Source organism: Canis lupus, chromosome 10 (assembly GCF_048164855.1).
Source record: "Canis lupus baileyi chromosome 10, mCanLup2.hap1, whole genome shotgun sequence".
NCBI classification, from domain to species: Eukaryota; Metazoa; Chordata; class Mammalia; order Carnivora; family Canidae; genus Canis; species Canis lupus.
In genome coordinates this window covers 568322-640410 of record NC_132847.1, presented here as the reverse complement: position 1 = coordinate 640410, position 72089 = coordinate 568322, and positions in this window count along the sequence as shown.

Below are 72089 nucleotides of genomic sequence, written 5' to 3'. Positions count from 1 at the left end.
AAAGAAAGAAAGAAAGAAAGAAAGAAAGAAAGAAAGAAAGATAGAAAGAAAGAAAGAGTGGCACCTGGGTGTCCTAGTCTGTTAAGCTTCTGCCTTAGGGTCAGATCATGATCCAGGTCCCAAGGAAGGCTCCCTGTTCAGCAGGGATCCTGCTTCTCCCTCTCCCTCTGCCCCTCTAGCACATGTTTTTCACTCCTCTCTCTCTCAAATAAATAAATAAATAGCATCTTTGATAAAGAAACAAACAAACAAACCCAGAGGGATGAGAAATCTCCCATGTAGAAGATTTTCAAACAATTTGTGCAGACATTCCACACTCAAGTTCATGAGCATAGCTTCCCACTCTTACGTGTGGAATACACATAGTAACTTCCTTCTACAAAATATATTATGAAAAACTTAATAATGATAATATAATAATAATAATAATAATAACAATAAAGAATCACTTAACTACGGAGAAAGATGACAAACACTACCTCAGCAAGATGATCAGATCGATACCAAGACTGATAAATCGTGTTGATAGTATCTATCCTTTACATGATATAATAAAAATGACAGTATATCTCTGTATATAATCCAGCAAAACAGTTCAATCATGAGATAAACAACAGACATGTCCAAACTGAGGGAAATTTTACAAACTACTCTACTTCTCAAAATTTTCCAGTTCACCAAAAGCAAGGAAAGGCTGAAAGACTCTCACAATCCAGAGGAGCCTAAGAAAACATGAGGAAAAATGGAGTGTGATATAAGGGATGGTGACTTAGCAAAAACTAAGGAAATCTGAATAAAGTATGGTCTTTGGTTATTGAAAATATTTTAATATTGATTCATTAGCTAATATTTGTACCGTACTGATATAAGATATCAATAATTGGAGAAATTGAGTGCAAGTGCATGAGAATTCTCTGTACTATCTTCTCAATTTCCCTATGAAGCTTTGTTTTCTTTCTAAGAAATAAGATTTAATTTGAAAATTGACTTAAATGAATCAGGCTCCAGTGTGAAGACATTTTAAGAATCGTTGAATTAACTTTTGCCTTATTCTTAAAGAGTTCCTTCGATGGGAACATAGTAAGAATTTTATATCAGAAGGAAAGAAAAACACTTATGAACACGTATAATGCCTCTTCAACCTGAAAAGCAGGAAAGGATAATAAAGAGCAAAAATCAGATAAAAATACTTCTAGTATAATAGACACCATAGGGATCCCTGGGTGGCGCAGGGGTTTGGCACCTGCCTTTGGCCCAGGGCGCGATCCTGTAGACCCGGGATCGAATCCCACGTCGCGCTCCCGGTGCATGGAGCCTGCTTCTCCCTCTGCCTGTGTCTCTGCCTCATTCTCTCTCTCTCTCTCTGTGACTATCACAAATAAATAAAAATTAAAAAAAATAGACACCATATTGCAAGTGCATTTAAAATTAGCAATGTGGGATCCCTGGGTGGCGCAGCGGTTTGGCGCCTGCCTTTGGCTCAGGGCGCGATCCTGGAGACCCGGGATCGAATCCCACGTCGGGCTCCCGGTGCATGGGGCCTGCTTCTCCCTCTGCCTGTGTCTCTGCCTCTCTCTCTCTCTCTCTCTGAGTGTGACTATCGTAAATAAATAAATAAAAAAAATTAAAAAAAATAAAATTAGCAATGTATAATATTTATTTCCTTGACATTTGTCTTCCAAAGAGTTCATAGTGTTTCAGTGTCAGTTGAAACAGGGGAAGAATCTCAGGAAAGAATCCGTCACTTAATAATAGGACCATTGGTACTAATGTCTCTCAATTATTTCCAAATCCATAAAGATTCATTTCCTGATGAATGACTGAGCTGTGAAGAAATAGATGAGAAAGCCTCATCCCTCTGAATTACTTGTGTCAGAATATTTTAACCATAGTACTACGGATAGTAAAATATCCTTATTAACAGGAAATACATCTCACATTAAAATCTGAGAAATCAGATGGGCAGAGAAAAAATGCTTTAAATCGCTCCTCAAGTTTTATTTTTTTAATTTTTTTTATTTATTTATGATAGTCACAGAGAGAGAGAGAGAGAGAGAGGCAGAGACACAGGCAGAGGGAGAAGCAGCCTCCATGCACCGGGAGCCTGTTGTGGGATTCGATCCCGGGTCTCCAGGATCGCGCCCTGGGCCAAAGTCAGGCGCCAAACCGCTGTGCCACCCAGGGATCCCGCTCCTCAAGTTTTAAAGACAAAGGAGAACTTTTCTATGTACAAAGTCAGTTGTCAAGATAGCCTTAGGGAATAAGATTCTGCAGCATCGAATCCTGCTGCACTGCCGGGACGCCCGCGCCCCAGGTCTTCCTGATCCCAAATCCCTGGGCCAGTCCCCGAACACAGGCTGCCAGGCTGAGGTCATTTGCTATTTCTCTCTTAGGAGCTCCAGGGAGGGGGGCATGAGCTAGATAGGACAGGACGGGATGCGTGGAGGCCGAGAACATTACGGCCATTCTACTTTAAGTTCAGTATTAGCACACGTCCAGCAATCCCAGGCCCCTGTGAAGAAGAGCTGAAATTTGCATTACTTCAGTTACTGGAATAAAACAAAAGTTGACAGCTTAATGTCTTAGAAAGCCCCACAATAGAATAAAAACTGACCCTAAGCCAAGGGCTGGAAGCCCCAATTAGAATAAGAGAGCTCAATGCCCTTGAAGGCCCAATAACAAAATGTAAACAGAACTTGAGGAATTGCTCCAGCCCTTCTGGAGGTCCCCGAGACCAGCCCTTAAAACTAAGCTAAAACCCTCCTCAGGGTCCAAGTCCCTGCTCCACTGTGTGGGGTATACCTGGACCCTTGCTTGAGTTTGTAAAATAACCCACGTGTGTTTGCATAAGTGTCGGCTCCTTAGTGGTTTCTCGGATTCGCAATCTTGGACACAACACCCGCATGACCCCTCCCCACCTGGACTGACCTCTTGTCCCCTCCCACCCAGGCTGACCCTCAGTCACCTCCCACCCACCACAGCTGGGCACAGGCCCTCACACAGTTCCACGGGCACAGTGGGCACTCCCACCATCCCTGGACTCCCAGGGGATGGAAGGAGGTTTCGGCAGGACACACTCCCATGGTGGCCCCAGGGCTCCCTGCCCAGGAGAGCACCTGGTGACAGGTCGGGGTCTGTATCCCTGATGCCAGTTCCTCCTCCCAGGTTTTCCCGCAGGAAATGAAAGAGGAGGACCTGGTCTCCTCCAGGGACATCACGCAGGTGGACCTGGACGTCAACAGGACGTTCAGCAGTCACATCATATTTTGGGACTACTACGGGGTAGGGTGAGGTTGAGGGGCCAGGGGGGATCAGGACCCAGTGGAGGACCGGGGGATTCTGGGTAGGGAAAACGGGGTTTCTGAGTCGGGGGGCAGAACAGAAGCCAACAACACACCGCTCCATGATAGGGTGTTGGGGATGACCTCTGTGCCCCAAACCCCGGGGCCTCGGACATGAGGAGGCCACTAGGATGGGGTCTCCAGGGCTTGCCATGGGAGCTGAACCCCAAAGGGGAGAGGGACGGTCCTCTGAGTAGCAGGGGATGGGGTGGGGGACGTGGGGGGCAGGAACTGGACCTGGGTGCCAGGCGGCATGGCCACGGCTGGAGCAGGATACACATCGATCCCATGAGGGTCGGACGTGTCAGAGTGACACCCACTCTCGGTGATTTATATATTTCTAAGTTTTATGCATTAAATTTGAGACATTTTGCAATTTGAAAACACACATAGTATGATGAACCCCAGATAATGCCCCCGGTCCAGCCAGGGTCCTGCAATGACCACACCCCGCCGCAGGGGCAGGTGTCACAGCAAACCCCAGACTGGAGTTGCCTTTAAGTGTAGACATCTCCTTGTGCATCTTAGAGGAAGGGGATGCCCTGTGTCCGCAGGCCCCCCATGACATCCCCCTCATTCCCCACTCCCACTCTATCCCCCTACATCATCATTCCCCATGGCATCCCACCTACACCATCCCAATCAAACCCACACAGCCCCACACAATCCCCACCCACACTATACCCCAACACCATGCCCCCACACCATCCACCCCCACACCATCAGCCCCCATCAAGGACCCGGTGCAGGTGCCCCCTGTGGGACATGCTCAGCCTCCCTGGGGATCTCTCGATACCCTGCTCCCATCAGAAGTCTGGGGGTCCCATAGAGTACCCAGGGGTTGCAGGGAGGAGCAAAGACAAGGGGCCCCCGACAGGGTGTGTGGAGGTGAGTGGTACAGATGATGTACTGTCCCTCCTGGAGGGCGGCACACCCTTCACAGGACATCAGCCCATAACCCAGGGGGATCTGGGCTGGTCTGGCCCCAGGCTCTGTGAAGGTGGGGGTGATTTGAGACCCCGCCCAGGGCCAACAAAAAGACTAATGGGATCCAGCCCCCCATGGCCCTGTCTAGCCCTGGATTCTGACCCTACACTGAGCGAGCCTTCTCACAGCTGGATGTGGCCTCCTGGGCCCTGGGGGTGCCACACAGATCCAGGTCGCTGACCTAGAGCACCTAGATCCCGGGACACCCAAGGTTGGGGAGAGCAGAGGTAGGCCGGTGGACCCTACCCACACCCACACCAGGAGGCAGGCTCCTCCAGGTGCTGGGGCCACAGGGGCCCCACGACCGGGTTCCACCTGCCCTGCGGGGACCCAGTGCAGGAACCCATGAGCTGCAGGTCAAGGTCAGCTCTGCTGTCCTCACAACCATCTCTCATACTGAAACCTCAGGACACACGCCCCCACCCGGAGTCCACACATGCTCCCCGGTGGGGGACTCCAGCATTTGCCCCCCACCCATGTGATTCTTGTCCTCCCCTAAAGGACAAAATGGTCTCCCTTCCCAGGGGAAGGCATGCACCCTCAGCTCTGAGCCCATTTGCTGTAGAATGTCAATAAAGTATTGTGGTGTGAAAATGCACAGCCAGCCTGTTTCTATGTCTCCCAGAATTCTGTGTATGGGGCGTGGAGAGACCCCCAGAGAGGAGGAGGGGGCACCACCCAGGCCCCAAAAGCCCCTGCATGGGCACTGCAAGGCACAGCTGACGTCCCCACGTGCCTTCCAGGGGCGGCCAGATGCCAGGGTCAGGACCCCACAGACTATACTGAGACTCAGCCTGTGCCTCATGGGCCAGGAGGGCCTGGGACAGAGTGACAGCCAGGGAGCCTCAGGTCACCAGGGTCTGTGAAAAGAGACCTGGAGGGTCTGTGCTCCCTCTGTCCAGGGGGCCGAGGCTGGCCCGGTTCCGGGGCACGTACTCCCCTCCCTGCATCCCCGTGCCAGTGTGCCTGGGGCACTGAAGGCCTGTGGGGCGCTCAGAGTGGCCCTGGAAGGGATGTCAGGCCCTTGTGTTGTGCCCAAGACTGCGAATCTGAGAAACTACCGATGAGCTGACACTGATGCAAACTCCTGTGGGTTTCTCTACAAGCTGTAGCTTGGGTCCAAGTGCACCTGACACAGCGGAGCAGGGACTTGGACCCCGAGACTAAGAGGCATAGCAGCTTTATAGGGGCAGTGGATCGTGGGATATGCAGAAATTTGCACAGTCATGTTGGTCCACACACAAGAGGCTGATTGAATTACACCTTACCCTATAGTATCCACTTGAGCTAGCCTATTACTTTGGTCAGAATTGGCTCACAGTTTTGGGAGGCACAAAGCAGGGTTACATTGTTATGAGCCGATTTCCAATTAGGGTTTGCCCAGCAGTTTGACTCGGGTGGGGTAGCGCCCTAAGCCATAAGCAGGTCATGTGGGGGTCATAGGGAAGGTGGCGGGTGTAGCACAAAATGGAATCAGTCCTGCACTGCTTGTCCAGGGGTAGGGGATTTTTATTAAATTTCCTGTGTCCCAACTTGCAGCTCACCCACCTGGGCAATGCTCACCAGGTGGACTCAGCGTGCACACCTTGTGGTGCTGGATCTCTCACACCAGCGTGTGGAGGGCACCCTCCTTGCCCTAGTGAGTAGGGGCTGGGTGAACATGGGGCTTGGCCTGAAAGCCAGGCAGCACAGGGGACCAAAGAAACCCAGCCCCGTTCCCACCCCGACCTTCACACACAGGCCGCCCCAGGGCTCCCCGCCATGGGTACCCGACTCCTCAGGAGCTCCCCCCAGGGTTGCCCTGAGGTCTGACTCCCTTCTGGAGAGGCATCGGCGAGAATAGAAGCAGCCGGCGTTCGGCGAGACACACTGTCAGACATGGTAATTTGGCCGAGCCAGTCCTTCGACCTCAACTGAACCTCCAGCTGAAATTCACTGCAGGAGCGAGCCCCGGGTCAGCCAGGAGAGCCCAGGTAGCCACCCAACGCCAGCACCAGAAATGATTTGTACCAACCATTTCGGTGTTTGGGTTACCCAGCCAGAGGATCCGATAGCTACACGTCATAGATTGATGTGATAGACACACACACACCCCACAACGAACAAAAGTCAGAATCACCCCAATGCTGTCAAACAGCAGCTGAATGGTTACATACATGACACCGTGGTCCCCAATAGGATACATGGAAGACGCTATAAACCACGACTGCAGAGGTGCTGAAGGCACGGAGATGTGCCTGCTGGGTTCCAAAAAGGAGCGCAGAGGGGCAAGAAGCATCCTACAGAGGGGGGTGCCCCTTAGGAAAGGACACCAGGTCCCAGTGAAGGCTAAGGATGGTGAAATCTGTCCTCCTCCCTTTCAGCTTCTGGTTTTCCTCCTAAATGCCATTTTCCTCAGTAATATGAGCAAAAATTTATTTTATGTTTTTAACTTTCTTTTTATTGGAGTCCAATTTGTATGAATTATTTCTTCAGGAAGTGTGTCATTCAGGAGAGAAGTAGAGAGAAAGATTTTCCCTGACAGGCAAAGTATAAAGGAGTTCATGACTGCTAAACCAGTCCAGTAAGGAATTTTAAGAGGGACTCTTCTAGTGGGGGAAAAAAAGATACCAAAAGCAACAAAGACAAGAAAGGACCAGAGAACGTCACCAGAAACACCAACTCTACCACTAACAACAAGGCACAAGTTCATATCTTTGAATAAGCACTCTGAATGCTGATACTAAATGCTCCAATCAAAAGATATAGGGTGTCAGAGTGGCTTAAAAAACAGGATCTGGGATGCCTGGGTGGCTCAGGGGTTGAGCCTCTGCCTTTGACTCAGGGTGTGATCCTGGAGTCTGGGATGGAGTCCCATATTGTGCTCCTGGTGGGGAGCATGCTTCTCTCTCTGCCTAATTTTCTGCCTCTCTCTCTCTCTCTCCTCTCTCTCTCTCATGCTCTCAAAAATAAAATTGTAATTAAAAAATCAAGATTCATCAGTATGCTGCCTACTAGATGCTCACCTTAGACCTATAGACACCAGCAGTTTGAAAGTCAGGGGATGGAAAATCATCTATCATGCTAATGGTTATGAAAAGAAAGCTGGAGGACCAATACTTATATTAGACAAACTAGATTTGAAACCAAACCCTGGGGCACACCTGGTGGCTCAGTGGTTGAGCATCTGCCTTCGGCTCAGGGGGTGATCCTGGGATCCTAGGATCGAGTCCCACATTGGCATCTCTTTGGGGAGCCTGTCTCTCCCTCTGCTATGTTTCTGCCTCTGCTCCTCTGTGTATTTCTCATGAATAAATAAATAAATATTTAAATCTCAAAAAGAAAGAACAAATACTGTAAGAAGAGATGAAGGAGGGCATTATTTCATAATTAAAAAGACTCTCTATCAGGATCAAACAACTAAATATTTATGCTGCCAACATGGGAGTACCTAAATATGGAACCCAATTACCAATAAACGTACAGAAACTCACTGATAATGATACAATGACAGGGGATTTTAACACCTACCCAGTAATGGCAATGGACTGATCTTCTATGCAGAAAATCCACAGGGGAACAATAGCCTTGACACACTGGACCACAGGGACTCAACAGATATAGTCTGAACATTTCTTCCTAAAGCAGAATACACATTCCTTTCAAGTGCACATGGGACATTCTCCAGAACAGATCATATCATGGCCCACAAATCAGCCTTCAACAGGTACAACAGGTAAAAGAAGGTTGATATCACACCCTGTACCTTTTTGGACCATGACGCGATGAAACTTGAAGTCGACAGTAAGAAAAAATTTGGACAGACCAAAAATACGTGGAGATTATGAACATCCTACTAGAGAATGAATGGAGCAAACAGGAAATTAAAGAGGAAATTTAAAACAAATGAAAATGAAAACATGTTTCTCCAAAACTCTGGGATGTAGAAAAGGCAGTCCAAAGAGGAAAGTACATAGCAATACAGGCCTACCTCAAGAAACAAGAAGTATCCAATACACAGCTTAACCCTATACCTAAAGGAGCTGGAAAAGGAATAGCAAACAAATCCTAAAGCCTACAGAAGAAGGGAAAAAAATTAAGATCAGAGCAGAAATATACAATCCAGAAATAAAAAACATTAGAATGGAATAACGAAACTAAGAGCTATTACTTCAAAATAATTAATAAAATGGATCAAACCCTATCCAGCCTTAGGAACGAGAAAAGAGAAAAGAACTAAATGAATAAAATCACAAAAGAGAGAAGAGTGATCACAATCAACACCAGAAAAATAAGACAATTATAAGGGAATACTATGAAAGATTATATGCTAACAAACTGGGATACCAGGAAGAAATGGACAAATCCCTAGAAATGTGCAAACGAGCAAAACTGAAATAGGAAAAAATAGAAAATGTGAAGAGACCCATAACTAGCAAAGGAATTGAATCAGCAAGGCACCTGGGTGCCTCAGTGGTTGAGCATGTGCTTTGGCTCATGTCATGATCCCAGGTCCTGGGGGATCAAGTCCCACATCAGCCTCCCCACATGGAGCCTCATTTTTCCTCTGCCTATATATCTGCCTCTCTGCATCTCGCATGAATCCATAAATAAAATCTTTAAAAAAGAAAAAAGACAAAAAGATGAGAAAGGACCCAAATAAAATCACAGAAGAGAAAAGAGAAATAACAACCAACACTACAGAAATACAAACGATAATAAGAGAATATGATGAAAAAGTATATGCCAGCAATCTAGAACCTAGAAGAAATAGATCAATTCCTAGAAATATATAACATAGCAAAAAGGAGAAATGAAGAAATAAGAAACTTGAACAGACAGATAACCAGCAAAGATATTGAATCAGCACTCAAGAATCTCCCAACAGGAGACGCTTAGATCAATAGAACAGAATGCAAAGCCGAAACAAGATACAAACCTGTAACTCTATGATCCATTAATCGACAAGGCAGGAAGGAATATTCAATGGCACAAAGACAGTCTCTTCAACAAACCCTAACCTGACCCCAGGATAAGAACAAATGGTGTTGGGAAAACCAGGCAGCCACATGCAGAAGAATGAAACAGGACCACTTTCTTACACCATATATATAAAAAAATTCAAAATGGATGAAAGACCTAAATGTGAGACCTGAAACCATACAAAGAAGAAAAGATAGGCAGGAACATCTTTGACGTTGGCCATTGGATCTTCTTTCTAGATATGCCTCTGAGTTGAGGGAAACAAAAGCAAAAATACTATTGGGACTTCATCAAATTCAAAAGCTTCTGCAAATTGAAAGACACAACTAACGCTAAAAGGCAACATACAAAATGAAAGGAGATATTTGTAAACAACACATCCAATAAAGAGTTAGTATGCAAAATACGTAAAGCAAATATAAATCTCAGCATCCTAAACACAAATTATCCAACTGCAGATGGGCAGAAGACATTAATGGACTTTGTCTCTGACAAGACATCCAGATGGCCACCAGACACCGAAAGACACTCAGCGTCACCCATCATCAGGAAAATGCAAATCAAAACCACAATAAGATGTCACCTGACAGCCATCAGAATGGCTAAAATTAACAAGAGAAGAAACAACAGGTGTTGTTGAGACTTTGGAGAAAGTGTAGCCCCCTTACACTCCTGGTGGGCATGGGAACAGGTGCAGCCACTGTGGAAAACACTGTGGAGGGTCCTCGAGAAGTTAAAAATAGGGGATCCCTGGGTGGTGCAGTGGTTTGGTGCCTGTCTTTGGCCCATGTCGCGATCCTGGAGACCCGGGATCGAATCCCACGTCGGACTCACAGTGCATGGATCCTGCTTCTCCCTCTGCCTGTGTGTCTGCCTCTCTCTCCATGACTATCATAAAAAAAATAAAAAAAGAAGTTAAAAATAGAGCTACCCTACGATTCCAAAATTGCAGAGCTAGGTATTTACCCCGAGGATACAAAAGTCATTTAGTAGATTCCAAGAGGGACACGTAGCCTAGTGTTTGTAGCAGCATTATCAACAACAGCCAAACTGTGGATACAGCACAGATGTACATCGGCAGATGAATGGGCAGAAAGATGTGGTAAATATACACACTGCGACATCACTCAGTCATCAGAAGGGATGAAATGAAGTCATTTACAATGACGTGGGAGAAGTGGAAAGGACTTATGCTAAATGAACTCAGTCAGTCATAGAAAGACAGATACCAAATACCATACAATTGCATTCACATGTGAATATTAGGAAACCAAAAAAACTGGCAAAGGGGCAGAGGGGGGATGAGAGAACAAACAAAAAAACACACTCTTAACCACAGAGAATAAACTAATAAATACCAGAGGAAGGTGGGGGGGGGATGGGGACTCAGGGGATGGGGATAGTGGAGGGCACCTGTGGCCAGTACCAGACGTTGTATCCAAGGGTTGAATCACTATGTGGTAAACCTGAAACTATATCATACTGTGTTTACAAAGAGGACTTCAAGTAAAACTTTAAAATGATAATTGGTAGTATTGATGAAACATGTACACACAAGAGATAAAATCAGAAAGGCAACTGAAAATCCAAATAAAGAGTCTTTAGAGCCACAAAACCCCTCCTTACATCAGCTCAGGAGAAGACTGCCATGCCTATTCTCACCCAAGTAAAAGCCTGGATTTTGATTCTCTGGGGAGGCCACTGACTTGGTGGAGTCAGGCTATCTTTGAAACCAAAACCTAAATAGAGTGCATAAAACTAAACGGCCCAAGATGCTAGGAGTCCCAGTGCAGGCACATGCCAGACCCAAACTCTAACCATACACAGACATAACCCTAACCCTACACTTAATCCTAATGTTAACCTAACCCTTAAACAAGACCTATCACTAGTCGAAAACCAAACACAAACCCCAAGACCGAAACACATTCACTGAGCCTTCCTGCCAACCCTCACCCTAACTCCTAAACGTAGGTTCACCTAAACTTAGGTTTCCTTAACCCTGAACCCTACGTTAAATCTAACCCGAACCCTAACCTCTAACCGTACGTAACCTTAAAATAAGGTATTCAAATCCTATTCCTAATCTTAACCTGTACCATAACACTAACCCTCTAATACTAATCCTATCTCATATCCCAAACTGTACCCTAACCCGTACCCTAAAACCAACCCCTAATACACTCCCTAACCCTATATCTGACCCTTTTCCAAAACCGTACCCTGACCCTGACCTGACCCTAACCCTAACCAAACCTTAACCCTAACCCTAACCCTAACCCCTATCCTAATCCTAACCCTCGCCCTAACCCTAAACCTAGCCCTTGCTTTAACTCTAACCCTTAACTCAAACCCCTAACTCTAACCCCTAACCATAACTCACACCCTAACCCCTAACCCTAACTGCAAACCTAAGCTCAACCCTAACTCTAACCATAACACTAACCCCAACTCTGAACCTCCTGCCCTAATCCCTAAAGCCTAAACCCTAACCCTAACACCAAATCCTGTCCCTAGCCCTAACCCACATCCTAACTCCTAACCACTGACCCTTACCCTTATCCCTCACCCTAACCTCTAATCCATAACCAGAAGAATAATCACTAACACCTAACATCTAATGTAAGGCTAACCACCAATTGCCTCCCCTCCCCTGACCCAACCATTCATTCTACCCATTCACTTACTCTGTGATTCTGAGGAGTCCCTTCTGATATGGACGTGACCCCCAATGGCACCTCCAGAGTCCTCCAGGGGGTCCTGAGGAAACCGGGCTCCTGTGAGTGTGCACGTGGCTACACGTATTCCTGAGCCATAGTCAGTGGGTCCTGAAGACGCCGGGTCTCCTGTCACTGTGGACTATGCTTCACATCCTCTGGAAGCCTCACAGCATGTCCTCAGGAGGCCGGGGGCTTCTGTCAGCCTGGACATGGCCCCACGCCACCCAGAACACTCACCGTGGGTCCTGAGGAGGCTGTGGGCTCCTGTCAGCAAAGACCCAGCCTCATATATCCCAAAGCCAAAGTGCAGGTCCTGAGGACAACGGGGGTCTTCTCAGTGTTGAGGTGGACCCACATTTTCCTCAAGCCTCACCATAAGCCCTGAGGAGGCTGGGGGCTCCTGTCAGCATGGACATGGCCCCAAATATTCCCAAAACTTCACAGTGCGTCCTGAGGAGGCCAGAGATTCCTGTCAGTGTGGATGCAGCACCCACATCTTTCTTAGGCCTCATTAGAGGCCCTGACAAGGCTGGGCTCTTCTGTCCGCATGGATGCATCCCCATATTTCCCGAAGACTACACCAGGGGTCCTGAGGAAGTCAGCGTCCTGTTGTGTGGACGTTACCACACATACTCCCGAATTGTCACCGATGGATCTAGGAGGCCGCGGCTCCTGTCATCCTGAATGCGGCCCCCAGCTTCCAGAAGCCTCAACTTATATCCTGAGGGGCCTGGGAGTTCCTGTCAGAGTAGACGCAGTGCCACATCTTCCTGAAGCCTCCCTGCGGGTCCTGAGGCGGCCCAGGGGCTCCTGTCAGCCTGGATGCAGGCCCACAATTTCCTGAAGCCTCCACGTGGGTCCTGAGGCGGCCAAGTGCTCCTGTCAGCGTGGACGCGGTGCCACGTCTTCCTGAAGCCTCCCCGCAGGTCCTGAGGTGGCCCAGGGTCTCCTGTCAGCGTGGATGCGGGCCCACAATATCTTGAAGCCTCCCCGTGAGTCCTGAGGCAGCCCAGGGTCTCCTATCAGGGTGTATGCGGGCCCACAACTTCCAGAAGCCTCACTGCGGGTCCTGAGGAGACCCAGGCTCCTGTCAGCGTGAATGCAGCCCAATGTCCCCCTTTAGACTCCCTGAGCGACCTGAGGAGGCTGCGGATCATCAGGGTCGATGCGTCCCCATGTCCTCCTCAGGCCTCCCCAGCACAGGCTGGCTCCTGTTAATGCTATCAGAGGAGGCCTACTGCACATGTGGGTCCTCTGGGTGGGGCCTGGTCTCGGGCGCCCCCTTTGGGATGCTAGGCACTGCAGGAAGCTGTATAGGAGGTGGCTTGCTGGTGCACGGGGCGACACCTGCCTCCTTCCAGGCTCCAGCTGTGGCCTGTTAGCATCGGAAATGTCTCACTGAAACGGAGCCCAACACCCGGCTTCCCCGGAAATACTTAAGGACAAGGAGTTGGAGCCCACAGACCGCAAAATGAAATGTGGACCAGACTTTGAGCAAGTCCTGCAAAACTCACTCAACCCTCTTCCACTGTGGGTGGGAACGCGGGCTGGTGCAGCCGCCCTGGAAACAGTGTGGAGGCTCCTCAGGAAGGTACAAATAGAGCCGCCCTGCGACCAGCAGGCGCAGGGACAGGAGCTGACTTCGAAGATACAGATGCAGTGAAACTCAGGACACCTGTACCCCAATGTCCACAACAGCCGTGTCCACAGTAGTCACACTGTGTGAGGAGTCTCGGTGCCCTTAGGCAGATGATGTATAAAGAGGATGGGAGATAGAGGATGGTCATAGAGAGAGGAATGGTACTCAGCTATCAAAGAGAAGGAAATCTTGCCATTTGCAATGACGTGGATAGAACTAGAGAAATCATGTTAAGTGAAATAAGTCAGTCGGGAAAGAGAATGACCGTGGGGTGTCATTCATAGGTGGAATTAAAAAAGCAAAGCAGATGAACATCTGTGAAGGGAAGGAAAAACAAATAAGATGAAAACAGATGCAGGAAATACAGACTCTTAATTATAGGAAAAAAATGAGGGTCGCTGGAGGGTAGAGGACAGGTGAGGGGATCATAGGGAACCAGCATGAAGGAGGGCATGTGATGTCATGTGCACTGCTGTTAGCTCCAACTGGTGAATCCCTGAATTCTTCCTCTGAAAGTATAATACACTATACGTTAATTAATTGGGTTTAAATTAAGTTAAAAAAATCAGTTGTATCAGAGCACAATTCTTTCTGGACTCTCTGTTCTGCTCCTTCAGCTTATGTCAAGAACACCACCCTTGAGTCTGGTTTGTTTAAGTAGACTCCACGCCTCGTCCATGGCCCAGCCCAGGGCTAGACCTCAGGACTCCAAGGTCAGGACAGGAGGTGAGGTCAGGTGTCGAATGCTTAACCGACAGAGCCAGCCAGGGGCCCGAGAACAACACTGCTATATCCTGTGTCTCTGTGACATTGTTTGAAATAGGAAAGTGCTATATCCCACTCTGTCCTGCTTCTCCAATACTGATTTCCTGTCCGGGGTCATTTGTGGGGGCAGATGGATGTTAAGGTTTTTTTTTCCTATTTCTAAGATCTGCCACCTTGATTTTGATACGAATGGCATTGAAACTGAGGGTGGCTTCAGGAACTGCGAACATTTTCCAAGATGAGGCTCCCACCCCACGAGCTCAGGAAGGCCTCCCAGAGCCTGGTATGGCTCAGTGCACAAGTCTTGTGCTCCTTTGATTCTGTCTCATTATTTATTCTCTGTGATGCTCCTGAGAAGGGAGTCACGTCCTTCATTTCCTTCCTGAGTGCTCATTGCCAGGACACAGCAAGGCTACTCTGCTCTGTAGAGTCAGTTTGTGTCCCCTGATTTACTGAACTCACTTGTTAGTTCTAAGAGGCTTGGTGGAGGCTCTCGAGTTTCCTGTTTCTAGTACCACATCTTCAGCATATAGGGACAGTGTGAGTTCCCCTTCCAGTTGTGGAACCTTTGCTGTTTACAGCTTAATGCCCTAGAAAGCCCGACAATAGAATAAAAAAGGAGTCCAGGCAAAGGGCAGGAAGCCCCTATTAGAATGAGAACAGAGCTCAATGCCCTAGAAGGCCCCATATCAAAATGTAAACAGAACTTGAGGAATTGTTCCAGCCCTCCTGGAGGTCCCGAGACCAGCACTTAAGACTAAGCTAAAACCCATCTCGGGGTCCAAGTCCCTGCTCCGCTATGTCGGGTGCACTTAGACACAAGCTCAAGCTTGTAAATAAACCCTCGTGTGTTTGCATCAGTGTCAGCTTCTCGGTGGTATCTTTGATTCCCAATCTTGGGCAAAACAGTCTGAGATAAAAAATCAAAACCAAAAGAAGCTCAGACACACGCAGAGTAAAAGCAGGGTTCTCAGAGAAGCAGTGGAGACCCGGGGGGTTGGCGGCTCTTCTGTTGAGGCCCCTGCAGATGGGGGGGGGATGCTCAGCCCCAGAGTCAGAGGACCCAGTGTTCCCACCCGCATCCCGCCCATCAGCGCGGAGTCTAAGGGAGCAGCACAGCGCCGCCCACTGGAGGCCAGAGGCAATGACACCCACCCAGCCTCTGACCCGCAGGTGCATCTCCCAGGCAGATGTGCACCTGAGAATCAGCGCCAAGGCCCTTCCCGAGACCCTGCACAGACCACTCAATGCCACCAAGTTGTCAGACTACAGAGGCAGCAGAGCCTCAGCTCTGCCTGGAAAGTAGGGTGTAGCTTCCTTTGTACTTTGTGCTTTATTTTCATTTATTTTCTTTGATTCTATTTTATTAATTGCTTAATTTAATTTTTATTTATGTACCTTATACATTTCTTACTTTTACTATCATGGTACTTTAATTGTGTTTCTTATTTTGGGATTTAGAATCTTTAACAAGCAGGCCAAAATAATCTGGTGTTTTTTTTGGGGAGGGTAGTTGTTATTGTTTTTCTTGGTTTTCCTTTTTCTTCCTTCTTTCTTTTCTGAAAAAAATAGTGAGACGGAGAAATTCAACTCCATAAAATAACATGAGGTAGAACTCAGCCAGGAAGTTCATCAATACACATATATGATGTCTAACTACAGTTTAAAACAATGATTATAAAGATAGCATCTGGGCTGGAAAAAAAGCACAGAAGAAAACTAGAGAATCCCTTACTGTAGAAATAAAAGAACTAAAATCTAGTCAGGCCAATGTTAAAAATGCTATAACTGAGATGCAGTTCCAAGTGGAAGCCTTCAAAACAAGAAAGGTTATGGACCACAAAGGCAGACATAGGGAACTCAGCCACTTATTAAAACAATAACATTCATATCATAGGAGACTCAGATGATGAAGAGAGAGAAAGAAAAGGTGGGCCTTGCTCAGCCATTAGAAATGACAAATACCCACCATTTGATTCAACGTGGATGGAACTGGATGATATCATGCTGAGTGAAGTAAGTCAATCGGAGAAGGACAAACATTGTATGTTCTCATTCACTTGGTGTATATAAATAAGAGTGAAAGGGAATAAAAGGGAACGGAGAAGAAATGTGTGGGAAATATCAGAAAGAGAGACAGAACATAAAGACTCCTAATTCTAGGAAATAAACTAGGGGTGATGGAAGGGGAGGAGGGCGGGGGTGGGGGTGAATGGGTGAGGTGTACTGAGGGGGGCACTTACGGGTTGAGCACTGGGTGTTATTCTGTATGTGGGCAAATTGAACACCAATTAAAAGTAAATTTATTATTAAAAAAAGTTTGAAAGAAAGAAAAAGTGGCATCTGGTTGACTCAGTCAGTTAACCTTCTGCCTTAGGCTCAGATCATGATCCAGGTCCCAAGGCAGGCTCCCTGTTCAGCAGGGAACCTGCTTGTCCTTCTCCATCTGCCCTTCTCGCTCATGGTTTTTCTCTCCTCTCTCTCTCAAATAAATAAATAACATCCTGAAAAAGAAACAAACAAACCCAGAAGGAAGAGAAATCTCCCATGTAGAATAATTTCAAAGAAGTTGTGCAGACATTCCACCCTCAAGTTGATTAGCATAGCCTCCCACTCTTATGTGTCAAATACACATAGTAACTTCCTTCTACAAAATATAATATGAAAATCTTAATATAAAAATGGTAATAAATAATAATAATAATAATAATAAAAAGAATCACTTTACTATGGAGAAAGCTGACAAACACTACCTCAGCAAGATGATCAGATCAATATCAAGACTGATAAATCATGTTGATAATATCTATCCTTTATATAATAAAAATGGCATTATCTCTCTGTATATAATCCACAAAAACAGTTCAATCATGAGATAAACAACAGACATGTCCCAACTGAGGTATATTTTACAAAATACTCTACTTCTCAAAGTGTTCCAGTTCAACAACAAGGAAAGGCTGAAAGACTGTCACAATCCAGAGGAGCCTAAGAAAACATGAGTACAAATGGAATGAGATATGAGGGATGGTAACTTAGCAAAAACTAAGGAAATCTGAATAAAGTATGGTCTTGGGTTAATGCAACTATTTTAATATTGATTCATTAGCTAATATTTGTACCGCACTAATATATCACCACAGTCATATCCCTGTCCCACACCATCCAACCCCACACCATCGGCCCCCAGAAGGACCCAGTGCACCTGCCCGGTGGGACATGCTCAGCCTCCCCAGGGTTCTCTGCATACCCTGCTCCCATCAGAAGCCGGATTGTCCCATAGAGAACCCAGGGGTTGCAGGGAGGAGGGAAGGCAGGGATCCCCGCAATGGTGGGTGCAGGTGAGTGGAGCAGAGGACACATTGGGCCCTGCCTCTGCCCACTGTCCCTCATGGAGGGCGGCACACCTTGCACAGGACACCAGCCCCTAACCCAGAGGGACCTGGGCTGACCTGGCTCCGCGCTCTGTGGGGGCTGAGTTGATTTGAGCCCCCCCCCCCAGGCCCAACACAAAGACTAATGGGATCCAGGCCCCCATGGTCCTGGCTAGCCCTGGATTCTGGCCCCAGGTTGAGCGAGCCCTCTCACAGCTGTATGTGGCCTCCTGGGCCCTGGGCGTGCCCCACAGATCCAGGTCGCTGACCTAGGGCAGCCCTGGGGATCCCGGGACACCCCAGGTTGGGGAGAGGAGGGGTAGGCCAGTGGGCCCCACCTGCGCCCACAGCAGGAGACAGGCTCCACCAGGTTCTGAGGCCCCAGGGGGCCTGAGACCGGGGTCCAGCTGCCCTGCGGGGACCCAAAGCAGGAGCCCATGAACTGCAGGTCCAGGTCAGGTCTGCTGCCCTCAGAACCATCTCTCATGCTGAAACCTCAGGACACGAACCCACCCTGAGTCCAAACATGCTCCCAGGTGGGAGACTCCAGCACCCGCACCCGCCCCACTTGTGATTCTTGCTCTCCCCTAAAGGACAGAATGTTCTCCCTCCCCAGGGGAAAGCGCGCACCCTTGGCTCTGAGCCCCTTTGCTGTAGAAAGTCAATAAAGTGTTGTGGTGCGAAAATGCACAGCCAGCCCGTTTCTGTGTCTCCCAGAACTCTAAGCAGAGGGCTTGGAGAGACCCCGAGAGATGAGGAGAGGGCTACATCCACACCCCAAACAGCCCCTGCAGTGGCGCTGCCAGGCACACACAGCTGACGTACCCACATGCCTTCCAGGGGTGCCCAGACGCCAGGGTCAGGCCCTATAGACTTTACTGGGACTCAGCCTGTGCCCAGCAGGCCAGGAGGGGCTGGGACAGAGTGACAGCCAGGGAGCCTCAAGTCACCAGGGTCTCTGGAAGCGACCTGGGAGGTCTGTGCTCCGCCTGTCCAGGGGGCCGGGGCTGGCTGGGTTCCGGGGCACTTCCTCCCCTCCCCACATCCCCGTGCCTGTGTGCCTGGGGCACAGAGGGCCTGCGGGGCGGTAGCGTGGCCCTGGAAGGGATGTCAGGACACCAAGCCCTGGTGTTGTGCCCAAGATTGCAAATCAGGGAAACCACTAAGGAGCCCACACCGATGGAAACTCCCGAGGGTTTCTTTACAAGCTGGAGCTTGGGTCTAATTGCACCTGACACGGCGGAGCAGGGACGTGGATCCCAAGACTAAGAGGCATAGCAGCTTTATAGGGGCCAGTGGCCCATGGGATACGCAGAAAGTTCCACAATCATGCCAGTCCACACGCAGGTGGCTGACTGAATTACACCTTACCCCATAGTATCCACTTGAGCTGGCCTATTACTTTGGTCAGAATCGTCACACAGTTTTGGGGGGCACAAAGCAGCGTTACATTGTTATGAGCCGATTTCCAATTAGGGTGTGCCCAGAGGCCTGATTAGGGTGGGGCAGTGCCTTAAGCAATAAGCAGGTCATGTGGGGGTCATAAGGGAGGTGGCCGGTGTAGCACAAAATAGAATCAGTCCTATCCTGCTTGTCCAGGGGTAGGGGATTTTTGTTAACTTTCCTGAATCCCACACTTGCAGCTCACGTACCTTGGCCACCCTCACCTGGTGGACTCAGACTGCACACCTTGTGGTGCTGGATCTCTTACACCAGCGTGTGGAGAGCACCTTCCTCGCCCTAGTGAGTAGGGGCTGGATGAGCATGGGGCTTGCCAGAAGCCCAGGCAGCACAGGGGACCGAGAATCCCAGCCCTGACCCCAACTCGACTCCCACACACAGGCAGCAACAGGGCTTTCCGCCATGGGCAGCCAGGTCCTCAGGATCTCTCCCCACAGGGAGGCACTGAGGTCTGGCTTCCTGCTGGAGAGGCATCAGGGAGAAGAGAAGCAACCAGTGCTCAGCGGGATCCCCTGCCAGACATGGGAGTTTGGCCAAGTCTGATGTTCTAGCTCAGCTGACCCTGCAGCGGAATCACTGCAGGAGCGATCCCCGAGTTGGCAAGGAGAACCCAGCTATCTGCCCAGCGCCAGCACAAGAAATGATGTTGTGCCAACCATTTTGGCATTTGGGTGACCCAGCCAGAGGATCAGATAGCTGCACCTGATATCTGCCTGTGATAGACACACACCCACCCAAAACCAACAAAAGTCGGAATCCCCCCAATGTTGTCAAACAGCAGCCGATGGTTACATACACGACGCTGTGGTCTCCAATAGGATACATAGAAGTCGCTATAAACCATGACTGCAGAGGTACTGGAGGCATGGAGATGTGCCTGCTGGGTTTCAAAAAGGAGCACAGAGAGGCAGGAAGCATCCTACGGAGGGGGTGCCCCTCCTAAGAAAGGACTCCAGGTCCCTGTGTAGGCTATGGATGGATCTGTCCTCCTCTCTTTCAGCTTCTGGTTTTCCTCCTCTTTTGTTCTTCCTAATTCTAGTTTAGCCTCCACCCTGCATCCAAGACAATGACCAAAGAGGCTTCGTTATGACATCGCATCCTAAAAGGAGGCCGAGCTTTGGCTACCGAGTTCAGAAATGGTCATTGCCTAGGTGTATGCTGATCCCCTGAACTCATGGCTTCACGGCTCTTCTCTCCCTAGAGAATGAGGGGAACCACAGGTCTTACAATGAAAGATGCCCACTTCCACTCGGGCGGGACTATCCTTTCTGGAGGACGTCATCTGGGCCAAGTAGTGCAAGCGGGGCGATCAAGAATAGTTTGCAGGTGAGACATAAGCAAACACTTACCTTTGATGTCATGCTTTATTTGTTCATCCATTTATTATTTGTTAAATATTTTCATTTAATGTCCTCTCTATACCCAACATGGAGTTCAAACCCACAACCCTGAGTTCAAGATCCCCCAACCAGGCCAGCCAGGCACCCCAGTGCCATGTTTCATAACTCTTTGCTTCCTTGCCTATCTCTGCATCGAACTGGAACATTAAGTCCTGGGCGGGAAGCTTTAGTTACCTCCGAATCCTAGAACGTTCTCACTGTATCCCAATCCTAGATTGACATTTACCATTGATAGCACTTTAAATAAATAGTAAAATAACTACTACCATAAAGGAAATTATCAATTTTTCACGTGTGTGGGCCCTGCTCCCTGGGCTCCCAGGGAAGCTATGGTTTCTTTCACATTGATCAGGTCCAAATGACTCCACCACACCTCAAAGCGTGGGCTCAGTTTCTGCCCTGACACATGCAAGACCCCTGCTTCAATTAACATGTATTAATCAAAGAGAGCCTGACCGGCTCTGTGTGGTTCGTAAGAACATGGGACTCTTGTTCTTGGGGTAGCAAGTTCAAGCCCCATGTTGGCTGTAGAGATTACAGAAAAATAAAATCTTAAAAAAAGTCAATCAGTTGATCTTGGGGAGACACAGCCCCGGATCCCACAAGGGCAGAGAGCCAACTGACAGTTCTACGCACAATATTATAAGCAGCAGTGCACAAAATCTGAACTTTCAGAAGTCTCCTAGAGTGGGGGACACACTAGCCTTAAGGTGTTCAGGTGGAGAAGTGGGGGGTAGTCGCTGGAACGACAGGGCAGGCTCAGGATCCCAGGGGTCCCAAGGACAGTGGCGCCAACTGTTCCCAGGCACAGGAGCAGGAACCCGGCTGAGAGCAGCAGGGCTCGGGCCAGCTGTCTGCCCTGTGTGGCCATAAGCTGCAAACCCCTGTGCAGTCACGGGGCCCAGTTCCTGGGACAGGCCAGCAAAGGCCAGGAGTGCGAGGACACCCTCCCGGCAGGAAGAGAACAGGACTCCACCAGGGCAGCCCCTAAAATTTGGAGTTTTATAATTCAGTCACTTGTCTGTGTGGAGGCTGAGAAAATTGAGGCTGTTCCACCTTAAGTTCACTGTTAGCACAAGTACTGCCATCCCAGGACCCTGTGAATAAGAGCTAAAATTTACATTACTTCAGTTACAGGAAAAAAGAAAAAAACAGCTTACAGCTTAAGGTCCCAGAAAGCCCCATATTAGAATGAGAACAGAGCTCAATGCCCTTGAAGGCCTCATATCAAAATGTAAACAGAACTTGAGGAATTGCTCCAGCCCTTCTGGAGGTCCCTGAGACCAGCCCTTAAAACTAAGCTAAAATCCACCTTGGGGTCCAAGTCCCTGCTCCGCTGCTCCGTCGGGTCAGGTATACTCCGACCCATACCATCCCCCTCACACCCACACAGCCCCACACAATCCCCACCCACATTATACCCCCACCATCCCCCTGTACCATCCCCCACACTCCACCACCATCATGCCCCTGCCCCCACAACATCCACCCCCACACCATCTGCCCCCAGCAAGGACCCAGTGCAGCTGCCCCCTGTGGGACATACTCAGCCTCACCGGGGTTCTCTGGATACCCTGCTCCCACCAGAAGACCAGGTTTCCCATAGTGTACCCAGGGGTTGCAGGAAGGAGGGAAGGCAGGGAGTCCCCGACAGGATGGGTGCAGGTGAGTGGTGCAGAGGACCCACTGTGCCCTGCCTCCACCCACTGTCCCTCCTGGAGCGCGGCACACCCTGCACAGGACACCAGCCCCTAACCCAGAGGGACCTGGGCTGACTGGGCACCAGGCTCTGGGGAGCTGGGTTGATTTGAGCCCCCACCAGGCCCAACACAAAGACTAATGGGATCCAGCCCCCCATGGCCCTGGCCAGCCCTGGATTCTGGCCCTGGGATGAGCGAGCCTTCTCACAGTTGGATGTGGCATCCTAGGCACTGGGCGTGCCCCACAGATCCAGGTTGCTGACCTAGGGCAGACCGTGGGATCCTGGTACACCCCAGGGTGGGGAGAGGAGGGGTAGGCTGGTGGGCCCCACCCACACCCACACCAGGAGGCAGGCTCCTACAGGTGTTGGGGCCCCAGGGGTCCCGAGGCTGGGGTCCAGCTGCCCTGCAGGGACCCAGCACAGGATCCCATGAGCTGCAGTTCCAGGTCAGCTCTGCTGTCCTCAGAACCATCTCTCAGGCTGAAACCTCAGGACACAAGCCCCCAACCAGAGTCCACACATGCTCCCAGGTGGGGGACTCCAGCCCCTGCCCCCCCACCCCATGTGATTCTTACCCTCCCCTAAAGACAAAAAGGTCTCCTTCCCCAGGGGAAGGCATGCACCCTCTGCTCTGAGCCCGTTTGCTGTACAAATTCAATAAAGTGTTGTGGTGCGAAAATGCACAACCAGCCCATTTCTGTGTCTCCCAGAACTCTGTGTATAGGGCGTGGAGAGACCCCCAGAGAGGAGGAGGGGGCACCACCGAGGCCCCAACCAGCCCATGCAGGGGCCCCGCTGGGCACACACAGCTGACATCCCCACATGCCATCCAGGGGTGGCCGGACGCCAGGGTCAGGCCTCACAGACTTTACTGGGACTCAGCCTGTGCCCCGTGGGCCTGAATGGGCAGGACAGAGTGACAGCCAAGGAGCCTCAGGTCACCAGGGTCTGTGCAAAGTGACCTGAGAGGTCACTGCTCCCTCTGTCCAGGGGGCCGGGCCTGGACGGGTTCCGGGGCACTTCCTCCCCTCCCCGCAACCTGTGCCTGGGTGCCTTGGGCACAGAGGGCCTGCAGGGCGGTCAGTGTGGCTGTGGAAGTGATTTCAGGACAGCAGGCCCTTGTGTTGTGCCCAAGATTGCGAATCCGAGAAACCACCAAGGAGCCAACACCAATGCAAACTCCCGAGGGTCTCTTTACAAGCTGGAGCTTGGGTCCAAGTGCACCAGATACATTGGAGCAGGGACTTGGACCCCGAGACTAAGAGGCGAGGCAGCTTTATAGGGGCCAGTGGACCATGGGATATGCAGAAAGTTGCACAGTCATGTCGGTCCACATGTAGTTGGCCGATTGAATTACACCTTACCCTATAGTATCCACTTGAGCTGGTCTATTACTTTGGTCAGAATTGGTGCACGATTTTGGTGGGCACAAAGCAGGGTTACATTGTTATGAGCCGATTTCCAATTAGGGTGTGCCCAGTGGCCTGACTAGGGTGGGGTAGCGCCTTAAGCCATAAGCAGGTCATTTGGGGGTCATAGGGGAGTTGGCAGGTGTAGCACAAAATGGAATCAGTCCTGCTCTGCTTGTCCAGGGGTAGGGGATTTTTGTTAAATTTCCTAGGTCCCACACTTATAGCTCATGCACCTGGGCCACCCTCACCAGGTGGACTCAGCGTGCACACCTTGTGGTGCTGGATCTCTCACACCAACGTGTGGAGGGCACCTTCCTTGCCCGAGTGAGTAGGGGGTGGGTGAGCATGGGTCTCGGCCTGAAGGCCAGTCAGGACAGAGGACCGACAACCCCCACCCCATCCCCACCCTGACTCCCACATACAGGTAGCCCCATGGCTCCCCGCCATGGGCAGCCGGCTCCTCAGGAGCTCCCCCCAAGGGTGGACCGAATGTCTGGTTCCCTGCTAGAGAGGCATTGGGGAGAAGAGAAGCAGCCAGCGCTTGGCAGGACCCACTGCCAGACATGGGAATGTGGCCGAGCCAGACCTTCCAGCTCAGCTGACCCTCCAGTGGAAAGTCACTGCATGAGCTTCCCCTGGGGTGGACAGGAGAGCCCAGCTAGCCACCCAGCGCCAGCACCAGAAATGAGGTTTTGCCAACCATTTCGGGGTTTTGGGTTACCCAGCCAGAGGATCTGATAGCTGCACGTGATAGCTGCATGTGATAGAGACACACACACACCAAAACCAGCAAAAGTTGGAATTCCCCCCAATGTTGTCAAACAGCAGCCAGATGGTTACATACAAGACACTGTGATCCCCAATACGATACATGGAAGACGCTATAAACCACGACTGCAGACATTCTGGAGGCACGGAGATGTGCCTGATGAGTTCCAACAAGGAGCACAGAGGGGAAGGAAGCATCCTACGGACAGGGGGCACCTCCTAGGAAAGGACACCAGGTCCCTGTGAAGGCTACAGATGGTGAAATCTCTCCCCTTCTCTTTGTGCTTCTGGTTTTCCTCCTACATGCCATTTTCCTCAATCATATTAGAAAGAATTTTTTTAAGTTTTTAAATTTATTTTTATTGGAGTCCAATTTGTATGAATTCTTTCTTCAGCAAGGGTGTCATTCAGGAGAGAAGGAGAGATAAAGATTTTCCTAGACAGGCAACATATAAAGGAGTTCATGACCACTTAACCAGTCCAGTAAGGAATTTTAAGAGGGACTCTTCTAGTGGGGGGAAAAAAGACACCAAAAGAAACAAAGACTAGAAAGGACCAGAGAAAGTCACCAGAAACACCAACTCTTCTGGAAACACAAAGGCACAAAGATCATATCTTTGAATAATCACTCTGAATGCTGATAGACTAAATGCTCCAATCAAAAGATATAGGGTATCAGAGGGGCTTAAAAAACAGGATCCGGGAGGCCTGGGTGGCTCAGGGGTTGAGCCTCTGCCTTTGATTCAGGGTGTAATCCTGGAGTCTAGGATCGAGTCCCATATTCTGCTCCTGGTGGGGAGCCTGCTTCTCTCTCTGCCTAATATTCTGCCTCTCTCTCTCTCTCTCATAAATAAAATCATTATTAAAAAAACAAGATCCATCTGTATGCTGCCTACAAGATGCTCACATTAGACTTATAGACACCAGGAGATTGAAAATCAGGGAATGGAAAATCATCTATCACGCTAATGGATATCAAAAGAAAGCTGGAGGACCCATACTTATATCAGACAAAGGAGAATTGAAACCTAACCCTGGGGGACACCTGGTGGCTCAGTGGTTGAGCATCTGCCTTCGGCTCAGGGGTGATCCTGGGATCCCAGGATCGAGTCCCACATTGGCCTCCCTTTGCGGAGCCTGCCTTTCCCTCTGCCTATGTTTTGCCTCTGCTTCTCTGTGTATCTCTCATGAATAAATAAATAAAATATTTAAATTTCAAAAAAGAGAGAACAACTAGTATAAGAAGAGATGAAAAAGGGCATTATTTCATAATTAAAAAGACTCTCTATCAAGATCAAACAAATAAATATTTATGCTGCCAACATGGGAGTACCTAAATATAGAAACCAATTAACAGCAACAGTACAGGAACTCACTGATAATAATACAGTGACAGGGGATTTCAACACACACTTATGGCAATGGACCGATCGTCTATACAGAAAATCAACAGGGGAACAATAGCCTTGACACACTGGACCACAGGGACTCAACAGATAGAGTCTGAACATTTCATCCTAAAGCAGAATACACATTCCTTTCATTTTTTATTATTTATGATAGTCACAGAGAGAGAGAGAGAGCGAGAGAGGGGCAGAGACATTGGCAGAGCGAGAAGCAGGCTCCTTTCACCGGGAGGCCGATGTGGCATTCGATCCCGGGTCTCCAGGATCGCGCCCTGAGCCAAAGGCAGGCACTAAACTGCTGCGCCACCCAGGGATCCCTACACGTTTCTTTCAACTGCATATGGGACATTCTCCAGAACAGATATCATGGCCCACAAATCAGCTCTCAACAGGTACAACAGGTACAAGAAGGTTGATATCACACCCTGTACAGTTTTGGACCACGACACTATGAAACGAAGTCGACAGTAAGAAAAAAAATTGGACAGACCAAAAATAGGTGGAGATTATGAACATCCTACTAGAGAATGAATGAAGCAACCAAGAAATTGAATAGGAAATTTAAAACAAATGAAAATGAAAGTATGTTTCTCAAAACCTCTGAGATGTAGCAAAGGCAGTCCTAAGAGGGAAGTACATAGCAGCCTACCTCAAGAAACAAGAAGTCTCCAATACACAACCTAACCCTACAATTAAAGGAGCTGGAAAAGGAATAGCAAACATAGCCTGAAGCCTACAGAAGAAGGGAAAAAATAAAGATGAGAGCAGAAATAAACAATGCAGAAACAACAAAACAGTAGAATGGAATAACAAAACAAAGAGCTGGTTCTTCAAAATAATAAAATAGACAAGCCCTAGCCAGCCTTATCAACGAGAAAAGAGAAAAGACCTATATAAATAAAGTCAGAAATGTGAGAAGAGAGATCACAATCAACACCAGAAAAATAAGACAATTATAAGGGAATACTATGAAAGATTATATGCTAACAAACAGGGAGACCAGGAAGAATTGGAGAGATCCCTAGAAATGTGCAAACAATCAAAACTGAAATAGGAAGAAATAGAAATGTGAACAGACCCATAAGCAGCAAAGGAATTGAATCAGCAAGGCACCTGGGTGCCTCAGTGGTTGAGCATGTGCTTTGGCTCTGGTCACGATCCCAGGATCCTGGGGCATCAAGTCCCACATCACGCTCCCCACATGGAGCCCCATTTTCCCTCTGCCTATACCTCTGTCTCTCTGCGTCTCGCATGAATACATAAATAAAATCTTTAAAAAAGAAAAAGATATAAAGATGAGAAAGGACTCAAATAAAATCACAAATGAGAAAAGATAAATAACCACCAACACTAGAAATACAAACGTTTATAAGAGAACATTATGAAAAATTATATGCCAACAACCCCGAACCTGGAAGAAATAGATCAATTCCTAGAAATATATAACATAGCAAAAATGAAAAAGGAAGAAATAAGAAACTTGAACACACAGATAACCAGCAGAGAAATTGAATCAGCAATCAAGAATCTCCCAACAGGAGACGCTTATATCAATAGAATAGAATGGAAAGCCGAAACAAGATACAAACCTGGAACTCTATGGTCCATTAATTGACAACAAGGCAGGAAGGAATATCCAATGGCACAAAGACAGTCTCTTCAACAAACCCTAACCCTGACCCAAGGATAAGAACAAATGGTGTTGGGAAAACCAGGCAGCCACATGCAGAAGAAGGAAACCGGACAACTTTCTTACACCATATATATAAAAAATAAATTCAAAATGGATGAAAGACCTAAATGTGAGACCTGAAACCATACAAAGAAGAAAAGATAGGCAGCAACATCTTTGACATTGGCCAATGGATCTTCTTTCCAAATATGCATCTGAGGTGAGTGAAACAAAAGCAAAAATCCTATTCGGAGTTCATCAAATTGAAAAGCTTCTGCAAAGTGAAGGAAACAAGCAATGCTAAAATGCAACATACAAAATGAGAGGAGATATTTGTAAACAACACATCCAATAAAGAGTTAGTATGCAAAATACGTAAAGCAAATATAAATCTCAGCATCCTAAACACAAATTATCCAACTGCAGATGGGCAGAAGACATGAATGGACTTTGTCTCTGACAAGACATACAGATGGCCATGAGACACACGGAAAGACACTCAGCATCACCCATCAGCAGGGAAATGCAAGCCAAAACCACAATGAGATGTCACCTGACAGCCGTCAGAATGGCTAAAATTAAGAACACAAGAAACAACAGGTGTCGGTGAGGCTATGGAGAATGCGGAGCCCCCTTACACTCTTCGTGGTCCTGTGAACAGGTGCAGCTACTGTGGAAAAAAGTGTGGAGGGTCCTCAAGAAGTTAAAAGTAGAAGTACCCTATGATTCCAAAATCGCACAGCTAGGTATTTATCCCGAGGATATAAAAGTAGTCTCTTAGATTCAAAGAGGGACACGCAGCCTAGTGTTTGTAGTGGCATTATCAACAATAGCCAAACTGTGGATACAGCTCAGATGTCCATCGACAGATGAATGGGCAGAGACGATGTGTTAAATATACACACTGCGACATCACTTGGTCATCACAAGGGATGAAATGAAGCCATTTACAATGATGTGGGAGAAGTGGAAAGGACTTATGCTCAATGAACTCAGAGAAAGACAGATACCAAATACCATACAATTGCATTCACATGTGAATTTTAAGAAACCAAACAAACTGGCAAGGGGATCAATGGAGTGGGATGAGAGAAGCAAACCAAGAAACTCACTCTTAACCACAGAGAATAAATAGATAAGAGGAAGTTGGGGGAGATGGGGAATCAGGGGATGGGGATAATGGAGGGCACCTGTGACCAGTACCAGGCATTGTATCCAAGGGTTGAATCAGTATGTGGTAAACCTGAAACTATATCATACTGTGTTTACAAACAGGAATTCATTAAAAGTTTAAAATATTAATTGTTAGTATTGATGAAACATGTGTGCACAAGAGATAAAATCAGAAAGGCAACTGAAAATCCAAATAAAGAGTATTTAGATCCACAAATCCCCTCCTTAGCTCAGCTCGGGGAAGCCTGCCATGTCTTTTCTGACCGCAGCAGAAGCCTGGATTTTGATTCTCTGGGGAGGCCACTGACTTGTTGGAGTCAAGCTATCTTTGAACCCAAAACCTAAATAGTGTGCATAAAACTAAACTGTCTAAGATACTAGGAGTCCCAGTGCACGCACAGGCCAAGACCCAAACTCTAACCTACACAGACATAACCCTAACCCTACACTTAAGCCTAATGTTAACCTAAACCTTAAACAAGACCTATCACTAGTTGAAAACCAAACACAAACCCCAAGACCAAAACACATTCACTGAACCTACCTGCCAAGCATCACCCTAACTCCTAAACCTATTCTTAGGTTTCCTTAACCCTGACCCCTACCTTAAATCTAACCCTATCCCTAACCTCTAACCCTAACCTTAACTTAATGTATTCAAATCCTATTCTTAACCTTATCCTGTACCCTAACCCTAACCCTCTAATACTAACCCTATCTCATACCCCAAACTGTACCCTAACCCGTACCCTAAAACTAACCCCTAACCCACTGCCTAACCCTATCTCTTACCCTTTTCCAAAACCGTACACTGACCCTACCCTGACCCTGACCTGACCATTACCCCTAACCAAACACTAACCCTAATCCTAACCCCTATCCTAACCCTACCGCTCACCCTAACTCTAAACCTAGCACTAACTTTAACCCTAACCCGTAACCCTAACAACTAACCCTAACTCACTCCCTAATCCCTAACCTTAACTGCAAACCTAATCACAACCCTAACACTAACCATAACCCTAACCCCAACTCCTAATATCCTGCCCTAATCTCTAAGCCTAAACCCTAAACCTAACTCTAAATCCTGTCCCTAACACTAACCCTAACCCCTTTCCCTAATCCCTAACCCCCGTCCAACTCCTAACCACTCACACTTACCCTTATCCCTCACGCTATCCTTTAATCCGTAACCATAATCATAATCACTAAACCCTAACATCTAACATAACTTAACCACCAAGTGCCTCCCCTCCCCTGACCCTACCATTCATTCTACCCTTTCACTTACACTATGGTTCTGAGTAGTCCCTTCTGATGTGGACGTGGCCCACAATGGCGCCTCCAGAGTCCTCCAGGGGGTCCTGAGGAAGCCAGGATCCTGTGAGCGTGGATGTGGCCCCACGTGTTCCTGAGTCATAGTCAGCGGGTCCTGAGGACGCTGGGTCTCCTGTCACTGTGGACTATGCCTCACATCCTCTGGAAGCCTCACAGCAGGTCCTCAGGAGGCCGAGGGCTCCTGTCAGCCTAGACATGGCCCCACGGCCCCCAGAAAACTCACCGCGGGTCCTGAAGGAGCTGTGGGCTCCTGTAAGCATAGACATAGCCCCATATATCCCGAAGCCAAAGGGCAGGTCCTGAGGAGGCTGGAGACTCCTGTCAGTGTGGATTCAGCACCCACATCTTTCTTAGGCCTCACCACAGGCCCTGACAAGGCTGGGGTCTTCTGTCCACATGGAAGTATCCCCATATTTCCCGAAGTCTACACCGGGGGTCCTGAGGACGTCAGTGTCCTGTTGTGTGGGCGTGGCCCCACGTCCTCCCATAACGTCACTGCGGGTCTGAGGAGGCCAGGGCTCCTGACACCGTAGATGCGGCCCCCACCTTACAGAAGCCTCAACTTATGTCCTGAGCGGCCCGGGAGCTCCTGCCAGAGTGGACACGGCACCACAGCTTCCTGAAGCCTCCCTGCAGGTCCTGAAGTGGCCCAGGTGTTTCTGTCAGGGTGGATGCGGGCCCACATCTTCCTGAAGCCTCACTGCGGTTCCTGAGGAGACCGGGGCTCATCAGCGTGGATGCGCCCCCACATCCTCCTCAGGCCTCCCCAGCACAGGTGGGCTCCTGTTAGTGCAGGTGGACGAGGCCTACTGAGTCTTCACAGCCCTTGGGCCGGACCTGGGCTTGGGAGCCTCCTGCAGGATGCTCAGGCACTGCAGGAGGTCATGCAGGACGCAGGGTCCCCATGCACAGGGTCACAACTGCCTCCTTCCAGGCTCCAGCTGAGGCCTATGAGCTTTGGAAACGTCTCACTGAAACGGAGCCCAATACCCGGCTTCCCCAGAAATACTTAAGGACAATGATTGGAGCCCACAGGACACAAAATGAAATGTGTACCAGACTTCAACCACATCCTGCAAAACTCACTCAACCCTCTTCAACTGTGGGCAGGACCTCAGGCTGGCGCAGCTGCCCTGGAAACAGTGTGGAGGCTCCTCAGGAAGTTACAAATAGAGCCGCCCTGGACCAGCAGGTGCACGGCCCTAGCTCACCCCGAATACAGATGCATGAGACTCGGGGACACCTGCACCCCAATGTCCACAGCAGCCGGGTCCACAGTAGCCACACTGTGGGAGGAGCCTCGGTGCCCTTAGGCAGATGATGGATAAAGAGGATGGAAGATAGATGATGGTCATAGATGATAGATAGTTAGATGATAGGAATGGTAGTCAGCTATCATTGAGAAGAAAATATTGCCATTTGCAATGATGTGGATAGATCTAGAGGGATCATGTTAAGTGAAATAAGTCAGTCAGGAAAGAAAATTACCGTATGGTTGCATTCATAGGTGAAATTAAAGAAGCAAAGCAGATGGGCATCTGTGAAGGGAAGGAAAAACAAATAAGATGAAAACAGACATGGAGGAAAAAAAGAATCACAGGAAACAAACTGAGGGTCGCTGGAGGGCAGGGAAGTGGAGTGGTGGGACAGGGTAACTGGTAGACGGACATGAAGGAGGGCACGTGATGTCATGAGCCCTGGTGTTATCTCCAACTGGTGAATCCCTGAATTCTACCTCTGAAAGTATAATACACTATACTCTTAATTAATTGGGTTTAAATTAAATTAAGTTTAAAAAATCAGTTGATGGTATTGGAGTGCATTTTCTTCCAGGCTCTCTATTCTGCTCCTTCAGCTTATGCCAGAACCACACCCCTGTGGGTTTGGTTTGTTTAAGTAGGCTCCATGCCTCGTCCACAGTTCAGCACAGGGCTAGAATTCATGACCCCGAGATCAAGACCAAGGGTGAAGTCAGGAGTTGGATGCTTAACCAACAGAGCCAGCCAGAGCCCGAGAACCACACTGCTTTATCCTGTGTCTCTGTGACATTGGTTGAAATAGGAAAGTGGAGGGAGGGGCAAGATGGCGGAAGAGTAGGGTCCCCAAATCACCTGTCCCCACCAAATTACCTAGATAATCTTCATCATCCTGAAAATCTATGAATTTGGCCTGAGATTTAAAGAGAGACCAGCTGGAATGCTACAGTGAGAAGAGTTCACACTTCTATCAAGGTAGGAAGAGGGGGGGAAAGAAATAAAGAAACAAAAGGCATCCAAGGAGGAGAGGCCCCACGAGGTGCCAAGCTAAGGCCGGGGCGAGGGCCCCCAGGACAGGAAAGCTCTGTCCCGGAGAAGCAGGAGCTTCACCAATCTTCCTGGGTGGAGAGGCACTCGCAGGGAGTTGGAGCAGGACGCCAGGATGGTGGGGATGCCCTCGGGCTCCCTGGAACACTACAAGACACCTGCGCACCCAGGAGACTGCACCATACCCCGCGGCCGAGCTCCCTAAAAGACTGCAGGGACCACGGCTGGACCCGGAGGAGCTTGGAGGGGCTTGGGCGGCGGCTCCGCATGGAGGGGGCTGCGAGGCCAGGAGCAGCTCAGAGGGGGCTCCGGCAGAGGAAGAGGATCCCTGCGGAGAGGGCTGCGGGGCGCCTGGACCAGCTCAGAGGGGCTCGGGCGGTGATGCCGCGGAGGCAGCTGTGTGGCCGGGAAGGGGAATCCAACAGCACAGGCACTGGAGCACAGGGCTCCAGGACACAGCCCAGGATCCGGCCTCCCCCTGGGACAGGCAGAGCCCGGGAAGGCCCAAGACAGCTAGGACGATTCTGCCCAGAGCTGAGCAGATCAGCGTCCCCGCCTTGGCACCTCCAGGTCCTGCAGAGGGAGAACTCCATAGTTACTGTGGGAGCTGAATCCAGGGCTCCAGAGCTGCCGGCGTCACTGGGATGGTTCCTCCTGGGGCCTCAGGGGTTAAACAACCCCCACTGAGCCCTGCACCAGGCAGACGGCAGAGCAGCTCCCCCAAGAGCTAACACCTGAAAATCAGCACAACAGGCCTCTCCCCCAGAAGACGAGCTAGACAGACAAGTTCCAGGGGAAGTCAACGGACTTAAAGTATACAGAATCAGAAGATACTCTCCCGTGGTCTTGTCTTGTCTTTTCTTTTTTCTTTTCTTTTCTCTTCTGTTCTTTCTTTTCTTTTCTTTTCTTTTCTTCTTTCTTTTTTATTTGTTTGCATCCTCCACCCTTTATTCCTTTCTTTCTTTTTCTTCTCTTTTTTCTTTTTTTCTTCATCTTTTTCTCTTTTCTTTCCTTCTTTCTCTCTCTTTTTCTCCTTTTCCCAATACAATTTTTTTTTGACCACTCTGCACTGAGCAAAATGAAAAGAAGGAAAACCTCACCTCAAAAGAAAGAAACAGTCCTCTCTCCTAAGAGTTACAAAATCTGGATTACAATTCAATATCAGAAAGCCAATTCAGAAGCACTTATACAGCTACTGGTAGCTCTAGAAAAAAGCATAAAGGACTCAAGAGACTTCATGACTGCAGAATTTAGATAAAATCAGGCAGATATTAAAAATCAATTGAATGAGATGCAATCCAAACTAGAAGTCCTAATGACGAGGGTTAACGAGGTAGAAGAATGAGTGAGTGACATAGAAGACAAGTTGATGGCAAAGAGGGAAACTGAGGAAAAAAGAGACAGACAAAAGACCAGAAAGACAGATTAAGGGAAATAAACGACAGCCTTAGGAAGAAAAACCTACGTGTAATTGGGGTTCCCGGGGGAACCGAAAGGGACAGAGGGCCAGAATATGTATTTGAAAAAATCCTAGCTGAAAACTTTCCTAATCTGGGAAGGGAAACAGGCATTCAAATCCAGGAAATAGAGAGATCCCCCCCCCTAAAATCAATAAAAACCGTCCAACACCTCGACATTTAATAGTAAAGTTTGCAAATTCCAAAGATAAAGAGAAGATCCTTAAAGCAGCAAGAGACAAGAAATCCCTGACCTTTATGGGGAGGAGCATTAGGCTAACAGCAGACCATTCCACAGAGAACTGGCAGTCCAAAAAGGGCTGGCAGGATATATTCAGGGTCCTCAATGAGAAGAACATGCAACCAAGAATACTTTGCCCAGCAAGGCTCTCATTTAAAAAAGGAGAGATAAAGAGCTTCCAAGACAGGAAGGAACTGAAAGAATATGTGACCTCCAAACCAGCTCTGAAGGAATTTTAAGGGGGACTCTTAAAATTCCCCTTCAAGAAGAAGTTCAGTGGAATAATCCACAAAACAAGGACTGAATAGATATCATGATGACACTAAACTCATATTTGTCGATTAGTAACTCTGAATGTGAATGGGCTTAATGACCCCATCAAAAGGCGAAGGGTTTCAGACTGGATAAAAAAGCAGGACCCATCTATTTTCTGTCTACAAGAGACTCATTTTAGACAGAAGGACACCTACAGCCTGAAAATAAAAGGTTGGAGAACCATTTACCATTCAAATGGTCCTCAAAAGAAAGCAGGGGTAGCCATCCTTATATCAGATAAACTAAAATTTACCCCGAAGACTGTATTATTCCTAGGTATCTTATGCTTTTGGGTGCAATTGTAAATGAGATTGCCTCCTCAATTTCTCTTTCTTCAGCCTCATTTTTAGTGTATAGAAATGCCATTGATTTCTGGGCATTGATTTTTTACCCTGCCACGCTACCAAATTGCTGTATGAGTTGTAGCAATCTTCTGGGGGAGGGTTTTGGGTTTTCTAGGTAGAGTAGGTTAGGAATAAACCTAACCAAGGAGGTAAAGGAACTCAACCATAAACACTATAGAACGCTTCTGAAACTAATTGAGGAAGACACAAAGAGATGGAAAAATATTCCATGCTCATGGATTGGAAGAATTAATATTGTGAAAAAGTCAATGTTACCCAGGGCAATGTACACGTTTAATGCAATCCCTATGAAAATACCATGGACTTTCTTCAGAGAGTTAGGACAAACTATTTTAATATTTGTGTGGAATCAGGAAAGACCCCGAATAGCCAGAGGAATTTTAAAAAAGAAAACCATATCTGGGGGCACCACAATGCCAGATTTCAGGTTGTACTACAAACTGTGGTCATCAAGACAGTGTGGTACTGGCAAAAAAACAGACTCATAGATCAATGGAAGAGAATAGAGAACCCAGAAGTGGACCCTGAACTTCATGGTCAACTGATATTCGATAAAGTAGGAAAGACTATCCATTGGAAGAAAGACAGTCTCTACAATATATGGTGCAGGGAAAATGGACATCCACATGCAGAAGAATGAAACTAGACCACTCTCTTTCACCATACACAAAGATAAACTCAAAATGGATGAAAGATCTAAATGTGAGACAGATTCCATCAAAATCCTATAGGAGAACACAGGCAACACCCTTTTTAAACTCAGCCACAGTAACTTCTTGCAAGATAAATCCACAAAGGCAAAAGAAACAAAAGCAAAAATGAACTATTGGGACTTCATCAAGATAAGAAGCTTTTGCACAGCAAAGGATACAGTCAACAGAACTAAAAGACAACCTAAAGAATGGAGAAGATATATGCAAAAGAGGTATCAGATAAAGGGCTACTTTACAAGATCTATAAAGAACGTTTTAAATTCAAAACCAAGGAAACAAACGATCCAATCATGAAATGGGCAAAAGACATGAATAGAAAACTCACAGACGAAGACATTGACATGGCCAACATGCACATGAAAAAATGCTCTGCATCACTTGCCATCAGGGAAAAACAAATCAAAAGCACAAGGAGATACCACCTCACACCAGTGAGCATGGGGAAAATTAACAAGGCAGGAAACCACAAATGTTGGAGAGGATGCAAAGAAAAGGGAAGACTCTTACACTGTTGGTGGGAATGTGATCTGGTGCAGTCACTCTGGAAAACTGAGTGGAGGTTCCTCAAAGAGATAAAAATTGACTTGCCTGACGACCCAGCAATTGCACCTTTGGGTATTTACCCCAAAGACTCAGATGCAAGGAAACGATAGGACTCCAGCACCCCGATGTTTATAGCAGAATGTCCACAATACCTAAACTGTGGAAGGAGCCTTGGTGTCCATTGAAAGATGAATGTGTAAAGAAGATGAGGTTTATGTATAAAATGGAATTTTATTTAGGCATTGGAAATGACAAATACCCACCATTTGCTTCAACGTGGATGAAACTGGAGGGCATTATGCTGAGTAAAGTAAGTCAATCGGAGAAGGACAAACAGTGTATGTTCTCATTCATTTGGAGAATATAAGTAATAGTGAAAGGGAATATAAGGGAATGGAGAAGAAACGTGTGGGAAATAGAAAGGGAGACAGAACATAAATACTCCTAACTCTGAGAAAGGAACTAGGGATGCTTTAAGGGGAGGAGGGTGGGGAGTGCAGGTGAATGGGTGAACGGCACTGAGGGGGGCCCTTGCCGGGATGAGCACTGGGTGTTATTCTGTTTCTTGGTAAATTGAACACCATAAAAAATAAATTTATTTAAAAAAAAGTTCAAACAACTAAATATTTATGCTGCCAACATGGGAGTACCTAAATATAGAAACCAATTAACAACAAACGTACAGAAAGTCACTGATAATAATACAATGACAGGGGATTTTAAAACAAACTTATGGCAATGGACCAATCGCCTATGCAGAAAATCAACAAGGGAAAAATAGCCTTGACACACTGGACCACAGGGACTCAAGAGATATAGTCTGAACATTTCAACCTAAAGCAGAATACACATTCCTTTCAGGTGTACATGGGATATTCTCCAGAACAGATCATATCATGGCCCACAAATCAGCCCTCAACAGGTACAACAGGTACAAGAAGGTTGATATCACACCCTGTACATTTTCGGACCAAGTCGCTATGAAACTGGAAGTCGACAGTAAGAAAAAATTTGGACAGACCAGAAGTACTTGGAGTTTATGATCATCCTACTGGAGAATGAATGGAGCAACCAGAAAATTAAAGAGGAAATTTAAAACAAATGAAAATGAAAACATGTTTCTCCAAACCTCTGGGATGTAGCAAAGGCAGTCGTATGAGGGAAGTACATAGCAATACAGGCCTACCTCAAGAAACAAGAAGTCTCCAATACACAGCCTAACCCTACACCTTAAGGAGTTGGAAAAGGAATAACAAACAAAGCCTAAAGCCTATAGAAGAAATAAAGATGAGAGGAGAAATAAACAATACAGAAACAACAAAGCAGTAGAATGGAATAATGAAACAAAGAGATGGTTCTTCAAAATAATTAAGAAAATGGATCAAGCCCTAGCCAGCCTTATCAACAAGAAAAGAGAAAAGACCTAAATAAATAAAATCACAAATGAGAGAAGAGAGATGACAATCAACACCAGAAAAATTAGACAATTATAAGGGAATACTATGAAAGATTATACGCTAACATACTGGGAGACCTGGAAGAAATGGACAAATCCCCAGAAATGTGCAAATGAGCAAACCTGAAATATAAAGAAATAGAAAATGTGATCAGACCCATAACTAGCAAAGGAATTGAATCAGCAAGGCACCTGGGTGCCTCAGTGGTTGAGCATGTGCTTTGGCTCAGGTCATGATCCCGGGGTCCTGGGGAATCAAGTCCCACATCAGGCTCCCCACATGGAACCTCAACTTCCCTGTGTCTATTCCTCTGCCTCTCTGTGTCTCTCATGAATCCATAAATAAATCTTTAAAAAATGCAAAAAGATAAAAATATGAGAAAGGACCAAAATATAATCACAAATGAGAAAATAAATATAACAACCAACACTAGAGAAATACAAACGATTATAAGAGAACATTATGAAAATTATATGCCAGCAACCTAGAACCTGGAAGAAATACATCAATTCCTAGAAATATATAATATAGCAAAAATGAAAAAGGAAGAAATAAGAAACTTGGACAGATAACCAGCAAAGAAATTGAATCAGTAATCAAGGACCTACCAACAGGAGACGCTTAGATCAATAGAACAGAATGGAAAACCGAAACAAGATACAAACATGTGACTCTATGATCCATTAATCGACAACGAGGCAGGAAGGAATATCCAAAGCACAAAGACAGTCTCTTCAACAAACCCTAACCCTGACCCCAGGATAAGAACAAATGTTGTTGGGAAAACCAGGCAGCCAAATGCAGAAGAATGAAACTGGACCACTTTCTTACACCATATATATATAAAATAAATTCAAAATGGATGAAAGACCTAAATGTGAGACCTGAAACCATACAAAGAAGAAAAGATAGGCAGCAACGTCTTTCACATTTGCCACTGGATCTTCTTTCCAAATATGCCTCTGAGGTGAGGGAAACAAAAACAAAAATACTATTGGGACTTCATCAGATTTAAAAGCTTCTGCAAAGTGAAGGAAACAACCAAACCTAAAAGGCAACATACAAAATGAGAGGAGATATTTGTAAACAAAATATCCAATAAAGATTTAGCATCCAAAATACATAAAGGAAATATAAATCTCAGCATCCTAAACACAAATTATCCAACTGCAGATGGGCAGAAGACATGAATGGACTTTGTCTCTGACAAGACATCCAGATGGCCATGAGACACACGGAAAGACACTAAGCGTCACCCATCAGCAGGGAAATGCAAACCAAAACCACAATGAGATGTCACCTGACAGTCATCATAATGGCTAAAATTAAGAACAGAAGAAACAACAGGTGTCATTGAGGCTATGGAGAAGAGGGAGGCCCCTTACACTCCTGGTGGGCAGGCGAACAGGTGCAGCCACTGTGGAAAACACTGTGGAGGGTCCTCGAGAAGTTGAAAATAGGGGATCCCTGGGTGGCACAGTGGTTTGGCACTTGCCTTTGGCCCATGTTGCGATCCTGGATACCCAGGACAGAATCCCACGTCGGACTCACAGTGCATGAAGCCTGCTTCTCCCTCTGCCTGTGTCTCTGCCTCTCTCTCTGTGACTATCATACAAAAAAAAAATTAAAAAAAGAGGTTAAAAATAGAGCTACACTACGATTCCAAAATTGCACAGCTAGGTATTTACCCCAAGGATACAGAAGTTGTTTAGTAGATTCGAAGAGGGACACGCAGCCCAGTGTTTGTAGCAGCATTATCAACAAGAGCCAAACTGTGGATACAGCCCAGATGTCCATCGACAGATGAATGGGCAGAGACGATGTGGTAAATATACACACTGCGACATCACTCGGTCATCAGAAGGGATGAAATGAAGCCATTTACAATGACGTGGAAGAAGTGGAAGGACTTATGCTAAATGAACTCAGTGAGAGGAAGACATATACCAAATACCATACAATTGCATTCACATGTGAATTTTAAGAAACCAAACAAACTGGCAAAGGGGCGGAGTGGGGGATGAGAGAAGCAAATAAAAAAACACACTATTAACCCCAGAGAATAAACTAATAAAACCAGAGGAAAGTGGGGGGGATGTGGAATCAGGCGATTGGGATAGTGGAGAGAACCTGTGACCAGTACCAGGCGTTGTATCCAAGGGTTGAATCACTATGTGGTAAACCTGAAACTATATCATACTGTGTTTACAAACAGGAATTCAAGTAAAACTTTAAAATAATAATTGATAGTATTGATGAAACATGTGCGCACAAGAGATAAAATCAGAAAGGCACCTGAAAATCCAAATAAAGAGTCTTTAGAGTCACAAATCCCCTCCTTAGCTCAGCTCGGGAGAAGCCTGCCATGTCTATTCTGACCCCAGCAGAAGCCTGGATTTTGATTCTCTCGGGAGGCCACTGACTTGGTGGAGTCAAGCTATCTTTGAACCCAAAACCTAAATAGAGTGCATAAAACTAAACTGCCCAAGATACTAGGAGTCCCAGTGCAGGCACATGCCAAGACCCAAACTCTAACTATACACAGATATAACCCTAACCCTACACTTAAGCCTAATGTTAACCTAAACCTTAAACAAGACCTATCACTAATCGAAAACCAAACACGAACCCCAAGACCGAAACACATTCACTGAACCTTCCTGCCAAACCTCACCCTAACTCCTAAACCTATTCTAAACCCTTAACCCTGAGCGGTACCTTAAATCTAACCCTAACCCTAACCTCTAAACCTAAACTTAACTTAATGTACTCATATCCTATTCCTGACCTTAACCTGTACCCTAACCCTAACCCTCTAATACTAATCCTATCACATACCCCAAACTGTACCCTAACCCGTACCCTAAAACTAACCCCTAACCCACTCCCTAAATGTATCTCTTACCCTCTTCCAAAACCGTACCCTGACCCTGACACTGACCTGTCCCTAACCCTAACCCCTAACCAAACAATAACCCGAAACCTAGTCCTAACCCCTATCCTAACCCTAACCCTCGCCCTAATTCTAAACCTAGCCCTAACTATAACCCTAACCCCTCACCCTAACTGCAAACCTAAGCCCAACTCTAACTCTAACCATAACCCTAACCCCAACTCCTAACCTCTTGCCCTAATCCCTAGAGCCTAAACCCTAACCCTAACAGTAAATCCTGTCTCTTACCCTAACCACCATCCTAACTCTTAACTACTGACCATTACCCTTATGCCTCACCTAACCTCTAATCTGTAACCATAAGCATAATCACTAACACCTAACATATAACCTAAGGCTAACCACCAACTGCCTCCCCTCCCCTAACCTTACCATTCATTCTACCCTTTCACTTACCATGTGGTTCTGAGGAGTCCCTTCTGATGTGGACATGGCCCCCAATGGCACCTCCAGAGTCCTCCAGGGGGTCCAAGCGAGCCGGGCTCCTTTGAGTGTGGACATGGCCCAACGTGTTCCTGAGGCATAGTCAGCGGGTCGAGAGGACGCCGGGTCTCCTTTCACTGTGGACTATTTCTCATATCCTCTGGAAGCCTCACAGCAGGTCCTCAGGAAGCCGGGGGCTCCTGTCAGCATGGACATGGCCCCACGTCCCCCAGAAAACTCACCGCGTGTCCTGAGGGGGTTGTGGGCTCCTGTCAGCATAGAAGCAGCCCCATATGTCCTGAAGCCAAACTGCTGCTCCTGAGGAGAACGGGGTTCCTGTCAGGGTTGACGTGGCCCCTCCTTTTCCTCAAGCCTCACCATAAGACCTGAGGAGGCTGGGGCCTCCTGTCAGCATGGATGTGGCCCATAATCTTCCCAAACCTTCACAGTGCGTTCTGAGGAGGCTGGAGACTCCTGTCAGTGTGGATGCGGCACCCACATTTTTCTTAGGCCTCACCACAGGCCCTGACAAGGCTGGGGTCTTCTGTCCCCATGGACGCATCCCCATATTTCCCCAAGTCTACACCGGGGGTCCTGAGGAAGTCAGGGTCCTGTTCTGTCCATGTGGCCCCAAGTCCTCCCGAAGCATCACCGAGGGTTCTGAGGAGGCCGGGGCTCCTGTAACCATGAATGCGGCCCCCAGCTTCCAGAAGCCTCAACTTATGTCCTGAGGGGCCTGGGAGCTCCTGCCAGAGTGGACGTGGCACCACATTTCCTGAAGCCTCCCCGCAGGTCCTGAGGCTGCTCAGGGGTTCCTGTCAGTGTGGATGCAGGCCCACAATTTACTGAAACCTCCCCGAGGGTCCTGAGGTGGCTCAGGGCTCCTGTCAGTGTGGGTGTAGGCCCACATCTTCCTAAAGCCTCACCGCGGGTCCTGAGGAGACTGGGGCTCCTGTCAGCATGAACGCGACCCAATTTCCCCCTGAAGACTTCCCGAGGGTCCTGTGGAGGCTTCAGCTCATCTCGTAGATGCGTCCCCACATCCCCCTCAGGCCTCCCCAACACAGGCTGGCTCTTGTTAGTGCAGGCAGAGGAGGCCTACTGCACATGGGCGCCCCATGGGAGGGGCCTGGGCTCGGGCGCCCCCTGCGGGACAGTCAGGCGCTGCAGGAGGCTGTGCAGGAGGCAGCGGGTGCTCCATGGGCCCCACCTGCCTCCTTTCAGGCTCCAGCTGGGGCCTGGTAGCTTCGGAAACATCTCAATGAAAAGGAGCCCAACACCCGGCTTCCCCAAAAATACTTAAGGACATGGAATTGGAGCCCACAGGACGCGAAATGAAGTGTGGACCAGACTTTTACCACGTCCTGCAAATCTCACTCACCCCTCTTCCACTGTGGGCGGGACCGCAGGTTGGTGCAGCCGCCCTGGAAACAGTGTGGAGGCCCCTCAGGAAGTTAAAATAGAGCCTGAGACTAAGAGGCGTAGCAGCTTTAAAGGGGCCAGTGGCCCATGGGATACATAGAAAGTTGCACAGTCGTGTCGGTCCACACGCAGGTGGCCGATTGAATTACACCTTACCCTATAGGATCCACTTGACCTGGCCTATTTCTTTGGTGAGAATCGGCATGCAGTTTTGGCGGGCACAAAGCAGGGTTACATTGTTATGAGCCGATTTCTGATTAGGGTTTGCCCAGCAGCATGACTGGGTTGGGGCAGCGCCTTAAGACATAAGCAGGTTATGTGGGGGTCATAGGGGAGGTGGAGGGTGTAGCACAAAATGGAATCAGTCCTGCTCTGTTTGTCCAGGGGTAGGGGATTTTTGTTAAATTTCCTGGGTCCCACACTTGCAGCTCATGCACCTGGACCACCCTCACCAGGTGGACTCAGTGTGCACACCTTGTGGTGCTGGATCTCTCACACCAGCGTGTAGATGGCACCCTCCTCGCCCTAGTGAGTAGGGGCTGGGTGAGCATGGGGCACGGCATGAAGGCCAGGCAGCACAGGGGACCGAGGAACCCCAGCCCCATCACCACCCCTACTCCCACACACAGGCTGCCCCATGGCTCCCCGTAATGGGCACCTGGCGCCTCTGGAGATCCCCCCAGGGCAGCCCCGAGGTCCGGCTCCCTGCTGGAGAGGCATCGGGGAGAAGAGAAGCAGCTGGCGCTCAGCGGGACCCACTGCCTGACATAGGAATGAGGCCGAGCCAGACCTTCCAGCTCAGCTGACCTTCCAGCGGAAAGTCACTGCACGAGCTAGCCCCGGGTCGGCCAGGAGAGTCCAGCTAGCTGCCCAGCGCCAGCACCAGAAATGATGTTCTGCCAACCATTTCGGTGTTTGGGTGACCCAGCCAGAGGATCCAATAGCTGCACGTGATAGCTGCATGTGATAGACACACACACATACCGAAACCAACAAAAGTCGGAATCCCCCAGTGTTGTCAAACAGCCGTCGAATGGATACATACACGACGCTATGGTCCCCAGTAGGATACATGGAAGACGCTATAAATCACGACTGCAGAGGTGCTGGAGGCACGGAGATGTGTCTGCTGGGTTCCAACAAGGAGAGCAGAGGGGCAGGAAGCATACTTCAATGGGGGGGCCCCTCTTAGGAAAGGACACCAGGTCCCTGTGAAGGCTACGGATTGTGAAATCTTTCCTCCTCTCCTTCAGCTTCTGGATTTCCTCCTCCTTGTTCTTCCTAATTCTAGTTTACCCTCCACCCTGCATCCAAACCAATGACCAAAGAGGCTTCTTTATGATATCTGGTCCTAAAAGGATGCTGAGCTCTGGCTACAGGGTTCAGAAATGATCATTTTCTAGGTGTATGCTGATCCCCCGAACTCGTGCCTTCATGGCTCTTCTCTCCCTACAGAACGAGGGGAACCACAGGTCTTACAATGAAAGACGCCCACTTCCACTTGGGCGGGACTCTCCCTTGTGGAGGACGTCATCTGGGCCAAGTAGTCCAAATGGGGTGATCAAGAATAGGTCGCAGGTGAGACATAACAAAGCACTTACCTTTGATATCATGCTTTATTTGTTCATCCATTTATTATTTGTTAAATATTTTAATTTTATGTCCTGTCTATACCCAACACGGTGTTCAAACTCATAACCCTGAGTTCAAGATACCCCAACCAGGCCAGCCAGGCACCCCAGTGCCATGTTTCATAACCCTTTGCTTCCTTGCTTATCTCTGCATCGAACTGGAACATTGAGTCCTTGACGGGGAGGTTTAGTAATCTCCGAATCCTAGAACGTTCTCACTGTATCCCAATCCGAGATTGACATTTACCATTGAATAGCACTTTAAATAAATAGTCAGTAAGATAACTACTACAGAAAAGGAAATTATCAAATTTTCACATATGTGGTCCCTGCTCCCTGGGCTCCCAGGGAAGCTATGGTTTCTTTAACATTGATCAAAGTCCAAATGACTCCACCGCACCTCAAAGCGTGGGCTCAGTTTCTGCCTTGACACATGCAACACCCCTGCTTCAATTAACATGTATCAATCAATCAAAGGGAGCCTAACTGGCTCAGTGTGGTTCGTAAGAACATGGGACTCTTGTTCTTGGGGTAGCATGTTCAAGCCCAATGTTGGCTGTAGAGATTACAGAAAAATAAAATCTTAAAAATATCAATAAGTTTATCTTGGGGAGACATACAAGGGCAGGGATCCAGCTGATGGTTCTATGCACAATATTATGCAGCAGAGCACAAAATGTGAACTTTCAGAAGTCTACTAGAGTGGGGGACACACCAGCCTTAAGGTGTTCAGGTGAAGTCAGGGGCAGTCCCTGGAGTGACAGGGTGGGCTCAGGATCCCACAGGTCCCAAGGATGCTGGCACCAACTGTTCCCAGGCACAGGAGTGGCAATACGGCTGGGAGCAGTGGGACTCGGGCCAGCTCTCTGCCCTGTGTGGCCATAAGCTGCAAACCCCTGTGCAGTCACGGGGCCACGTTCCTGGGACAGGCCAGCAAAGGCCAGGAGTGGGAGGACACCCTCCCGGGCAGGAAGAGCACAGGTCTCCATCAGGGCAGCCCCTAAAATTTGGAGTTTTAAACTTCAGTAACTTGTCTGTGGGGAGGCTGACAAAATTGAGGCGGTTCCACTTTAAGTTCACTGTTAGCACAAGTACTGCCATCCCAGGCCCCTGTGAATAAGAGCTAAAATTTACATTACTTCAGTTACAGGAAAAGAAAAAAAAAACAGCTTACAGCTCAAGGTCCCAGAAAGCCCCATATTAGAATGAGAACAGAGCTCAATGCCCTTGAAGGCCCCATATCAAAATGTAAACAGAACTTGAGGAATTGCTCCAGCCCTTCTGGAGGTCCCTGAGACCAGCCCTTAAAACTAAGCTAAAACCCACTTCGGGGTCCAAGTCCATGCTCCACTGTGTCAGGTGTACTTGGATGCAAGCTCGAGTTTGGAAATCAACCATCGTGTGTTTGCATCGGTGTCGGCTCCTCAGTGGTTTCTCGGGTTTGCAATCTTGGGCACAATACCTCCATGTCCCCTCCCCACCTGGGCTGACCCCCTCTCCCCTCCCCCCCAGGCTGACCCTCAGTCTCCTCCCCGCCCACAACAGCTTGGAACAGGCCCTCACACAGGTCCCATGGGGTCGGTGTGTACTCCCGCCATCCCCGGCCTCCCAGGGCAAGGCAGGAGGTTTAGGCAGACCCACTCCCATGGTGGCCCCAGGGCTCCCTGCCCAGCCTGGCAGCTCGTGACAGGTCGGGGTCTGTGTCCCTGATGCGGGCTCCTCCTCCCCGGTTTTCCCACAGGAAATGAAGGAGGAGGCCCTGGTCTCATGCAGGGACATCACGCAGATAGACCTGGACATCGACAGGACGTTCGGCAGCCACACTATGTTTTGGGCCTGCTAGGGGGTCAGGTGAGACTGCTGGGCCAGGGGGCTTAGGGGCCCCAGGGGAGGCCTGGGGGCTTCTGGGTAGGGAAAACGGGGCTTCTGAAGCCGGGGGAAGCAACAGCAGGCAACATCACACCACTCCATGGTAGGGTGATGGGGATGACCCACATGCCCCCAACCCCGGGGCCTCTGGGATGAGGATGCCAATTGGATGGCGCCTCCAGTGGTTTCCATGGGAGCTGAACCCCAAAGGGGAGAGGGATGGCACCCTGAGAAGCAGGGGATGGGGTGGGGGATGTGGGGGGCAGGAACCGGACCTGGGGGCCAGGCGGCATGGCCGCGGCTGGAGCAGGAAACACATCAATCCCATGAGGGTTGGACGGGTCAGAGTGACACCCACTCTCGGTGCTTTATTTTTTATTATTATTTTTTTAATTTATTTTTTATTGGTGTTCAATTTACTAACATACAGAATAACCCCCAGTGCCCGTCACCCATTCACTCCCACCTCCCGCCCTCCTCCCCTTCCACCACCCCTAGTTCGTTTCCCAGAGTTAGCAGTCTTTACGTTCTGTCTCCCTTTCTGATATTTCCCACACATTTCTTCCCCCTTCCCTTATATTCCCTTTCACTATTATTTATATTCCCCAAATGAATGAGAACATATAATGTTTGTCCTTCTCCGACTGACTTACTTCACTCAGCATAATACCCTCCAGTTCCATCCACGTTGAAGCAAATGGTGGGTATTTGTCATTTCTAATAGCTGAGTAATATTCCATTGTATACATAAACCACATCTTCTTTATCCATTCATCTATTGATGGACACCGAGGCTCCTTCCACAGTTTGGCTATCGTGGCCATTGCTGCTATAAACATCGGGGTGCAGGTGTCCCGGCGTTTCATTGCATTTGTATCTTTGGGGTAAATCCCCAACAGTGCAATTGCTGGGTCGTAGGGCAGGTATATTTTTAACTGATTGAGGAACCTCCACACAGTTTTCCAGAGTGGCTGCACCAATTCACATTCCCACCAACAGTGTAAGAGGGTTCCCTTTTCTCCACATCCTCTCCAACATTTGTTGTTTCCTGCCTTGTTAATTTTTCCCATTCTCACTGGTGTGAGGTGGTATCTCATTGTGGTTTTGATTTGTATTTCCCTGATGGCAAGTGATGCAGAGCATTTTCTCATGTGCATGTTGGCCATGTCTATGTCTTCCTCTGTGAGATTTCTGTTCATGTCTTTTGCCCATTTCATGATTGGATTGTTTGTTTCTTTGGTGTTGAGTTTAAGAAGTTCTTTATAGATCTTGGAAACTAGCCCTTTATCTGATATGTCATTTGCAAATATCTTCTCCCATTCTGTAGGTTGTCTTTGAGTTTTGTTGACTGTATCCTTTGCTGTACAAAAGCTTCTTATCTTGATGAAGTCCCAATAGTTCATTTTTGCTTTTGTTTCTTTTGCCTTCGTGGATGTATCTTGCAAGAAGTTACTATGGCCGATTTCAAAAAGGGTGTTGCCCGTGTTCTTCTCTAGGATTTTGATGGAATCTTGTCTCACATTTAGATCTTTCATCCATTTTGAGTTTATCTTTGTGTATGGTGAAAGAGAGTGGTCTAGTTTCATTCTTCTGCATGTGGATGTCCAATTTTCCCAGCACCATTTATTGAAGAGACTGTCTTTCTTCCAATGGATAGTCTTTCCTCCTTTATCGAATATTAGTTGACCATAAAGGTCAGGGTCCACTTCTGGATTCTCTATTCTGTTCCACTTATCTATGTGTCTGTTTTGTGCCAGTACCACACTGTCTTGATGACCACAGCTTTGTAGTACAACCTGAAATCTGGCATTGTGATGCCCCCAGATATGGTTTTCTTTTTTAAAATTCCCCTGGCTATTCGGGGTCTTTTCTGATTCCACACAAATCTTAAAATAATTTGTTCTAACTCTCTGAAGAAAGTCCATGGTATTTTGATAGGGATTGCATTAAACGTGTATATTGCCCTGGGTAACATTGACATTTTCACAATATTAATTCTGCCAATCCATGAGCATGGAATATTTTTCCATCTCTTTGTGTCTTCCTCAATTTCTTTCAGAAGTGTTCTATAGTTTTGAGGGTATAGATCCTTTACATCTTTGGTTAGGTTTATTCCTAGGTATCTTATGCTTTTGGGTGCAATTGTAAATGGGATTGACTCCTTAATTTCTCTTTCTTCAGTATCATTGTTAGTGTATAGAAATGCCACTGACTTCTGGGCATTGATTTTGTATCCTGCCACGCTACCGAATTGCTGTGAGTTCTAGCAATCTTGGGGTGGAGACTTTTGGGTTTTCTATGTAGAGTATCATATCATCGGTGAAGAGGGAGAGTTTGACTTCTTCTTTGCCAATTTGAATGCCTTTAATGTCTTTTTGTTGTCTGATTGCTGAGGCTAGGACTTCCAGTACTATGTTGAACAGCAGTGGTGAGAGTGGACATCCCTGTCTTGTTCCTGATCTTAGGGGAAAGGCTCCCAGTGCTTCCCCATTGAGAATGATATTTGCTGTGGGCTTTTCATAGATGGCTTTTAAGATGTCGAGGAATGTTCCCTCTATCCCTACACTCTGAAGAGTTTTGATCAGGAATGGATGCTGTATTTTGTCAAATGCTTTCTCTGCATCCAATGAGAGGATCGTATGGTTCTTGGTTTTTCTCTTGCTGATATGATGAATCACATTGATTGTTTTACGGGTGTTGAACCAGCCTTGTGTCCCAGGGATAAATCCTACTTGGTCATGGTGAATAATTTTTTTAATGTACTGTTGGATCCTATTGGCCAGTATCTTGTTGAGAATTTTTGCATCCATGTTCATCAGAGATATTGGTCTGTAATTCTCCTTTTTGGTGGGGTCTTTGTCTGGTTTTGGAATTAAGGTGATGCTGGCCTCATAGAACGAATTTGGAAGTACTCCATCTCTTTCTTTCTTTCTTTCCAAACAGCTTTAGGAGAATAGGTATGGTTTCTTCTTTAAACGTTTGATAAAATTCCCCTGGGAAGCCATCTGGCCCTGGACTCTTGTGTCTTGGGAGGTTTTTGATGACTGCTTCAATTTCCTCCGTGGTTATTGGCCTGTTCAGGTTTTCTATTTCTTCCTGTTCCAGTTTTGGTAGTTTGTGGCTTTCCAGGAATGCGTCCATTTCTTCTAGATTGCCTAATTTATTTCCGTATAGCTGTTCATAATATGTTTTTAAAATCGTTTGTATTTCCTTGGTGTTGGTAGTGATCTCTCCTTTCTCATTCATGATTTTATTAATTTGAGTCTTCTCTCTCTTCTTTTTAATAAGGCTGGCTAATGGTTTATCTATCTTGTTAATTCTTTCAAAGAACCAACTCCTGGTTTTGTTGATCTGTTCCACAGTTCTTCTGGTCTCGATTTCGTTGAGTTCTGCTCGAATCTTTATTAACTCCCTTCTTCTCTTGGCTGTAGGATCTATTTGCTGTTTTTTCTCTAGCTCCTTTATGTGTAAGGTTAGCTTTTGTATTTGAGTTCTTTCCAGTTTTTGAATGGATGCTTGTATTGCGATGTATTTCCCCCTTAGGACTGCTTTTGCTGCATCCCAAAGATTTTGAACGGTTGTATCTTCATTCTCATTAGTTTCCATGAATCTTTTTAATTCTTCCTTAATTTCCTGGTTGACCCTTTTATCTTTTAGCAGGATGGTCCTTAACCTCCACGTGTTTGAGGTCCTTCCAAACTTCTTGTTGTGATTTAGTTCTAATTTCAAGGCATTATGGTCTGAGAATATGCAGGGGACAATCCCAATCTTTTGGTATCGGTTCAGACCTGATTGGTGACCCAGTATATGGTCTATTCTGGAGAAAGTTCCATGTGCGCTTGAGAAGAATGTGTATTCAGTTGAGTTTGGATGTAAAGTTCTGTAGATATCTGTGAAATCCATCTGGTCCAGTGTATCATTTAAAGCTCTCGTTTCTTTGGAGATGTTGTGCTTAGAAGACCTATCGAGGGTAGAAAGAGCTAGATTGAAGTCACCAAGTATAAGTGTATTATTATCTAAGTATTTCTTCACTTTGGTTAATAATTGATTGATATATTTGGCAGCTCCCACATTCGGGGCATATATATTGAGGATTGTTAAGTCCTCTTGTTGAATAGATCCTTGAAGTATGATATAGTGTCCCTCTTCATCTCTCACTACAGTCTTTGGGGTAAATTTTAGTTTATCTGATATAAGGATGGCTACCCCTGCTTTCTTTTGAGGACCATTCGAATGGTAAATGGTTCTCCAACCTTTTATTTTCAGTCTGTAGGTGTCCTTCTGTCTAAAATGAGTCTCTTGTAGACAGCAAATAGATGGGTCCTGCTTTTTTATCCAGTCTGAAACCCTGCGCCTTTTGATGGGGTCATTAAGCCCGTTCACATTCAGAGTTACTATTGAGAGATATGAGTTTAGTGTCATCATGATATCTCTTCAGTCCTTGTTTTTGTGGACTGTTCCAGTGAACTTCTTCTTAAAGGGGAATTTTAAGAGTCCCCCTTAAAATTTCTTGCAGAGCTGGTTTGGAGGTCACATATTCTTTCAGTTCCTGCCTGTCTTGGAAGCTCTTTATCTCTCCTTCCATTTTGAATGAGAGCCTTGCTGGATAAAGTATTCTTGGTTGCATGTTCTTTTCATTTAGGACCCTGAATATATCCTGCCAGCCCTTTCTGGCCTGCCAGGTCTCTGTGGAGAGGTCTGCTGTTACCCTAATACTCCTCCCCATAAAAGTCAGGGATTTCTTGTCTCTTGCTGCTTTAAGGATCTTCTCTTTATCTTTGGAATTTGCAAGCTTCACTATTAAATGTCGAGGTGTTGGATGGTTTTTATTGATTTTAGGGGGGGATCTCTCTATTTCCTGGATCTGAATGCCTGTTTCCCTTCCCAGGTTAGGAAAGTTTTCAGCTAGAATTTGTTCAAATACATATTCTGGCCCTCTGGCCCTTTCGGTGCCCTCCGGAACCCCAATTAAACGTAGGTTTTTCTTTCTCAGGCTGTCGTTTATTTCCCTTAATCTATCCTCATGGTCTTTTAATTGTTTGTCTCTTTTTTCCTCAGTTTCCCTCTTTGCTATCAACTTGTCTTCTATGTCACTCACTCGTTCTTCCACCTCGTTAACCCTCGTCGTTAGGACTTCTAGTTTGGATTGCATCTCATTCAATTGATTTTTAATTTCTGCCTGATTAGCTCTAAATTCTGCAGTCATGAAGTCTTTTGAGTCCTTTATACTTTTTTCTAGAGCCACCAGTAGCTGTATAATAGTGCTTCTGAATTGGCTTTCTGACATTGAATTGTAATCCAGATTTTGTAACTCTGTGGGAGATAGGACTGTTTCTGATTCTTTCTTTTGAGGTGAGGTTTTCCTTCTAGTCATTTTGCTCAGTGCAGAGTGGCCAAAAGCAAGTTGTATTGGGAAAAAGAGAAAAAGAGAGGAGAGAAAGAAGGAAAGAAAAGAGAAAAAAAAGGGAAGAAAAAAAGAAGAAGAAAAAGAGAAAGAAAAAGAAAGGAGAAAAAAGGGTGGTGGGGGAAGGAAACAAATCAAAAAGCAAAACAAAACAAAACAAAAAAAAAAGAACCACCGGGGAATATCTTCTGATTCTGTGTACTTTAAGTCCCTTGGCTTCTCCTGGAAGTTGTCAGTCTAGCTGGTGTTCTGGGGGAGGGGCCTGTTGTGCTGATTTTCAGGTGTTAGCAGTTGTGGGAGCTGCTGTGCCCCTGCCTGGTGCAGGGCTCAGTGGGGGGTGTTTACCCCGTGAGGCCGCAGGAGGAACAGCCCCAGTGGCGGGGCCAGCTCTGCAGCCCTGGATTCAGCTCCAGCAGGAACTCCGGAGGTCTCCGTCTGCAGGGCCTGGAGGCTCCGGGGCGGGGTCGCTGATCTGCTCAGCTGGGGCAGGAGCGTCCTCGCTGTCCTGGGCCCTCCCGGCCTCTGCCTGTCCCGGGGGAGGCCGGATCCTGGGCTGTGTCGCGGCGCCCTGTGCTCCGGAGCCTGTGCTGTTGGATTCGCGCTCCCGGGCCGCGCAACCCCCTCCGCGGAGCTGCCGCCCGAGCCTCTCCGAGCTGCTCCTGGAACCGCGCAGCCCCCTCCGCACGGAGCCTCTTCCTCTGCCCAAGCCCCTCCGAGCTGCTCCGGGTCCCCCCCGTGCGCGCTGCAGCCCTTAGGGAGCTCGGCGCACTCTCCTGGGCGCGCAGTTGCTCTGTTACTGTCTCAGGGAACCCGAGGGCATCCTCGCCCTCCTGGGTCCTGCTCCAACTCCCCCACGAGCCCGTTTCCGCCCGGGAAGGTCGGTGCAGCTCCTGCTTCTCCGGGACGGGGCTCTCCTGTCCTGGGGACACTCGCCCCGGCCTCAGCCCGGCTCCTCGCGGGGCCCCTCCCCCTTGGACGCCTTTGTTTCTTTACTTCTTTTTCCCCGTCTTCCTACCTTGATAGAAGCGCGAACTCTTCTCACTGTTGCATTCCAGCTGGTCTCTCTTTAATTCTCAGGCCGAATTCATAGATTTTCAGGATGATTGGAAGGTTTTCTAGGTAATTTGGTGGAGACAGGTGATTTGGAGACCCTACTCTTCCGCCATCTTGCTCCTCGTCTCTCGGTGCTTTATATATTTCTAAATTCTATGCATTTCATTTGAGACAATTTGCAATTTGAAAGCATACATAGTATGATGACACCCAGATAATGACCCCGGTCCAGCCAGGGCTCTGCACTTACCACACGGCGCCACAGGGGCAGGTGTCACAGCAAACCCCAGACTGGGGTCGCCTTTAACTGTAGACGTCTCCTTGTGCATCTTAGAGGAAGGGGATGCCCTGTGTCCGCAGGCCCCCCCATGCTATCCTTCTCATTCCCCACCCCCACATCATCCCCCTACTTCATCATCCCCAATGGCATTCCACATAACACCATCCCCCTCACAGCCACACAGCCCCACACAATCCTAACCCACACTACACCCCAACACCATCCCCCCTACACCATCCCACACACTCCACGACCATCATGCCCCTGGCCCCACACCATCGGCCCCCAGCAAACCCAGTGCAGGTGCCCCCCTGTGGGACATGCTCAGCCTCCCTGGGGTTCTCTGGATACCCTGCCCCATCAGAAGACCGGGTGTCAAATAGAGCACGCAGGGGTTGCAGGGAGGAGGGAAGGCACAGAGTACCCAACAGAGTGGGTACAGGTGGGTGGTGCAAAGGACCCACTGTGCCCTGCATCTGCCCACTCTCCCTCCTGGAGGATGACACACACTGCAGAGGACAACAGCCCCTAACCCAGTGGGACCTGGGCTGCCCTGGCACCAGGATCTGTGGGGGCTGCGTTGATTTGGGCCCCGCCCAGGCCCAACACAAAGACTAATGGGTTCCAGCTCCCCATGGCCCTGGGCAGCCCTGGATTCTGGCCCCACGCTGAGCGAGCCCTCTCACAGCTGGATGTGGCCTCCTGGGCCCTGGGCATGACCCACAGATCCAGGTCGCAGACCTAGGGCAGCCCTGAGGATCCTGGTACACCCCAGAGTGGGGAGAGCAGAGGTACACTGGTGGGCCACACCGGCACCCACACCAGGAGGCAAGCTCCTCCAGATACTGGGGCCCCAGGGGGCCTGAGGCTGGGGTCTAGCTGCCCTGTGGGAACCCAGTGCAGGAGCCCATGTGCTGCAGGTCCAGTTCAGCTCTGCTGTCCTCAGAACCATCTCTCAGGCTGAAAACTCAGGACACACGCCCCCACACGGAGTCCACACATGCTCCCAGGTGGGGGACTCCAGCACTTGACCCTCAACCCATGTGATTCTTGTCCTCCCGTAAAGGACAGAAAGGTCTCCCTCCCCAGGTGAAAGCACGCACTCACGGCTCTGAGCCCATTTACTGTAGATAGTCAATAAAGTGTTGTGGTGTAAAAATGCACAGCCAGCCCTTTTCTGTGTCTCCCAGAACTCTGTGCACGGGGCGTCGAGAGACCCACAGAGAGGAGGAGGGGGCATCACCCAGGCCCCAAACAGACCCTGCAGGGGCACTGCAAGGCACACACAGCTGACGTCCCCACGTGCCTTCCAGGGGTGGCCAGTTGCCAGGGTCAGGACCACACAGACTATACTGGGACTCATCCTGTGCCCCATGGGCCAGAATGGGCTAGGACAGAGGGACAGCCAGGAAACTTCAGGTCACCAGGGTCTGTGCAAAGCGATCTGGGAGGTCTGTGCTCCCTCTGTCCAGGAGGCCGGGGCTGGCCTGGTTCCGGGGCACGTACTACCCTCCCTGCATCCCCATGCCAGTGTGCCTGGGGCACAGACGGCCTGTGGGGCAATCAGCGTGGCCCTGGAAGGGATGTCAGGACAGAAGGCCCTTGTGTTGTGCCCAAGACTGCGAATCTGAGAAACCACCAAGGAGCTGAGACCGGTGGAAACTCCCGAGGGTTTCTCTACAAGCTGGAGCTTGGGTTCAAGTGCACCTGACACAGCGGAGCAGGGACTTGGACCCCGAGACCAAGAGGCATAGCAGCTTTATAGGGTCAGTGGACCGTGGGATATGCAGAAATTTGCACAGTCATGTTGGTCCACACGCAGGTGGCTGATTGAATTACAACTTACCCTATAGTATCCACTTGAGCTGGCCTATTACTTTGGTCAGAATCGGTGCGCATTTTTGGGGACACAAAGTAGGGTTACATTGTTATGAGCCAATTTCCAATTAGGGTGTGCCCAGCAGCTTGACTTGGGTGGGGCAGCACCTTAAGCCATAAGCTGCTCATGTGGGGGTCATAGGGAAGGTGGCGGGTGTAGCACAAAATGGAATCAGTCCTACTCTGCTTGTCCAGGGGTAGGGGATTTTGTTAAATTTCCTGTGTCCCAACTTGCAGCTCACGCACCTGGGGAACGCTCACCAGGCAGATTCAGCGTGCACACCTTGAGGTGCTGGATCTATCACAGCAGCGTGTGGAGGACACCCTCCTCACCCTAGTGAGTAGGGGCTGGGTGAGCATGGGGCTCGGCCTGAAAGCCAGGCAGCACAGGGGACTGAGGAACCCCAGCCCCGTCCCCACCCCGACCTCCACACACAGGCAGCCTCAGGGCCCCCGCCATGGGCACCCGGCTCCTCAGGAGCTCCCCACAGGGCGGCCCCGAGTTCTGACTCCCTTCTGGAGAGGCATCGGGGAGAAGAGAAGCAGCCGGTGCTCGGCAAGACCCACTGCCGGACATGGGAATGTGGCTGAGCAGACCTTCCAACTCAGCTGACCCTCTGGCTGAAATTCACTACAGGAGCGAGCCCCGGGTCAGCCAGGAGATCCCAGCTAGCCACCCAGCATCAGCACCACAAATGATGGTTTACCAACCATTTCGGCATTTGGGTTACCCAGCCAGAGGATCCGATAGCTGCACGTGATACCTTCATGTGATACACACACCCCACAACCAAAAAAAGTCAGAATCCCCCCAATGTTGTCAAACAGCAGCTGGATGGTTACATACACGATGCTATGTTTCCCAAAAGGATACCTGGAAGATGCTATAAACCATGACTGCAGAGGTGCTGGAGGCACGGAGATGTGCCTGCTATGTTCCAAAAAGGAGCACAGAGGGGCAGGAAGCATCCTACGGAGGGGGTGACCCTCCTAGGAAAGGACACCAGGTCCTTATGAAGGCTACGGATGGTGAAATCTTTCCTCCTCTCTCAGCTTCTGCTTTTCCTACTAAATGCCATTTTCTTCAATCATAATAACAAAAATTTATTTTATGTTTTTAAATTTCTTTTTATTGGAGTCCAATCTGTATGAATTCTTTCTTCAGCAAGGGTGTCATTCAGGATAGAGAGAAAGATTTTCCCTGACAGGCAAAGTAGAAAGGAGGTCATGACCGCTAAACCAGTCCAGTATGGAATTTTAAGAGGGACTCTCCTAGTGGGGGAGAAAAAGAGACCAAAAGCAACAAAGACTAGAAAGGCCCAGAGAACGTCACCAGAAAAACCAACTCTACCGGTAACACAAAGGCACAAAGTTCATATCTTTGAATAATCACTCTGAATGCTGATACTAAATGCTCCAATCAAAAGATATAGGGTATCAGAGTACCTTAAAAAACAGGATCTGCAATGCCTGGGTGGCTCAGGGGTTGAGCCTCTGCCTTTGACTCAGGGTGTGATCCCAGAGTCTGGGATCGAGTCCCATATTGGGCTGCTGGTGGGGAGCCTGCTTCTCTCTTGGCCTAATTTTCTGCCCTCTCTCTCTCTCTCTCTCTCTCTCTCTCTCTCTCTCTCTATCTCTCTCTCTCATGCTCTCAAAAATAAAATTGTTATTAAAAAAACAAGGTCCGTCGGTATGCTGCCTACTAGATGCTCACCTTAGACCTATAGACAACAGCAGATTGAAAGTCAGGGGATGGAAAATCATCTATCACGCTAATGGTTATGAAAAGAAAGCTGGAGGACCAATACTTATATTAGACAAACTAGATTTGAAACCAAACCCTGGGGTTCCCCTGGAGGCTCAGTGCTTGAGAATCTACCTTCAGCTCAAAGTGTGTTCCTGGGATCCCAGGATTGAGTCCCACATCGGCATCCATTTGGGGAACCTCTCTCCCTCTGCCTATGTTTCTGCCTCTGCTTCTCTGTGTATCTCCCATGAATAAATAAATAAAATATTCAATCTCAAAAAAGAAAGAACAAATACTGTAAGAAGTGATGAAGAAGGGCATTATTTCATAGTTAAAAAGACTATCAGGATCAAACAACTAAATATTTATGCTGCCAACATGGGAGTACCTAAATATGGAAACCAAATACCAATAAACATACAGGAACTCACTGATAATAATACAATGACAGGGGATTTTAACACCTACTCACTTATGGCAATTGTCCAATCATCTATGCAGAAAATCAACAGGGGAACAATAGCCTTGACACACTGGACCACAGGGACTCAACAGATATAGTCTGAACATTTCTTCCTAAAGCAAAATACACATTCCTTTCAAGTGCACATGGGACATTCTCCAGAACAGATCATATCATGGGCCACAAATCAGCCCTCAACAGGTACAACAGGTACAAGAAGGTTGATATCACACCCTGTACATTTTTTAACACGACGCTATGAAACACGAAGTCGACAGTAAGAAAAAATTTAGACAGACCAAAAATACATGGAGATTATGAACATCCTACTAGAGAATGAATGGAGCAACCAGGAAATTAAAGAGGAAATTTAAAACTAATGAAAATGAAAACATGTTTCTTCAAAACTCTGGGATGTAGCAAAGGCAGTCCAAAGAGGGAAGTACATAGCAATACAGGCCTATCTCAGGAAACAAGAAGTGTCTAATACACAATCTAACCTTATGAGCAGGAAAATAATACACACCTAAATGAGCAGGAAAAGGAATTGGAAACAAAGCCTAAAGCCTACAGAAGAAGGGAAAAAATAAAGATGAGAGCAGAAATAAACAATACAGAAATAAAAAAAAAACAGTAGAATGGAATAACAAAACTAAGAGCTGGTTCTTCAAAATAATTAATAAAATGGATCAAGCCCTAGCCAGCCTTATGACGAGAAAAGAGAAAAGACCTAAATAAATAAAATCACAAAGAGTGATCACAATCAACAGCAGAAAAATAAGACAATCATAAGGGAATACTATGAAAGATTATATGCTAACAAATTGGGAGACCTGGAAGAAATGGACAAATCCCTAGAAATGTGCAAACAAGCAAAACTGATATAGGAGAAAATAGAAAATGTGAACAGACCCATAACTAGCAAAGGAATTGAATCAGAAAGGCATCTGGGTGCCTCAGTGGTTGAACATATGCTTTGGCTCAGGTCATGATCCCGGGGTCCTCAGGAATCAAGTCCCACATCAGGCTCCCCGCATGGAGCCTCATTTTCCCTGTGCCTATAGACCTATGCATCTCTGTGTCTCTCATGAATACATAAATAAAATCTTTAAAAAAGAAAAAAGATAAAAAGATGAGAAAGGACCCAAATAAAATCACAAATGAGAAAAGAGAAATAACAACCAACACTAGAGAAATACAAACAATTATAAGAGAATATGATGAAAAATTATATGCCAGCAACCTAGAACCTGGAAGAAATAGATAAAATCCTAGAAATGTATAACATAGCAAAAATGAAAAATGAAGAAATAAGAAATTTGAACAGACAGTTAACCAGCAAAGAATTTGAATCAGCAATCAGGGTTCTCCCAACAGGAGACGCTTAGACCAATAGAACAGAATGGAATTCCAAAACAAGATACAAACCTGTAACTCTATGATCCATTAATCCACAACAAGGCAGGAAGGAATATCCAATGGCACAAAGACAGTCTCTTCAACAAACCCTAACCCTGACCTCAGGATAAGAACAAATGGTGTTGGGAAAACCAGGCAGCCAAATGCAGAAGAATGAAACTGGACCACTTTCTTACACCATATATATATAAAATAAATTCAAAATGGATGAAAGACCTAAATGTGAGACCTGAAAACATAAAAAGAAGAAAAGATAGGCAACAATGTCTTTGACATTGGCCATTGGATCTTCTTTGTAGATATGCCTCTGAGGTGAGGGAAACAAAAGCAAACATCCTATTGGGACTTCATCAAATTGAAAAGTTTCTGCAAAGTGAAGGAAACAACAAAAGCTAAAAGGCAACATACAGGAGGAGGGGCAAGATGGCGGAAGAGTAGGGTCCCCAAGTCACCTGTCCCCACCAAATTACCTAGATAACATTCACAACATCCTGAAAATCTAGGAATTCTGCCTGGGATTTAAACAGAGAACAGATCAAATGCTACAGTGAGAAAAGTTCACGCTTCTATCAAGGTAGGAAGATGGGAAAAATAAATGAAACAAAAGGCACCAAAGTGGGAGGGGCCCCACGAGGAGCCAGGCTAAGGCCAGGCCAAGTGCCCCCCGGTCAGGAGAGCTCTGTCCCAGAGAAGCAGGATCTGCACCAATATTCCTGGACGGAATGGCGTTTGCAGGGATTCAGAGCAGGACCCCAGGAGGGCGGCGATACCCACAGGCTCCCTGGGACACTAACAGACACCTGCACTCCCAGGAGAGTGCACCAAGCTCCCTAAGGGCTGCAGGGCACATGCACTGACTTGGGAGCAGCTCAGAGAGGCTCGGGCAGTGCTCTGCGTGGAGGGGGTTGCATGCCCCGGGAGCAGCTTGGTGTCGGTGCCTCTGGCAAAAGAAGGGGCTCCGTGCAGAGAGGGGCTACGTGGCTCCGGGAGCAACTCGGAGGTGCTCAGGCAGCGGCTCCCTGAGGGGGCTGCATGACCAGGAGCAGCTCAGAGGGGCTAGGCGACAGCTCTGGGGAGAGATGGCTGGGCGGCCAGGAGCACGAATCCAACAGCACAGGCCCCAGAGCACAGGGTGCCAGGACACAGCCCAGGACAGGCAGAGGCCCGGATGGCCCAGGACAACAAGGATGCTCCTGCCCAGGACTGAGCAGATCAGTGGCCCCACCCCAGAGCCTCGAGGCCCAGCAGATGGACTGCTCTGGAGTTACTGTGGGTGATGAATACAGGTTTCCAGAGGTGGCCACTGTCACTGGGGTTGTTCCTCCTAGGGCCTCACATAGTAAACTACCCTCACTGAGCCCTGCACCAGGCAGGGGACAGAGCAGCTCCCCCAAGTGCTAACACCTGAAAATTAGCACAACAGGCTCCTCCCCTAGAAGACCAGCTAGACGGACAAGTTCCAGGGGAAGTCAAGGGACTTTAAGTATACAGAATCAGAATATACTCCCCCATGTTTTTTTTATTTCTGATTGCTTCCCCCACCATTTTTCTCCCCTTTCTTTCTATTTCTTTCTCTTATTATTCCCTTTTTTCTTCTTTCTTCCTTTATTCTTTTTTCTTTTTCTCTTTTCTTTCCTTCTTTCTCTACTCTCTTTTTCTCCTTTTCCCAATAAAATTTGTTTTTGGCCACTCTGCACTCAGCAAAATGACTAGAAGGAAAACCTCACCTCAAAAGAAAGAATCAGAAACAGTACTCTCTCCCACAGAGTTTCAAAATCTGATTTACAATTCAATGTCAGAAAGCCAATTCAGAAGCACGATTATACAGCTACTGGTGGTTCTAGAAAAAAGCATAAAGGACTCAAAAGACTTCGTGGTTGCAGAATTTAGATCCAATCAGGCCGAAATTAAAAATCGATTGAATGAGATGCAATCCAAACTAGAAGTCCTAATGATGAGGGTTAACGAGGTGGAAGAACGAGTGAGTGATATAGAAGACAAGTTTATGGCAAAGAGAGAAACTGAGGTAAAAAGAGACAGACAATTAAAAGACAAGGAAGACAGATTAAGGGAAATAAACGACAGCCTGAAGAAGAAAAACCTACGTGTAATTAGGGTTCCTGAGGGCACCAAACTGGACAGAGGACCAGAATAAGTATTTGAACAAATCCTAGCTGAAAACTTTCCTAATCTGGGAAGGGAAACTGGCATTCAGATCCAAGAAATAGAGAGATCCCTCCCCCCAAAATCAATAAAAACCATCAACACCTCGACATTTAATAGTGAAGCTTGCAAATTCCATGATAAAGAGAAGATCCTTAAAGCAGCAAGAGACAAGAAATCCCTGACCTTTATGGGGAGGAGCATTAGGGTAACAGCAGACGTCTCTACAGCGACCTGGCAGTTCAGAAAGGGCTGTTAGGATATATTCAGGGTCCTCAATGAGAATAACATGCAACCAAGAATACTTTATCCAGCAAGGCTCTCATTCAAAATGGAAGGAGAGATAAAGAGCTTCCAAGACAGGCAGGAACTGAAAGAATATGTGACCTCCAAACCAGCTCTGCAAGAAATTTTAAGGGGGACTCTTAAAATTCCCCTTTAAGAAGAAGTTCAGTGGAACAATCCACAAAAACAAGGGCTGAATAGATATCATGATGACACTAAACTCATATCTGTCCATAGTAACTCGGAACATGAACGGGCTTAATGACCACATCAAAAAGTGCAGGGTTTCAGACTGGATAAAAAAGCAGGACCCATCTATTTGCTGTCTACAAGAGTCATTTTAGACAGAAAGACACCTACAATCTGAAAATAATGGGTTGGAGAACCATTTACCATTTAAAAGATCCTCATAGGAAAGCAGAGGTAGCCATCCTTATATCAGGTAAACTAAAATTTACCCTGAAGACTGTAGTGAGAGATGAAGATGGACACTAAATCATACTTAAAGGATCTATCCAACAAGAGAACTTAATAATCCTCAATATATATGCCCCAAATGTGGGAGCTGCCAAATATTTAAACCAATTAATAATGAAAGTGAAGAAATACTTAGATAATTATTATCTTATACTTGGTGACTTCAATCTAGGTCTTTCTACCCTCGATAGGTCTTCTAAGCACAATATCAGCAAAGAAACGAGAACTTTAAATGATACACTGGAGCAAATAAATTTCACAGATATCTACAGAACTTTACATCCAAACTGAACTGAATACACATTCTTCTCAAGTGCACATGGAACTTTCTCCAGAATATACCATATACTGGGTCACAAATCGCGTCTGAACTGATATCAAAAGATTCAGATTGTCCCCTGCATATTCTCAGACCATAATGCCTTAAAATTAGAACTAAATCACAACAAGAAGTTTGGAAGGACTTCAAACACGTGGAGGTTAAGGACCATCGTGCTAAAAGATGAAAGGGTCAACCAGGAAATTGAGGAAGAATTCAAAAGATTCATGGAAACTAATGAGAATGAAGACACAAAAGTTCAAAATCTTTTGCATGCAGCAAAAGCAGTCCTAAGGGGGAAATACATCACAATAGAAGCATCCATTCAAAAACTGGAAAGAACTCAAATACAAAAGCTAACCTTACTCATAAAGGAGCTAGAGAAAATAAAAGCAGCTAGATCCTACACCCAACAGTATAAGAGAGTTAATTAAAATTCGAGCAGACCTCAAGGAAATCGAGACCAGAAGAAATGTGGAACAGATCAACAAAACCAGAAGTTGGTTCTTTGAAAGAATTAATAACATACATAAACCATTACCCAGTCTTATTAAAAAGAATAGAGAGAAGACTCAAATTAATAAAATCATGAACGAGAAAGGAGAGATCACTACCAACACCAAGGAAATACAATTGATTCTAAAAACATATTATGAACAGCTATACGGAAATAAATTAGGCAATCTAGAAGAAATGGATGCATTCCTGGAAAGCCACAAACTACCAAAACTGGAACAGGAAGACATAGAAAACCTAAACAGGCCAATACCCAGGGAGGAAATTGAAGCAGTCATCAAAAACTTCCCAAGTCAGAAAAGTCCAGGGCCAGATGGCTTCCCAGGGGAATTCTATCAAACATTTAATGAAGAAACCATACCTCTCCTACTAAAGCTGTTTGGAAAGAAAGAAAGAAAGAAAGAGATGGAGTACTTCCAAATTAGTTCTATGAAGCCAGCATCACCTTAATTACAAAAACAGACAAAGACCCCACCAAAAAGGAGAATTACAGACCAATAGCCGTGATCAAAACGGATGCAAAAATTCTCAACAAGATACTGGCCAATAGGATCGAACAATACAGTAAGAAAATTTTTCACCATGAAAAAGTAGGATTTATCCCCGGGACACAAGGCTGGTTCAACACTCGTAAAACAATCAATGTGATTCATAATATCAGCAAGAGAAAAACCAAGAACCATATGATCCTCTCATTAGATGCAGAGAAAGCATTTGACAAAATAGAGCATCCATTCCTGATCAAAACACTTCAGAGCGTAGGGATAGAGGGGACATTCCTCGACATCTTAAAAGCCATCTAGGAAAAGCTCACAGCAAATAACATTCTCAATGGGGCAGCACTGGGAGCCTTTCCCCTAAGATCAGCAACTAGACAGGGATGTCGACTCTCACCACTGCTATTCAATGTAGTATTGGAAGTCCTAGCCTCAGCAATCAGACAACAAAAAGACATTAAAGGCATTCAAATTGGCAAAGAAGTCAAACTCTCCCTCTTCACCGATGACATGATACTCTACCTAGAAAACCCAAACCCCTCCCCCCTCAAGATTGCTAGAACTCATACAGCAATTTGGTAGCATTGCAGGATACAAAATCACTGCCCAGAAATCAATGGCATTTCTATACACTAACAATGAGCCTGAAGAAAGAGAAATTAAGAAGTCAATCTCATTAACAATTGCACCCAAAGCATAAGATACCTAGGAATAAACCTAACCAAGGAGGTAAATGATGTATACCCTAAAAACTATAGAACACTTCTGAAAGAAATTGAGGAAGACACAAAGAGATGGAAAAATATTCCATGCTCATGGATTGGCAGAATTAATATTGTGAAAATTCAATGTTACCCAGGCAATGTACACGTTTAATGCAATCCCTATCAAAATACCATGGACTTTCTTCTGAGAGTTAGAACAAATTATTTTAAGATTTGTGTGGAATCAGAAAAGACCCCGAATAGCCAGGGGATTTTAAAAAACAAAACCATATCTAGAGGCATCACAATGCCAGATTTCAGGTTGTACTACAAAGCTGTGGTCATCAAGACAAGGTGGTACTGGCACAAAAACACACATAGATCAATGGAACAGAATAGAGAACCCAGAAGTGGACCTTGAACTTTATGGTCAACTAATATTCGATAAAGGAGGAAAGACTATTCATTGGAAGAAAGTCTCTTCAATAGATGGTGCTGGGAAAATTGGACATCCAACTTCAGAAGAATGAAACTAGACCACTCTCTTTCACCATAAACAAAGATAAACTCAAAATGGATGAAAGATCTAAATGTGAGACAAGTATCCATCAAAATCCTAGAGGAGAACACAGGCAACACCCGTTTTGAACATGGCCACAGCAAGTTTTTGCAAGGTACATCCATGAAGACAAAAGAAACAAAAGTAAAAATGAACTATTGTGACTTCATCAAGATAAGAAGCTTTTGCACAGCAAAGTATACAGTCAACAAAACTAAAAACAACCTTCAGCATGGGAAAAGATATATGCAAAAGACGTATCAGATAAAGGGCTGGTTTCCAAGATCTATAAAGAACTTCTTAAATTCAACACCAAAGAGACAAACAATCCAATCATGAAATGGGCAAAAGACATGAACAGAAATCTCACAGAGGAAGACATTGACATGGCCAACATCCACATGAAAAAAATGCTCTGCATCACTTGCCATTAGGGAAATACAAATCAAAACAACAATGAGATACCACGTCATATCAGTGAGAATGGAGAAAATTAACAAGGCAGGAAACCGCAAATGTTGGAGAGGATGCGGAGAAAAGGGAACCCTCTTACACTGTTGGTGGGAATGTGAACTGGTGCAGCCACTGTGGAAAACTGTGTGGAGGTTCCTCAAAGAGATAAAAATAGACCTGCCCTATGACCCAGCAATTGCAGTGTTGGGGATTTACCCCAAATATTCAGATGCAATTGAAACCTGGGACACCTGCACCCCGATGTTTATAGCAGAAGGTCCACAATACCCAAACTGTAGACGGAGTCATGGAGTCCATCGAAAGATGAATAAAGAAGATGTGGTTTATGTATACAATGGAATATTACTCAGCCATTAGAAATGACAAATACCCAACATTTGCTTCAAAGTGGATGGAACTGGAGGGTATTATGCTGAGTGAAGTAAGTCAATCCGAGAAAGACAAACAGTGTATGTTCTCATTCCTTTGGGGAATATAAATAATAGTGAAAGGGAATATAAGGGAATGGAGAAGAAACGTGTGGGAAATATCAGAAAGGGAGACAGATCATAAAGACTACTAACTCTGGGAAATGAATTAGGGGTGCTGGAAGGGGAGGAGGGTGGGGGTGGGGGTGAATGTGTGACGGGCACTGAGGGGGACACTTGACGGGATGAGCACTGGGTGTTATTCTGTATGTTGGTCAATTGAACACCAATAAAAAATAAATTTGGGATCCCTGGGTGGTGCAGCAGTTTGGCACCTGCCTTTGGCCCAGGGCGCGGTCCTGGATACCCGGGATCGAGTCCCACGTCGGGCTCCTGGTGCATGGAGCCGGCTTCTCCCTCTCCCTCTGTGTCTCTTCCTCTCTCTCTCTCTCTCTCACTGTGTGCCTATCATAAATAAATAAAAAAATAAAAATAAAAATAAATATATTTTAAAAAAAGGATCAAACAACTAAATATTTATGCTGCCAAAATGGGTGTACCGAAATATAGAAACCAATTAACAAAAAAGATACAGGAACTCACTGATAATAATACAATGACAGGGGATTTTAACACCCACTTATGTCATGGACCGATCGTCTATGCAGAAAATCAACAGGGGAACAATAGACTTGACACACTGGACCAGAGGGACTCCACAGATATAGTCTGAACATTTATTCCTAAAGCAGAATACACATTCCTTTCAAGTGCACATGGGACATTCTCCAGAATAGATCATATCATGGGCCACAAATCAGCCCTCAACAGGTACAACAGGTACAAGAAGGTAGGTATCACACCATGTACATTTTCAGACCACGAGGCTATGAAACATGAAGTCGACAGTAAGAAAAAATTTGGACAGACCAAAAATACTTGGAGATTATGAATATCCTTCGAGAGAATGAATGGAGCAACCAGGAAATTAAAGAGGAAATTTAAAACAAATGAAAATGAAAACATGTTTCTTCAAAACTCTAGGATGTAACAAAGGCAGTCCTTAGAGGGAAGTAGATAGCAATACAGGCCTACCTCAAGAAACAAGAAGTCTCCAATACACAACACAACCCTACACCTAAAGAGGCTGGAAAAGGAAAAGCATACAAAGCCTAAAGCCTACAGAAGGAAAAAAATAAAGATGAGAGCAGAAAGAAACAATACAGAAACAACAAAACAATAGAATGGAATAATGAAACTAAGAACTGGTTCTTCAAAATAACTACGAAAATGGATCAAGCCCTAGTCAGCCTTATCAACGAGAAAAGAGAAAACAACTAAATAAATAAAATCACAAAAGAGAGAAGAGAGATCAAAAACAACACCAGAAAATAAGACAATTATAAGGTAATACTATGAAAGATTATACGCTAACAAACTGGGAAACCAGGAAGAATTGGAAAATCCCTAGAAATGTGCAAATGAGCAAAACTAAAAGAGGAAGAAATAGAAAATGTGAATAGACCCATAACTAGCATAGGAATTGAATCAGCAAGGCACCTGTGTGCTTCAGTGGTTGAGCATCTGCTTTGGCTCAGGTCTTGACCCCGGGGTCTTGGGGGATCAAGTCCCCCTTCAGGCTCCCCACATGGAGCCTCATTTTCTCTCTGCCTATACCTCTGCCTCTCTGTGTCTCGCATGAATCCATAAACAAAATATTTAAAAAATAAAAAAGATAAAAAGATGAGAAAGGACCCAAATAAAATCACAAATGAGAAAAGAGAAATAACAACCAACACTAGAGAAATACAAATGATTATAAGAGAACCTTATGAAAAATTCTATGCCAGCAACCTAGAACCTAGAAGAAATAGATCAATTCCTGGAAATATATAACATAGCAAAATGAAAAAGGAAGAAATAAGAAACTTGAACAGACAGATAACCAGCAAAAAATTGAATCAGCAATCAAGAATCTCCCAACAGGAGACCCTAAGATCAATAGAACAGAATGGAAAGCTGAAACAAGATACAAACCTGTAACTCTATGATCCATTAATCAACAACAAGGCAGGAAGGAATATCCAAAGGCACAAAGACAGTCTCTTCAACAAACCCTAACCCTGACCTCAGGATAAGAACAAATGGTGGGGATCCCTGGGTGGCGCAGCGGTTTGGCGCCTGCCTTTGGCCCAGGGCGCGATCCTGGAGACCCGGGATCGAATCCCACATCAGGCTCCCGGTGCATGGAGCCTGCTTCTCCCTCTGCCTATGTCTCTGCCTCTCTCTCTCTCTCTCTCGCTCTGTGACTATCATAAATAAATAGAAATAAAAAAAAAAAAAAAAAAAAAAAAAAAAAAAAAAAAAAGAACAAATGGTGTTGGGAAAACCAGGCAGCCAAATGCAGAAGAATGAAACTGGACCACTTTCTTATACCATATATATAAAAAATAAATTCAAAATGGATGAAACACCTAAATTGAGACCTGAAACAATACAAAGTAGAAAAGATAGGCAGCAACGTCTTTGACATTGGCCATTGGATCTTCTTTCTAGATATGCCTCTGAGGTGAGGGAAACAAAAGCAAAAATACTATTGGGACTTCATCAAATTGAAAAGCTTTCGCAAAGTGAGGGAAACAACCAATCTAAAAGGCAACATACAGGGGGAGGGGCAAGATTGCGGAAGTGTAGTGTCCCCAAGTCACCTGTCACCTCCATTTTACCTAGATAACCTTCAAATCATCGTGAAAATCTTCGAATTCTGCCTGTGATTTAAAGAGAGACCAGCTGGAATGCTACAGTGAGAAAAGTTCAGGCTTCTATCAAGGTAGGAAGACGGGGAAAAAGAAATAAAGAAACAAAAGTTATCCAAGGGGGAGGGGCCCCACGAGGAGCCAGGCTAAGGCTGGGGCGAGGGTCCCCAGGACAGGAGAGCTCTGTCCCGGAGAAGCAGGATCTGCACCAATCTTCCTGGGCAGAATGGTGCCCGCAGGGAGTCAGAGCAGGACCCCAGGAGGGCGGGGATGTCCTCGGGCACCCTGGGACACTAAGAGACACCTGCACTCCCCAGGAGAGTGCACCAAGCTCCCGAGGGCTGCAGGGCACATGCACTGACTTGGGAGCAGCTCAGAGGGGCTCAGGCAGCGACTCTGCACAGAGGGTGCTGCACGCCCCGGGAGCAGCTTGGCAGCAGTGCCTCCAGCAGAGGAAGAGGCTCCGTGCGGAGGGGGCTGTGCGGCTCTGGGAGCAACTCGGAGGTGCTCAGGCGGTGGCTCCTTGAGGGGGCTGCGAGCCCGGGAGCAGGTCCGAGGGGCTGGGTGGAAACTCCAGGGAGAGGCGGCCTCATGGCCAGGAGCGCGAATCCAATAGCGCAGGCCCTGAAGCACAGGGCGCCAGGACACAGCCCAGGATTCAGCCTCCGTGGGACACGCAGAGGCAGGGAAGGCCCAGGACATGAAAGACGCTCCTGCCCAGAGCTGAGCAGATCAGAAAGCAGCCCCGGAGTCTCCAGACCCTGCAGACTGTCTGCTCAGGAGTTACAGCAGGGGCTGAATCCAGGTTTCCAGAGCTGGCCACTATCACTGGGGTTGTTCCTCCTGGGGCCTCACGTGGTAAACAACCCCCACTGAGCCCTGCACTAGGCAGGGGGCAGAGCAGCTCCCCCAAGTGCTAACACCTGAAAATCAGCACAACAGGCCCCTCCCCCAGAAGACCAGCTAGACGGACAAGTTCCAGGGGAAGTCAAGGGACTTAAAGTATACAGAATCAGAATATACTCCCCCATGTTCTTTTTTTTATTTCTGATTGCTTCCCCCAGACATTTTTCCCCCTTTCTTTATTTTTCTTTCTCTATTTATTCTCTTTTTTCCTTTTTTTCTTCCTTTTTTCTTTTTCTCTTTCTTTCATTCTTTCTCTCATCTCTTTTTCTCCTTTTCCCAATTCAACTTCTTTTTGGCCACTCTACACTGAGCAAAATGACTAGAAGGAAACCTCACCTCAAAAGAAAGAATCAGAAACAATCCTCTGTCCCACAGAGTTACAAAATCTGGATTACAATTCAGTGTCAGAAAGCCAATTCAGAAGCACTATTATACAGCTACTGGTGGCTCTAGAAAAAAAAGCATAGAGGACTCAAGAGATTTCATTACTGCAGAATTTAGATCCAATCAGGCCGAAATTAAAAATCAATTGAATGAGATGCAATCCAAACTAGAAGTCCTAATGACGAGGGTTAACGAGGTGGAAAAACGAATGAGTGACATAGAAGACAAGTTGATGGCAAAGAGGGAAACTGAGGTAAAAAGAGACAGACAATTAAAAGACAAGGAAGACAGATTAAGGGAAATAAACGACAGCCTGAGGAACAAAAACCTACATGTAATTGGGGGTCCCGAGGGCGCCGAAAGGGACAGAGGGCCATAAAAGGTATTTGAACAAATCCTAGCTGAAAACTTTCCTAATCTGGGAAGGGAAACTGGCATTCAGATCCAGGAAATAGAGAGATACCCCCCTAAAATCAATAAAAAAGTACAACACCTTGACATTTAATAGTGAAGCTTGCAAATTCCATGATAAAGAGAAGATCCTTAAAGCAGCAAGAGACAAGAAATCCCTGACCTTTATGGGGAGGAGCATTAGGGTAACAGCAGACCTCTCCACAGCGACCTGACAGGCCAGAAAGGGCTGCCAGGATATATTCAGGGTCCTCCACGAGAAGAACATGCAACCAAGAATACTTTATCCAGCAAGGCTCTCATTCAAAATAGAAGGAGAGATAAAGAGCTTCCAAGACAGGAAGGAACTGAAAGAATATGTGACCTCCAAACCAGCTCTGCAAGAAATTTTAAGGGGGACTCTTAAAATTCCCCTTTAAGAAGAAGTTCAGTGGAACAATCCACAAAAACAAGGACTGAATAGATATCATGATGACACTAAACTCATATCTGTTGATAGTAACTCTGAACGTGAACGGGCTTAATGACCCAATCAAAAGGCGCAGGGTTTCAAACTGGATAAAAAAGCAGGACCCAACTATTTGCTGTCTACAAGAGACTCATTTTAGACAGAAGGACACCTACAGTCTGATAATAAAAGTTTGGAGAACCATTTACCATTCAAATGGTCCTCAAAAGAAAGCAGAGGTAGCCATCCTTATATCAGATAATCTAAAGTTTACCCCGAAGACTGTAATGAGAGATGAAGAGAGACACATCATACTTAAAGGATCTATCCAAAAAGAGGACTTAACAATCCTCAATATATATGCCCCAAATGTGGGAGCTGCCAAATATTTAAACCAATTAATAACCAAAGTGAAGAAATACTTAGATAATACTTACCATAAACGTGGTGACTTCAGTCTACCCCATTGTATACTTGATAGTTATTCTAAGCACAACATCTCCAAAGAAACGAGATGTTTAAATGATACACTGACCAGATGGATTTCACAGATATATACAGAACTTTACATCCACTCAACTGAATACACATTCTTCTCAAGTGCACCTGGAACTTTCTCCAGAATCGACCACATACTGGGACACAAATCAGGTCTGAACCGATACCAATAGCCTGGGATCATCCACTGCATACTCTCAGAGCATAATGCCTTGAAAATAGAACTAAATCACAACAATGAGTTTGGCAGGACCTCAAACACATAGAGGTGAAGGATCATCCTGCTAAAAGATGAAAGGGTCAACCAGGAAATTAAGGAAGAATTAAAAAGATTCATGGAAACTAATGAGAATGAACATACAACCGTTCAAAATATTTGGGATGCAGCAAAAACAGTGCTAAGGGGGAAATACATCGCAATACAAGCATCCATTCAAAAACTGGAAAGAACTCAAATACAAAAGCTAACCTTACACATAAAGGAGCCAGAAAAAAACAGCAGATATTTCCTACACCCAACAGAAGAAGAGACTTAATTAAAATTCGAGCAGAACTCAAGGAAATCGAGACCAGAAGAAATGTGGAACAGATCAACAGAACCAGGAGTTCGTTCTTTGAACAAATTAATAAGATAGATAAACCATTAGCTAACCAGATTAAAAAGAAGATAGAAAAGACTCAAATTAATAAAATCATGAATGAGAAAGGAGAGATCACTACCAACACCAAGGAAATACAAACGATTCTAAAAACATATTATGAACAGCTATACGCCAATAAATTAGGCAATCTAGAAGAAATGGATGCAATCCTAGAAAGCCACAAACTACAAACTGGAACAGGAAGAAATAGAAAACCTAAACAGGCCAATAACCAGGGAGGTAATTGAGCGGTCATCCATAACCTCCCACAACACAAAAGTCCAGGGCCAGATGGCTGCCCAGGGGAATTCTATCAAACGTTTAAAGAAGAAACCATACTTATCCTACTAAAGCTGTTTGGAAAGATAGAAAGAGATGGAGTACTTCCAAATTCGTTCCATGAGGCCAGCATCACCTTAATTCCAAAACCAGACAAAGACCCCACCAAAAAGGAGAATTACAGACCAATATCCCTGATGAACATGGATGCAAAAATTCTCAACAAGATACTGGCCAATAGGATCCAAAAATACATTAAGAAAATTAATGACCATGACCAAGTAGGATTTATCCCCGGGACACAAGGCTGGTTCAACACTCGTAAAACAATCAATGTGATTCATCATATCAGCAAGAGAAAAACCAAGAACCATATGATCCTCTCATTAGATGCAGAGAAAGCATTTGACAAAATAGAGCATCCATTCCTGATCAAAACACTTCAGAGCGTAGGGATAGAGGGGACATTCCTCGACATCTTAAAAGCCATCTATGAAAAGCCCACAGCAAATATCATTCTCAATGGGGAAGCACTGGGAACCTTTCCCCTAAGATCAGGAACAAGACAGGGATGTCCACTCTCACCACTGCTATTCATCATAGTACTGGAAGTCCTAGCCTCAGCAATCAGACAACAAAAAGACATTAAAGGCATTCAAATTGGCAAAGAAGAAGTCAAACTCTCCCTCTTCGCTGATGACATGATACTCTACCTAGAAAACCCAAAATCCTACACCCCAAGATTGCTAGAACACATACAGCAATTGGTAGCATTGCCAGATACAAAATCAATGCCCAGAAATCAATGGCATTTCTATACACTAACAATGATACTGAAGAAAGAGAAATTAAGGAGTCAATCTCATTTACAATTGCACCCAAAAGCATAAGATACCGAGGAGTAAACCTAACCAAGGTGGTAAAGGATCTATACCCTAAAAACTATAGAACACTTCTGAAAGAAATTGAGGAAGACACAAAGAGATGGAAAAATATTCCATGCTCATGGATTGGCAGAATTAACATTGTGAAAATGTCAATATTACCCAGGCAATGTACACTTTTAATGCAAACCCTACCAAAATAACATGGACTTTCTTCAGAGAGTTAGAACAAATTATTTTAAGATTTGTGTGGAATCGTGATCCCTGGGTGGCGCAGCAGTTTGGTGCATGCCTTTGGCCCAGGGCGCAATCCTGGAGACCCAGGATCGAATCCCATGTCAGGCGCCCAGTGCATGGAGCCTGCTTCTCCCTCTGCCTGTGTCTCTGCCTCTCTCTCTCTCTCTGAATGTGACTATCATTAAAAA